Source organism: Hevea brasiliensis, chromosome 2 (assembly GCF_030052815.1).
Source record: "Hevea brasiliensis isolate MT/VB/25A 57/8 chromosome 2, ASM3005281v1, whole genome shotgun sequence".
NCBI classification, from domain to species: domain Eukaryota; kingdom Viridiplantae; phylum Streptophyta; class Magnoliopsida; order Malpighiales; family Euphorbiaceae; genus Hevea; species Hevea brasiliensis.
This window is the reverse complement of record NC_079494.1, coordinates 102,848,756-102,920,844: the sequence shown is the minus strand read 5'-3', so window position 1 is coordinate 102,920,844 and position 72,089 is coordinate 102,848,756. Positions and strand designations below refer to the sequence as shown.

General features: G+C 33.9%; 2 protein-coding genes and 1 non-coding gene across 6 annotated transcripts; 2 read left to right on the top strand and 1 right to left on the bottom strand.

Moving 5' to 3' along the window:
- Positions 1-23,630: 23,630 nt before the first annotated feature.
- On the bottom strand, positions 23,631-27,526 carry LOC110647514 (pentatricopeptide repeat-containing protein At4g20740). The gene is made up of 2 exons (XM_058136869.1): positions 25,255-27,526; positions 23,631-24,673 (listed from the first exon to the last, which is right to left on the bottom strand). Exon 1 carries the CDS (start codon positions 27,413-27,415, stop codon positions 25,259-25,261), a length of 2,157 nt encoding a protein of 718 aa, XP_057992852.1. The 5' UTR covers positions 27,416-27,526; the 3' UTR covers positions 23,631-24,673; positions 25,255-25,258.
- A 754-nt stretch (positions 27,527-28,280) lies between these two features.
- On the top strand, positions 28,281-58,406 carry LOC110647516 (transcription initiation factor TFIID subunit 2). 4 transcript variants are annotated; one of them, XM_021801400.2, is made up of 25 exons: positions 28,281-28,569; positions 28,744-29,047; positions 29,426-29,571; positions 29,676-29,742; positions 33,393-33,592; positions 33,708-33,861; positions 34,576-34,660; positions 34,761-34,852; positions 35,881-36,006; positions 36,088-36,141; positions 36,488-36,553; positions 37,781-37,878; positions 37,976-38,317; positions 38,402-38,489; positions 41,033-41,158; positions 41,245-41,301; positions 42,257-42,336; positions 42,428-42,470; positions 52,241-52,327; positions 54,220-54,309; positions 56,140-56,198; positions 56,270-56,360; positions 56,440-56,605; positions 56,710-56,893; positions 57,002-57,265. In XM_021801400.2, the coding sequence occupies exons 1-25, from the start codon at positions 28,454-28,456 to the stop codon at positions 57,120-57,122; spliced, it is 3,042 nt and encodes a 1,013-aa protein (XP_021657092.1). In that variant the 5' UTR covers positions 28,281-28,453; the 3' UTR covers positions 57,123-57,265. The 4 variants fall into 4 exon arrangements, with proteins under 4 accessions (XP_021657092.1, XP_021657089.2, XP_021657090.2 ...); XM_021801397.2 differs by having other exon boundaries at positions 28,294-28,569; positions 57,090-58,406; XM_021801398.2 differs by lacking the exon at positions 28,281-28,569 and having other exon boundaries at positions 28,910-29,047; positions 29,409-29,571; positions 57,090-58,406.
- Positions 31,000-31,072, top strand: TRNAF-GAA (transfer RNA phenylalanine (anticodon GAA)). The gene has a single exon. It is a non-coding gene; the product is annotated as a tRNA-Phe (tRNA).
- Positions 58,407-72,089: the final 13,683 nt, after the last annotated feature.

Here is a 72,089-nt window from a genome sequence, read left to right as displayed (position 1 = left end):
ACTTACAGCCAGTGGGAGTCGGAGAACTCTCTTGTTATGTCATGGCTCATCAATTCTATGCAACCTCACATAGCTCGTGGGTATTTACTGTTAGACTGTTCCGATACCATCTGGAGTGCTATTTCTCATACTTATTCTCAAGTTGGGAATGATACACAAGTTTATAAGCTTAGAAACAAGGTTCATGGAATGAAACAAGATGAGTTGACCGTTGCTCAGTATTATGCGGAACTGAGTGATCTATGACGAGTTGGATTTCTATCAGGACTTTCAGGCTTCATGTCCGGCTAATGCAGTTAAGTTCCAGAAATTGATTGAGAAGGGGTGCATATATGATTTTCTTGCTGGGCTAAATGTGGAGTATGATTATATTCGGGTCCAAGTGCTTGGTAAGGATCCATTGCCCACCTCAAGGCAGACATACTCTTATGTTCAGCAGGAGGAGAGCAGAAGAAATGTCATGATCAATTCTACAGCTGTTGATAAGACTGGGCTAGCTGCTAACTCCTTAGGAGAACAGTCATACGGTCCATCAGATAAGGATCACTTGCATTGTGACTACTATGGAAAATCTCGGCACACTAAAGAACAATGTTGAAAGCTGCATGGCCGCCCAACTAAAGGTAGTAGAGGAAAAATGATGGGCTCTGCTAGATCACAAGCAAATATATCTGAGGTGTTTCTGAAGATACTGCTATCACTAGGATATTTTCCAATGAAGGGGTACAGACTCTGAGACGATTCCTATCACAGCTTAAATCACAATCCACTACAGTTGCCTCTTCTAACTTCGTCAAGTCAGGTAATGCTTTTCTTGTCAATCATAATAATTCATTTTGGGTTATAGATTCTGGAGCAAACAAACATATGACAGGCTCTTCGAATAAATTCATATCCTATTCTCCATGTTCAGGCAAAGAAAAAGTCCGCATTGCGGATGGATCCTTATCTAATGTTTCTGAAACAAGTTCTGTTAAATGCACTCCTACTATAAGTCTTAGTTCTGTCTTACATGTGTCTAGCTTTCCTATTAACCTTTTGTCTGTTAGTTCTATCACAAAAGCTCTCAACTGTAAAATTGAATTTTTTTCCCACTCACTGTGTGTTTCAGGAGTTGATAACAGGGAAAACGATTGGCAGTGGTAGACTGCAAGATGGGCTATATCTATTGAATGATTGTGTTGATCAGACCATGTTGGGACAGTCGTTGGGACAATCGTTGGGTGCTGAGAAAGAAATTATTCAGTGGCATAGGAGACTTGGACATCCTTCATTTACTGTTTTAGAGAAACTTTATCCTCTTTCGTTTAAGCAATGCAAAACTGAATTGTTAGTATGTAACGCTTTTGAGTTTGCCAAACATACTAGACAATCTTATCCTGCAATAAATAATAAGACTTCAGTTCCTTTTATGACTATCCATTCTGATGTGTAGGGACCTACTCAAACTGTGTCTTTATCAAGTTATAGATGGTTTGTGACCTTTATTGATTGTTGCAGTAGGTTAACTTGGGTATATCTGATGAAAGGGAAACATGAAGTATTTTCATGTTTTCAGCAGTTTCACAAAATGATTAGCATCCAGTTTGATGCTCATGTTAAAATACTAAGAGCTGATAATGGCACAGAGTATATGAATGGAGTTTTTCAGGAATATTTTAAGTCACATGAAATTTTGCATCAGATTAGTTGTGTTAACACTAGTGCTCAAAATGGAGTGTCTGAGAGAAAAAATAGACATTTACTTGAGGTTGCTAGGTCTCTTATGTTTACAATGAATATTCCCAAACCTTACTGGAGAATGCAATTCTTTCTGCTGCATATTTTATTAACAGTATGCCACTCCGAACTTTGGAGTTTAAGAGTCCTTTAGAGGTTTTGCAAAGTAAAAATTTATATATTGTTCCTCCAAAGGTCTTTGGTTGTGTTTGCTTTGTTCATCAGCCTAATAGGGGGAAATTAGAACCTCGAGCCCTCAAATGTGTCTTTGTTGGTTATTCTAACACTCAGAAGGGGTATAAGTGTTACCACCCTCCTACACGGAAATATTTTGTGAGCATGGATGTTACCTTTAGGGAATCTATATCTTATTTCCATCTACCTCTTCAGAGGGAGTATAGGAAGGAAGAAGAAATGTCTTTCCCTTCTTCTTTGTGCTCTCCCAACTTTTAACTTCAAAGGAAAAATCTGGGTCTAAAGCCTATACCTAATAATGATACTCAAGGGGAGTCACCTAAATCTCGAGAGAGACTGAATGGACCAGATTTGAGAATTTATACTTGGCGGAACAAGACAGATATAGCCATCGAGCAGGAGACAGCTGATCAACCGGAATCTCTGGATTCAACTCCTGAACATCTTGAGGTATGTGATGCGTCTCCTTTAGTTCCTGAAAAGTCTAATTTTAATTCTCAGTCCACTCTTCCTTCTTCTAATAATGGTCTTGATATTCTTATTGCTCTCAGAAAATGTATTAGAACCTCTACTAAACATCTCATCTCTAACTTCATTTCCTATGATTCTTTGTCTCCATCCTATAGAGCCTTTCTATTGTCTGTTTCCTCTATTTCTATCCCACAGGATTGGAAAAAAGCATGTCTTGATCCAAAATGGAAAGTAGTCATGGTGGAGGAGATGAAAACTCTAGCAAAGAATGAGATATAGGAACTTGTTACTCTTCCAATGGGGAAAAAACCAGTTGGATGCAAGTGGGTGTTCACTGTGAAACATAGAGCAGATGATTCAATTGAAAGGTATAAAGTTAGGCTGGTAGTAAAAGGCTTCACACAGACGTATGGGGTAGATTACTAGAAAACGTTTGCTCCTGTTGCTAAAATGAATACCATCAGAATTTTACTATCATGTGCAATAAATCTTGAGTGGGATTTGCAGCAGTTTGATATAAAAAATGCATTTCTACATGGTGATTTGGAAAAAGATTTATATATGGAAATCCCTCTAGGGTTTGAGAATGGGAAGACCAAAGGAAAAGTTTGCAGATTGAAGAAAGCACTGTATGGTTTAAAACAGTCACCTAAGGCATAGTTTAACAGATTTAGTAAGGCTATGGTTTCTTTTGGATACTGCCAAAGCAATGCTTATCACACCTTATTTATAAAACACTATAGGGGTAAGATCACTCTGCTTATTGTCTATGTGAATGATATTGTGGTAACGGGTGATGATAGGGAAGAAATGATTCATCTAAAGGAACAACTAGCACAGGAGTTTGAAATCAAAGATTTGGGAAGGCTACAGTACTTTCTTGGAATAGAGGTTGCCAGATCAAATAAAGGAATATTTATTTCTCAAAGGAAGTACATACTAGATCTGTTGGAGGAAACAGAAATGCTAAATTGTAAACAGTAGAGTCTCCCATTGAGGCAAATCACAAATTGCAAGCTGGAGTTGGGGAATCCGTGAATATTGGGAGATATTAGAGGTTAGTTGGCAGACTGATTTACCTTTCGCATACTAGACCAGATATAGCATATGCAGTAGATTTAGTGAGTCAGTACATGCATGATCCTCGTGAATCTCATTTTGAGGCTATTTTCCGCATCTTGCGATACTTAAAATCTGTACCTGGGAAAGGACTTTTTTTCTCAAAGCATGGCCATCTTCAGATTAAGGCCTTTACAGATGCAGATTGGGGTAGATATCTTGATGATAGGAGATCGACATCTGATTACTATACTTTTATTGATGGTAATCTAGTCACTTCGAGAAACAAGAAGCAAATGTGACAGTTAAATCTAGTGCAAAGGCTGAGTTTAGAGCAATGGCTCAAGGTATTTGTGAACTATTGTGGTTACGAAAGTTGATGGAGGAATTAAAATTGCTGGAAACTAGTGGTTTGTCCCTGTTCTGTGATAACAAAGCTGCCATCAGTATAGTACTATAGTTCACAATCCAGTTCAGTATGATCGGACTAAGCATATAAAGATTGACAGACACTTCATAAAAGAAAAAGTTGTCAATGGTTCCTTAAGTATTTCTTACGTAGGGTCAAAAGACCAGTTAGCTGAGTTGTTCACTAAGGGATTAAGTTGTAAGGGGGTTTCATACCCTAGTTTGCAAGTTGGGCATGTGCAACATACATGAATCAACTAGAGGGGGCGTGTTAGAATCCCTTAATTAGTGTAAATCCCTTAATCAGTGTAAATTAGCTGTAAATTAGAATATAATTAATTATTATATTTATTGGCTATTATTAGTTTCCTAATTAGTCATAACCTTTGTATATAAATTAGAATGCTTATAAATCATTTTTGTATAAAGAAATATAAAAGAAAATTTTCCAAATTCTCTGTTTTCTACAGTGTGTCTACCTATCTATATGTTATGGAAAGTCAATCACTATATTATTTCTCTGTATATTCTGTATTCTGTATTCCTATTTAGGATTTCTTATTTAGGATTTCTTCCTAATTAGTAAAACACAATTATAGGAATCAATTGTACATATATACCCATGTACAGATTAATTGAAATTAATAAGAATCATCTCTTTCTATATGGTATCAGAGCAGGTCATCTATCTAGGGTGACTATTTGTTCTCACCACCCAGCTGAGGAGAGACCATGCCTGCCAACCAGCCGTCCCCTCTGATCCTTGCCGAAATCCAAGTGTGTGAGGCTCACGCACACAACTCAGGTTCTCACCGTTTCTTCACTCACCAGCGCGTGGAGGCGCGTCCGCCGGCCGTTTCGACTCCAATCAGCATCGCCGGCGTCGCCTCAACCCCCTCATTCCACCACTGTGTGCTGTTGCCTGATCCAGTACACCATTAAAGGACTTCTGAGGTTGGCTCTTAGATCCTATTTCGGTATTTGCTTGATTTGTGATTTTGGGTTCTTTTGCGACCGTAATCACTTTGGATTAGCGTTTCGGTTAATTTTCTTTGTCTCAACAAATGTCAGACAATAAGAATGTTATTTCTAATGTGATTCCAGTGATAACTAAGATCACGGAACACAAACTTAATGATTCGAATTACCTAGAGTGGAGTAAGACTGTTAGGGTCTATTTGCATAGTATTCATAAGGATGATCACCTTACTAAAGACCCACCTACTGATAATACAAGGCAAACTTGGCTAAGGGAGGATGCTCGGTTGTTTTTGCAGCTTCGGAACTCAATTCACAGTGAGGTAATTAGTTTAATTAATCACTGTAAATTTGTTAAGGAATTGATGGATTACTTAAATTTTCTGTATTCTGGTAAAAGAAATATCTCCCGTATTTATGATGTTTGTAAGGCATTATACCGTGTTGAGAAAGAGGACAAGTCTCTCACAGCTTATTTTATGAATTTTAAACGGCTATATGAGGAACTTAATGTATTGTTACTTTTTCGTTCTGATGTGAAAGTTCAGCAGGCCCAACGAGAGCAACTGGCTGTTATTAGTTTTTTTGCAAGCCTTCCTTCAGAGTATGAGACTGTTAAATCTCAGATTCTCTCCAGTTCTGAGATTTTCTCTTTGCATGAAACGTTCACACGGGTCCTTCGTACAGAAAGTACTCAATCTTCATAACCTACCAACAGTGCTCTTATTAGCCGTAATCCAAATGAACAACAGGGTAATAGAAGAGGAAGTAGAGGAGAAATTACAGGCAACAGAGGTAATCAGCGTAATGGGGAAGCTAGTTCTAATCAGTACTCAAGAGGAGTCATTTGTTATTATTGCCATGAGTCTGGCTTTACAAAATATAATTGTCCAGAACTTCAAAGGAAAAATCAGCGATCACAGATGGCAAATATGGCAGCAAAGGATTCTACAGTATCTTCCTCTGAGAAAATTGTTTTGGTATCTGCAGAGGATTTTGTACAGTTTTCCCAATATCAGGCATCTCTAAAGCCTACCAATTCCCCTGTCACTGCAATCACTAAGTCAGGTAAATCCATTACATACCTTATGTCTTCCTCATCCAAATGGGTTATTGATTCTGGTGCGACAAATCACATGACAGGTAATTCTAGTCTTCTATCTACTTTTCAGTCTAATCTCACTTCCTCTACTGTTACTTTAGCTGATGGTTCTACTTCTTGTGTTATGGGTTCTAGAACTGCAAACCCGACTTCGTCAATTTCTTTGTCATCTGTTTTGTGTCTACCAAAATTCTCTTTTAATCTACTTTCTGTTAGTAAACTTACTCGTACCTTAAATTATTCTATTTCTTTTTTTTATGACCAATGTTTGTTTCAGGATCTTACGACGAAGCAGATTATTGGTAAAGAACGTGAATCAGGTGGTCTCTACATTCTAGAAAATCATGTACCACGGTCGCTTGTTTGCTCCAGTACCTTAACACCTCTTGAAGCTCATTATAGATTGGACCATCCTTCTTTGTCTACCATGAAAAAGCTGTGTCCTCAGTTTCAATCTTTATCAGTACTAGAATGTGAGTCATATCAGTTTGCAAAACATCATCGTTTGCCTTCTGTATCTAGAGTCAATAAACGGGCTTCATCCCCTTTTGAGTTAGTTCATTCTGATGTTTGGGGTCCTTATTCTGTTACTTCTAAAACTGAATTTCGTTATTTTGTTACTTTTGTTGATGATTAATCTCGTGTTACCTGGTTATATTTAATGAAGAATCGTTCTAAGTTGTTTTCTATCTTTTGTGTCTTTTGTAATGAAATCAAAACTCAATTTAATATTTCTGTGCGCATATTAAGAAGTGACAATACCAAAAAATATTTTTCAGCATAATTTCAGTCTTATATGACACAAAATAACATTTTTCATCAGTCTTCCTGTATTGATACCCCATCCCAAAATGGCGTGGCCGAAAGAAAAGATCGGCATCTTCTTGAGGTAACTCGTGCTCTTCTTTTTTATATGAAAGTTCCTAAATATTTTTAGGCGGATGCAGTTTCTACAGCATGTTTTTTTATCAATCGTATGCCGTCTTCTATCCTTAATGGGGATATTTCTTATACTGCTTTGTTTCCTACAAAATCTTTATTCCCTGTTGAACCCCGTATTTTTTGTTGTACCTGTTTTGTGCGTGATGTTCGTCCACAAGTTACTAAATTGGATCCAAAGTCTCTCAAATGTGTCTTCCTTAGGTACTCCCTGCTAGAAATAGGGTACCGCTGTTTCTCTCCTACTCTTAATTGTTATCTTATTTCTGCAGATGTCATATTTTTTTAGTCCACTCTATTCTTTCCTTAATCATCTGTGTATGAGAGTCAGGGAGAGGAGGATGATCTCTTAATATATACTGTCCAATCAATGTTTAGTCCTTTCCCACAGCCTGTTCTTTCTGTCTTTAGACCTACTCGACCTCCCGTTGTTCATGTTTATTCCAGGAGATTGGAGATTCCTGACTCAGATCCTCCACCAGCTACTTCGTTGGGGGATCCTGTACCTCATAATGATCATGATTTTGATCTAGACTTACCCATTGCTCTTTTGCTCTTCGTAAAGGTAAGTGTTCATGCATTTACCCTATCTCTTCTTTTGTTTCTGATAATCAATTGTCTTCTTGTTCTCGGTGTTTTGTTACTTCTTTAGACTCTATTCCTATCCCTAATACTGTTGGTGAGGCACTGTCTCATACTGGCTAGTGTGCTGCTATGCAAGAGAAAATTGAGGCTTTAGATGCTAATGGTACATGGGAACTGTTGCATTTGTCCACTGGTAAGAAAATTATTGATTGCAAATGGGTATTTACAGTAAAGGTAAATCCTTATGGTTCTGTGGCTAGGTTAAAAGCACGCCTTATGGCAAAAGGATATGCTTAGATATATGGGGTTGATTACTCTCAGACACTTTTCTCCTGTAACTAAATTTATTTCTATTCGCTTGTTTATCTCTTTAGTAGCTATATATGATTGGCCCCTGCACCAATTGGATATCAAGAATGCTTTCCTTCATGGTGATCTTTAGGATGAGGTGTATATGGAGCAACCACCTGGATTTGTTGCTCAGGAGGAGTTGGGTAAAATTTGTAGGCTTCGGAAGTCTCTTTATGGCTTGAAACAAAGTCCTAGGGCCTGGTTTGGGAGATTCAGTGAAGCAGTACAGAAATTTGATATGCAAAAGAGTAAGTGTAATCACTCAGTATTTTATAAGCAATCTGAGGCTGGTCTAATTCTCCTAGTAGTCTATGTGGATGACATTGTCATCACTGGGAGTGACTCTGCAGGTATTTCATCTCTTAAAACCTTCCTCCAAACTCAGTTTCAGATCAAAGACTTAGGATTGTTAAAGTATTTCTTGGGTATTTAAGTTATGAGACATAAGAAGGGTATTTTCTTGTTTCAAAGAAAATATATCCTCGATCTATTGACAGAGATTGGAAAATTAGGTGCTAAACCTTGCAGTGCAACAATGACTCAAAATTTACAACTGTTAGCAAGGGATAGTGAATTGTTTGAAGATCCAGAGAGATACAGAAAATTGGTAGGAAAATTGAACTACCTTACAGTCACTCGTCCTGACATTGCTTATGCCGTTATTGTGGTAAATCAGTTTATGTCTTCCCCAACTGTTGCTCATTGGGAAATCTTGGGACAAATCTTGTGTTATTTGAAGGGCGCTCCAGGAAGAGATTTATTATATAGTAATCATGGGTATTTGAATATTGAATGTTTTTCAGATGCCGACTAGGCTGGATCTAAGGTTGACAGGAGGTCAACTACTGGATATTGTGTTTTTGTTAGAAGAAATTTGGTGTCTTGGAGAAGCAAGAAACAGAACGTAGTTTCTCGATCTACTGCTGAATCGGAATACAGAGTCATGGAACAATCAGTATATGAGGTAATGTGGATACTTCAATTACTAGATGAGACAGGTTTTAAGACCTCACTGCCTGCGAAATTATGGTATGATAATCAAGCTGCTCTCCATATTGCTTCTAATCGGGTGTTTCATGAGCGGACCAAACATATTGAGATTGATTGTCACTTTGTTCGTATAAAGATTCAACAACAGATCATCTCAACAGGACACATCAAAACATGAGAGCAGTTAGGATATATTTTCACAAAAGCTCTGAATAAAGCTAGGATTGACTACATTTGTAACAAGTTAGGCATGATTAACATATATGCTCCAACTTGAGGGGGAGTGTTATGGAAAGTCAATCATTATATTATTTCTCTGTATATTCTATATTCTGTATTCTTATTTAAGATTTCTTCCTAATTAGTAGAACACAATTATAGGAATCAATTGTGTATATATATCCATGTACAGATTAATTGAAATAAAGGAGAATCATCTCTTTCTACACTATACATAGATGTATATAAAAGAAGGCAGGCCTCTTATACAAGGAAAAACTATGCATTCCCATGGCATTCCTCTCTTCATTTTTTCCATCGAGATCTGACAAGATAGTGATCACAGACCAATAAAAATGATAAACCACAGAATGATTAAACCAAAGAAAAAGCCCAATGTTTTTTCTTTCTGAAAATGGTGTAGCTCAGTAAGCATTTAGATGATAGTAAAAAATAAATGGTGTTATAAAATAATTAAAAAAAAAAAAGATAAATATTTAGAATCATAAGCAGGGTTAAACGTTAAAGTATGTTCGTGCATTGAATGGTTGTTTGGTCATTCCTCTACTCAGAAATGACCAATTTAACAAGTCAAAGAGAGGATTCAATGAGCTGAAAAAGGAAAATAAAAATCTACAGCCGCATGTCAGAAGTAGGAGTTGATTCCAGAATTTCTGCGCTGACTTCTCCTTGTTCTGGCTCCATTAACTGGCAATCCCCCAAATGGACATTTTACATTAAAGACTTCTAAGCACTCTCCCACAAATGATGTGAAATAAGCACCAGTAAATTAAGTAAAACCAATAGCAACTGAAAATAAAACTAATTCATCGAATAAATAAATAAATTAATAAGTAAAACTCTGACCTCTTTCCTATGATCTCTTGTAACTAGCTTTTCTTCTTAAAAAAACCGTAGGGTTCGACGAAGTTGTTTTGAGTGCAATTTCAAATCCTTTGCCAAATCTTCTTCCCTAACCCATTGCCGTCTGCAATATAACATATCAAAATTTAAAATTACAAATCAAATAGTCAAATTTATTTATTCATTAATTGGTTTGCGCGGGGGAGGGGGGGGGGATGCACATAGAAAAATGATATTGAAGTTATCATGCATATACATGCACACAGAATCACCATGTGAATTCAAAATGAGCACATTTTTAAAAGTAACCCCCCCAAAAAAAAGGACACTATTTTTTTTTGGTAAATAAAAAAAAAGACACTCCATTGATTACAAAGAGAAGTGTGTTCTAGGCTTCTTGCCCATTACAGTAATCAGTTGAACTAGCATGCCAAACATTATAAAACAATCCTCGTTAATCTATTAAGACTCCCATTGGGGTGACCAAAAAGATGTCAAATTTAACTTCAAACCAAGTTTCTAAGGAGGTGATTTTCTCACCAGCAGCAAAACAGACCCTAAACAGTTACTTCTACTAACAAGAACAGAAAAATGATAAATCACTCTCTCTAACTTCTAAAAACAAAAAACAAATTACAAATGAAAGCGCAAGTATGCAACCCCAACCTGGTGAGAGCGTCAAGCAACACAACAGCAATCCCTCTGTTATCGCTCCTCCCCTTTTCGGGTTGATTATCCCCTTTCGTGGTTATGTCATCATAAAACGCTCGAGCGGCAAGCTTCACAAGCCTGGTTTAGTTTCCAATAGTACTTACAACAACAAAGAGCAACAAATCAGATTGAGATTTGGATGAATTAAGAGCTATAAAGAGTTTACCGATTGAAGGGTTCAACGGTCATGATGTTGGCGTGCGGATGCCAGCGTTTACCGGTTGAAAGATTAAGGTTTTGGACGGAAGTATATCACTGCTAGCACTAATCTTATGGGGTGTGCGTATGTGTGCGTGTTCGCGTGAGAGAGAGATGTCCATACGCTTTTGACGCAGTTAGATGTGCAATGAAGAAAAAGGAGACATTCTCGTCAGCGGTCCTAATTTATCATTTGCATTTCTGCACTGTAACTTCAATTTTAATAGAATTTGCAGTTTGCTCCCCACGTTCTCATTTATTTTGTACTGAGGCAATGGGAGAGTAAAAAGGTGGAGGGAGGGGGAAAAAATAATAATTCTCTTATCTTGTTGAAAGAGAAAAAATAAAAAAGAATAAGGAAAAAATAAAATATCTAACTTCCTTGTTTTGTAAAAAAGAAAAAGGAAAAGCAAGAAAGAAAAAAAAAGTATTTGCGTTTAAATTTGACTATTTTATTTTCTATCCAAAATGATAAAAAATAGTGAAATAAATATTATTTATTTTTTTAATGATTATTTTTTAATATAATTTTATTTATTTAATATAAATATAATAATAAAAATTGAAAAGTACAATGTACTTTTATGCTTTTGCAAATCAGGAAATAAAGAAAGTTTAGCCACAATTTAGGAATTCAACTATCATGCCATTAGCACTTGGGAGATTAAGTGGCTACTGATGTTTGTGTGCTGTAAGTTCTTGAATTGCAAATAAAATAAAATTCTAGCGTTGAATGGTAAAAAAATAAAAATTTTGAAAGTACTTTTAAAAAAAAGAATGAGAGGGAAAGAAATAAAAAAAAAAAGAACGAGAGAGAGAGAGTATGAGAGATATGGAGACAGAAATACACACACACAGGAAAAGATAAAAAACGACTTTCCCATGCCTTTTTCCCTATATCTTTCACTCTATGTATGTATCTCTGTCTCCATCTCTCTCTCTCTCTCCTTATTTACCTCTCTTCCCATTCCTCTATCACCTCTCATCAAGTCACTATGTCTTATTCTTTCTCTCTCTCTACGTGTCTTTGTGTCTGTCTCTCTCACTATGTTTCGATCTCTCTCTTCCATGCCACCCTCCCATTCCATTTTTTTTATTTCTCTCCTTGTCCCTTTCTCCTTATATTTCCTACTTTTTTTCAATGTACTTTTAAAAATTTTGCGCTTTTAGCATTTAATATTAGAATTTTATTTTATTTACAATTTAGAGACTTGGGTTTTCAACTTTTTACAATTCAGATACTTGTAACTTCAGCCTTTACAATTCAGGGACCTATTGATGTTAGCATGGCATTTTAGACATGGCACTAATATCCATGGCATTAATGTCAGTATGTCACATCAATGCGACTAACACTATTAGCTACTTTATCTCTAAAGTGGTAACAGTGATATAGTTGAATTCTTGAATTATAACAAAACTTTCTTTTAATCTCTAAAATGCAAAAGTGCAAAAGTATGGACACTAAATTGTATGTTTCCTTAGTAAAAATGCAAAAATTTTCTTTCATCACTTTTCTTTCCATTAAAACATAGAAAATAAATAAGCTACTTCCTTTCTTTTCCCCTATAAAAAATATTTATAAGGAAAATAATAATTTTTCTTTGCACAAGGATTTTACATTCCTTATAATTCCAATTATTTTTCCTTCTCTAACTTCCTTTCTACAAAAGAATGATAAATTACCTTTTTGTCACGACCCAACCTATGTGCCGGACCGGCATTAGGACCTAAGCCAACCTAAAGCCCCCGAGGCCCGTAGTAAGCCTAACTATTCCTTAACCCAACTCTAAGGCTCATTTGGGCCCAATTTCAAGAATTCAACCAGACAGAGTCCGGCCATACAATGGACCTTTTAACGGGGAGTTTTTGACTCACCCGACCTGTAAACACAATATATAATCAATTGGGGAGCTCGGCTCACCCTCCACATACTCATAATAATATAAAGTCCAATGGGAGCTCAGCTCCCTTATCCAGTCTAACATACATGCATATAATAAGTTTACAGGTCCAACATGGTAAATATATTACAGACCCAGATCAAATAAACATTTATAAGACATGCAAAAATTATAGGAGTTAACAGAATTATACAAATATTACAGACATTAATAGATGACCTGCGAAGAAGAAAAGCAACAATAATCCTCCTTTAGCTTGGAAAAATAATGAACAGGAGTGAGCATTCGACTCAGAGAGTAAAAAATCAATTTTAACCATAATCTCTATAGCTATCTAAAGCTAATGCACCATGTTGAGTGAAATGCAACATCATCATAAATTTCATACAAATCACATCAAAAAGGCAATTTGGTGCACTCACACACCCAACACTATCAAACAATACATATATGGGAGCTGATCCCCTATACAACCCTCTTAATCCAGCCTCTGCCAACGAAAATCTCAAGCCGGACTTTGGCTTAATAAACCAAATACGGGGTCTCAGCAAAGAACTCAAGCTGTGTCTACCCCGAAGGACCAGGTACCAGCGAAGATCTCAAGCCGTGTCTACCCGTCCTGTCCATATCCAACACTATATCACACGCATGCCAACGCACGCACACTGCTTCAAATTACCACAAATAACATCCATGGCACTTTAACAGTTGTGAATGCAACATAAAACGAGCCTAGAGTTTAATTACATAAATATATACATATAAGTGATGCATGGGCATGCTTGAACATATAATAATATTGAAATTACAATTAAAATTAATATTTTACGTATAGACTTAACCGCAGTCACTGTGGCAGCTGGGCGGAGGAGGAAGGTTGTCCCGGCTTACCTGATAATTTTTATTACAATTATTTAGTACATTTGCTCAATACAAACTAAGAAAAAGACCAAAGATGTCCTAGGTCGTGCCGAAAATCCGGCAGAGTCTCCCCTATACCTAGGGCATACCCAACCTACAAAAGGGATTAAAACGCACTTCTATATCCACAAACCATATACTCACAACTCAATCAGATCACACAACCCCTCCTGAGCCCATCCAAACAGTCATCAATCACAATATGTAAAATTACAGTTTAGTCCTTATAATTGACCCTTTTTGTAAAAACTACCGAAATAAGCTCTAAAAATTCTAAAACTTTGCCCCGTGGTCCCTAGCAATATTACTAAGCTAATGCAAAAAAAATCATAATTTTTTGAGCTACCACGAATATTTTATAGATTTTTAATTCAATTCAAGTACTAGACAATTAAGAAAAAGTAAGGTTCGGGTTTACCTATGCCGATTCCGACCCCGGCGACGAGCTCGGGACGTCCAAAAACGGTGAAGTAGCCAAAATCTCGATCAAATTCCAAGATTTTTTCTGTAGTCTGTCTGTCTGACCCGAAATTTACAAACCCGGGCAACCGTTGAATTTCCGTGAGTTGAAGGTACCCACACAAAGCCCACAATACGGGGGTTAGTATATAAATTTTACGAAATTTTCTAAGCTCATTTAGTGCTCGGAAAAATACTACAAAGTTTTGTGGAACCCACCAAAAAACAGTGTCGAAAAATTTTGAAACTTATATTGCTGCGAAGCTCTCGATGAGTGGAGCGCTTTGGTACTCTTGGTTTTCTCATGGGGTTCACGATTTGTGAGAAATCTAGCCGAAAAATTAAAATGGGCTAAAACTTCCCGGACAAAAATTGGGCAAACCGCTCGATAAATTTTGATGTTCTTCGTATCTATGGAAAACTTTTGAGGTGTAGATGAGTTTAGACACAATACCTGGCTCAAACAATGGCCGGATCGGCTGGATTTTGGCCAGGAAGCTGAAACGGCGCTGTAGGGGTGGGGGACGTGAGGCGAAATATCATCCATTGGAATTATATAAAATGCACCAGGTAATGCCCAGAAAAGATGGTGGAGTCACAATGGTCTCACTTAAGTACCACCTCCTTAGACAACATTTCCTAGCCATGCACTTCATACAATCCTAATAGAATCAAACCACTGGTAAGTACCATCTTCCCATAACACTACCACGGTACTAAGGATTTATGCCACGAAGGCATAGATAGACAGGAGTCGCCACCCGAGTAATAACCGGGACATATTCAGTATTTCTTCCGAGGGTCATGGATGGCAACTTACTCCTTGCAGAGTTTCCACAACCGTCATTACCATAGCCCAATGTCTAGGTTCGGGATAGTGGGTACGTAAGGGGAAGGTGTTAGGCACCCCCTTACGTCTGGTCTAACCTCGTTAATTCGAGTGCCAATCCTCTACTAATGTTTATAGAAGTCTTGTTTATTATTCCTCTATTAAACTTTATCCTAAAAATGCAATTCTAATCCTACACACGCAAGTAATTCACAAAAGGGTTGTTGTTTACACACAATTTTCATGCACAAGTAATTCCTATCTATGGGGTTGCTAATTATTTAAATGATATTTACCAGATGACTAAAATTAATTTATTATTGAGAATTTAATTTACAAACAAATTCAATTTCAAATAACCCTACGTTTCTATTTAACCTAATTAATTAATTTTCACCAAGTTACCCTAAGGATAATTGAACTAAGTTAATTATGTACATGTGTAATTTATTCTAATATCACATAAGGCCCAAACAATCACAACCTAATAAAGATTTCTAACATGCAAATTTATTTTACAATTACCAAGTATTAAATTAAATTTATTTACATGCCAATGTTAGTTTAATTTACAAACAAGATTAATTTTAATTTACAAAGTATTTATTTAAATTAATTACATACAAAAGTCAGTTAAATTAAAAACAAAGTTAATTTTAATTTACCAAATAAAAGTTATATTATTACTACAATTTCATGCTAATGGTTATTCGAGAAATTTAGAGCTACTTACCTGTTGGTAAATGCAGTTGCCATTGGGGCAAGCTACCCTTAAAAAAGGGTCTTCTCTTCTAGTATGGCAATGATATCCCTGGCTTACTCCCGTTTAGCTCCATATAAGCTCCACGCAAATGCCCTCTTTGGTAATTACCTTAGGGCTACTTACCAATTTTGTTTGTAATAAAAAATAAAGAAACTAAAGAAAATAAAAGAAATAAAGAAAATATTAATAACAATTTACATTGGATTCTAACTCCAGTCTCCTAAAGGGTTAAGATTCCTAATTAGTTACAACTACCTAATGGTCTAAGTCTTCTAACATGATCCAAACACTTTATAACACTTCTTGAATTAAAAAAATACAGAAAATAGATTAAATATCAATTAAAACCTAAGAAAATACAAGAACATGCATAAATATACAATTTTCAAATTCTGACAGATTAACAGTAGCAAGAAATTCGATTTTTTAAAAATAGTTAAACATGCCTAAAAATCATAAAAAAATTACAGAAGACAGCCTACATATCATACAATAACATAAAATTTATAAATCAAACAAAACCCTAGCCGAATGATCTACATAAATCGTAACTCTTCTAAGTGACAGAATCGTACTACTTTTTTGTAAAATTCATAACTCATTAACCACAAAAGATATGAATGCAAAACCAATTGGAAAAGATTCATAAGATTCTGAAGTTAATTTTAGACACTAGATTTGCACAAAAATATTAAGGAACAAGGGAGATATAGGCTCCACAAGTCGGATATCCTGCAAATCAGATTTTACAGGAACCTTAACTTCAAACAGCCATAACTTACAAAATATTAAACCTTTTTTAATGATTCTTGAGCCTAAAATTAATGGAATTTCGTGTAGAATATGAATATAATTTTTACAAATTTTTTACAGATTCAGAAAATAAAGAAAAATAATAAAAATACGAGAGACAGAAACTAAACATGTGCAGAGTTGTGTATCCCCTCAAATTAAATATGATTACATGATGTATATGAACATATAAAATAAATTAAAGACAAAGAGCATAGAATTATAATATTGTGTGGCATAGATCTTGAAAAGAAAACAATAAAAACTGACCTTCCAGAAATCTTGTATGAAAATCTTCTTGAAGAAAAGAAAAAATAAGGAAGAACTCAAAAAATCTTAAATATCTCTAAATTTCTCATAACTCTGAATTTTCTCTTCCTCTTTCCTCCCATCCTCCCTTCTTCCCTTCTCTAGTAGGGTATTTATAGGATTTTGGGAGAGAGGTGTGATAGGGTTTGGAGTCTTAGGATGATAAAGTTTAGATGACTTAAACAACTACAATTGCAGAATTCGAATAAGACTGGGATATGGGTGAGGTGTTTCAACCAATAGGAAGACAGAAAAAAATGGAAGGCACCAATAGGGAATGAGGAAGAGGTGTGGTAGGATTTGGAGTCTTAGGGTGATAAAGTTCAGATGACTTAAACAACTGCGATTGCAGAATTCGAATAAGACTCGGATATGGGTGAGGTGTTTCAACCAATAAGAAGACAGGAAAAAATGGAAGGCACCAATAGGGAGTGAGGAAGAGAGTGGGGTCAAGGAGGAGAGAGATATTTTGTTATTTTAATTTTTAGAAAATAATTAAATGAGTCCCATTTAAAATTCCTAACTAGGCTTTCTTAGGCCCATAGAGCCCAATTAAACTTAATTATATCCATTTAAGAACTACCTATATTAAATTTAAACAAAATAAAATTTTATTTAAATTTAATTAAATTAATTTCCCCAAAATTTTATTATTATTTTTATTTTTTTCAAGATCATGCCACGGAATTAATAATTCAGCTCCATGCCTCCAATTACATCTTATAGTCATATAATTTTTCATCATCGGGTTTCCCACGGCCTCAATGCACATACTCATCACAAAATAAGGGTCTGCAGGCGCGCTCACGCAGGTGGATCTTTGCGCACATTTTTCGGCCGCCTGGAGCATTGGTCGGCCCTGGGGAGGCACTAGGACGGCGCGCCGACGAGGTGGGGAGGCTGGGGTGGCGATGGCGCAGTGTGGGGAGAAGGGAAGAGAGAGAAAATGGGAGAGAGAGGAAGAGGGACGGGAATGCACGGGGAAGGAAAGAGGAAGAAAAGAAAAGGCTAGTTCGATTCGATCAGTCCGATCCGGTCCGGTTAGATTCGGTCGGTCCGATTCAAGATATAAAATTTTTGTATTTTTACTTTGCCTTATGATCGAAAATGAGGCCCAAAAATTTCGAAAAAATTCTAGAAAACTTAAAAAAATTCGTAGAGTCCAAATATATTTTTAGTTTTGCCACATGGTTTTTAAATTAATTTTTAAAAATCATCAAAGTTTTATATTTTTGAAAAATCGAACTCGATTTCTAAAATCCGAAAAATTTCAAATAATTTCCTAAAATTTAAATAAAATAAAATATTAATATTTACCCACAAAATAATAAATTTAAAAATTATGAGTGTTACATTTTTCATCTCCATATTATACCATAGTTAATACTTGAGCTCCTTTATTTTAAAAAGTAGATAAAAATGTTCCTAAATTTTGGTTCATTCATGCACGTTCATCTATCCATCCATGTTTATCAATTTAACCATTAATCAATAAACTAAAAGGTGGTCAATAAAAATATTAATAATGGTAAAAACTAAAAAATAAAAGTGTTCATATTTCAGGAATTAAATAATAATTCATCCTAACAGTACTAAGGTATTTTCACTCACTATTAACGATAAATTAAAAAAATGAATGAAAAAATAAAAGTGTACAACGAAATCAAAATTTAAAAATGTTTTCATTTATTTTTCAAAATATAAAGACTTAAATATTAATTACAACACACAAAAAAAATAATTTACCATTTATTTTATTAATTTTCATTTACAATTAAGGTATTTTTCATGTTACCTTATACAACCGCAATTAAATCCCCCCAAATGATTTGTGAATATTATTAATCTAGTTTAACTAGTTCAATTTTAACGCTCTAGTTTTATCAATACAACGTAAAATGCATGATCGGATTCAATTGGAAGTTAATAGAACCAATGCAGATATCATCATCATCGCAGTAGTAGTAGTAGTAGTAATAATAATAATAATAATAATAATAATAATAATAATAATAATAATAATAATAATAAGAAGAAGAAGAAGAAGAAGAAGAAGAAGAAGAAGAAGAAGAAGAAGAAGAAGAAGAAGAAGAAGAAGAAGAAGAAGAAAAAGAAGAAGAAGAAGGCCATGCTATAAAAATTTTAAAACTTTATGCGTTTTTATAATTATAGTCAAAATTTTGTTTTATCAATATTGACCTAATTTGAAAGTTTAGTATTCATTATGGTCCGAACAAAATTGGAGATTTGAGGGCGTTGATTTGGCCGCTGACATGGCAAAAAATATTATTTTTTAATATATTGTTGCTGACGTGACAGGTAACGTGGTAAAAAATTTTATGTTCTTACTATCATGGCGTTTGACGTGGCAAAATATTATTATTTTTTATATTACTGTTGACGTGATATAACTTTAATAATTAAAAAAAAACTAATTTTTTTTATTTTTATCAATTATGGCCAATTTTATAAGTTTGTTTCATTTATAATTAATTGACTAAAATTTATCGAATTTGGCCAAAATTAATAATTTATTACTTAATACAATTGTCAAAAATAAATATTTATATTATTTAGTATAATAAAAAAATAATATTCCCCTATCTCTCTCCCTTTTTTTTATAGTATTTATTGGACTTAATTATGAAAATAAATAAATTCTTATTTGTAACAACTTGAATTTTAAAAATATAAAGTTTTGAATTTTTCCATATTATATTAATATTATTGTAGTAATAATAATGTAATTTAAACAACTTGTGAAGCATTACTATTATTAAATGGGATTATTATTATTATTGTTGTTGTAGTATTTTACTTAAAAATCTAATTTAAACCAATTAAAGTAATATTGGATTATATTGAAAATAAGATTGGACCTAATTGAAAAACTTAAAAAACTCAAAGGATTTATTAGGTAATTAAAAATGAAAAAAAACACACACACATACACACAACAACCCAGCTGCTCTATCTCTCTCTCTCTCTCTCCCTCCCACGTTTTCTCTCCTCTCTCTCTTGTCACTCTCTTTCTCCCCTCCATTTTTGCATCTACCGGCGAACCTCTAGCCACCAACAGCGACCGGCGAAGAAGCTCCACCACCCAACAATGCTAGCAAGCTGCTAGCCGACTGAAGTAGCGATAACAGTGGCGCAGAAGTAAGGCGCTTCTCCTTCAAGGCGCTCGCAGGGGAGCATTTTTCAGGCGCAATTTTTGCTTCATCTGAAGTCTGATCAGGGCATTTTTGGTTTCGTTGGAAAGCTTATTTTATAAGCTTTTTTTTTTTCACCAATTTTGCAGAGTTTGGTCGCCAAACGAGTGAGATTAAAGGGAGAGAAGTTTCAAATTTTTATGACTTTTCGGCTAGATCCCAGTCAATTGGTGGCCAGTTTGGACAATTGGACCCGAGGATCATGTTCTACACTCCTCAAGCTTCATTTTGACACTAATTACGCCTTGATCAGAGATCGAACGGAGAAGATGCTCATCGGACGACCTAAACTAAATCGACTAATATCAGGCGATTGAAGCAGAGTTTTGATGAACCTTCAGTGGATCTGTCATCAGCAGCTCATGGGAATCCCGGATATGTACTCTGATTAATGATAGCTCACCGGCACCTAGGACTCAATTTTCGGTCTAATTCGGATGCCCAATAGCCCGTTCTAGAATATAGTCAATATTACAGTCAATCCTGGTATTTTTAGACATTTTGAACGCGTTCCAGGTAGTAGAATTTGTAAAGGTAGTCCCTAACTCAAGTTGTATAGTTTATACCTTAATTTGTTAGCTGGTTAAATTTGTAAAATATTTCTGATTTAGAAAAATTAAGTAAAATGACTTTAATTAGTACAAGGACGATGTGGAGGATCTCTATGAATATTTTTATAATTTTTAAAGTGCTAAAAATAATTATTTGAACTATACAGGAGTTAGGGACTGAAGATGAAGTTTGAAAGATCGGACCTATATTAGGTTTTTTGTAAGCCCTAAATGGGCATTATAATTGTTGTTGTGGGCCTGAGGCTCTGTATGTTATTATTGTTGCATTTTCTTGTAGGGGATTAGGTCCAGTTATAGAGAAAATTTTACTAAAATTTCGGCAAAACCTTAAGAATTATTCCTGCTTCTTTAATTAAATTCATTGATTAATTCTATCAGCAAATTGATAGAGGTAATTGTGTCTGTATAAGTGATCGGTGTCAACTAACCTTTTTTTTTTCTCTCTAGCCGGACCAATTGCAATCGGGTCGATCAGTTTGTGAGTTAGATATTGATTATTTTTGTAATTTTAATATTAATTATATATTTGACATACTCATGCATTTTATAAATATTTAATTATACACATAAATAGTTAATATATAAGGAACATTTTAGTTGCTACATATTTAATTATTATTATTTATTTGTGATTACTGCCTTGAGGATAATTTGGAGTTGGGTGTGTTATTTATATATGGCATATATAGATATGAATTGGATGGGTATTCGTGGCTTGAACTAGTCTCGCTGGAACTCGGTCTTTATGAATATGGAAGGTCGGAGTGAGGCATGGCTTTGAGTTGATCTCATTGACCCCGTACTTAAATTTAAGCGAAAGTCTGGCTTAAGTTGATCTCATTGGCAGGATTTGGATTGAGAGAGCTGTATAGGGGAATCAACTCTCATATTTATGCATTGATGTCACACACTGGGTGCGTGAGTAGCTCCAAGATTATCTTCTCGTGTAAATATTAAATGAATTATTTATTATATGTGGTAGTTGTGCATTTCATGGTTGGATTGAACTAGTTTTATAAAGTTATAGAAATTGTATCTATAATTATTATCTAAACTCTTTGAGTAGAATGCTCATTTCTATTCAAATATTTTCCCTAGGTTGCAGGAGGATTGAGTTTATTTTCGAGTCTAACCTGCATTTTCCTCTGCAAGTTATAGTGTTTCTTAGTTTAATAATTTTTATTGTGTCTATTTATTTGTTTATTTATTTATCTATTTGTTTAATTACGAGAACTCCACTGTGACATTAGTTTATGATTATATTATATTAATTAATGAAAAAAATTAATGATATTAAATAATTTATGCATGCTGTGTTTCAGGGTTGAGCTAGACTCTCCTAATAGATCCCTGATAACTATCGGGTTAGATTGACCTAAATAAATTTATAATATTTTATTTTATCTTGTTTGCATGTTGAGTCTTGATTTTGGTTCTAATTATGAGTTTAGACTGACTCAAGTCCTAGTGGTGGGCTGGTCTATGGAATCGAATCGTCATATTATTTATCTAAAATTAAAAATATCCCTCCACCCATCTTTCCCTCCTTCTACCCATTGTCATCAAATAACACACACAAACACACACACACACACACACACACATAGATATATATATACACCCTCCATCAAACTTTCTCCCTCTAAATAATATCCCCCCCTTCTCTCTCTCTCTCTCTCCCCTCCCACCCACTATCATCCAATAATATATAGGCATTCAACCATATATTTTTTATTATTATTAAAGGAGAGAGAGGGGGAAATCATTTTTTTATTATACTAAGTGACATAAATATTCATTTTTATAAATTTATTAGGTAATAAAATATTAATTTTTGAGAAAATTAGATCAAAATTAGTAAATTGGCTATATATGAAACAAATTTATAGAATTGACTATAATTGACAAAAATTAAAAAGTTTTTAATTTTTTTTAATTATTAAAATAATGCCACATTAGCAACAATATATAAAATAATAATAGTTTTATCACATCAGCAATAACATAAAAATTTATGTAATATCACCTGTCATGTCAACAATAATAAATCTTTAATTTTGACCTGACCATAATAAATACTAATTTTTTAAATTATGCCAAAATTAAAAAAAAATTAGCTATAATTGTAAAAACGCTTAAAGTTTTAAATTTTCTAAATATTAGGCCTAATAATAATAATAATAATAATAATAATAATAATAATAATTTAATGGTTTTGCGAAATATGCGAGACTTTGATTTGATTACTTATTTTTAATTTTTAATTTAAAATATATTATTTAATTTATAAGTCAAACTAAAAATAAATAATTAATTATTTAATAAAATTACACAAAAAAATTAACTTTCAAGTAATTTTTCTATTTGATTAAAAAGGTATTTAAAAATAATTTATTTTATTAAAATTATAAAAGAATGTATAATTAACTATTATAATTGTTAAAATAAAAATAATATTGATATTTTTAAAAATTATTAAAATACTATAACATTTTATTTGATTGTATAGTAATTTTACAATAAATAGATAAGTTATAAGTAAATAAATAGATAAGTCATAAGTAAGCATAACTTACTTATGACTTTTGATAGATTTTGAATAAAATTTTCATATTTATAACTTATTTTAAATAGATTTTTTAATTTATAAACCAAATTAATAATTTATTTACGACTTTCCACTTACAAGTAGATTTGACCAACTTATAAGCCAAACAAACACCAAAAGTAAATTAACCAATAAGAATTACTTCAAATATAATCATTAATAAATATAATTTCAATTGTAATTGATTTTAAATTATAAATAATAAAAAAAAACAAAAAGATTGCTTTATACATTTTTGTTAGTTTGGAGAAACAGATGATTTCCAATTCCTTTTACTAATGTGACCTGCGAGTGTGTGCAGTAGGTATACGATAGTCTTATTTATTGAGTTGAACTGCAATTTCTAGTAATTGTGATGTCTTCGTAACGGAAAAATGAAACCAAGAAACAGTGGAGATTTAGAAGGAGAGGGAAAAATTGGAAGGATGAAAAATCAGCAGCGTTTTCTGTTGCTTCTTTTATGTACCCCAAATGGAAATGAATGAAACATTTTTTTCTTCTCTCTCTCCTATGCAGTACTGCAAAGTTACAACACAACTTCAAGGAATAAACATTCTTAAGAGAATGGAGACTCACCAGACCTGCAAACTATCATATTTAGCTCTAATTAATCAGAGTTTTCTGATCTCTGAGGCTCCTTCCTTATTGGATTCCATGCATGGGCAAAAATTAATAGTAAACTTGACAAGCTACAGAAATGACAACCAGCAAGTAGACCTCAACCAGGGTTCTCTGTTCTTTTATTTCCGTAGCTACTCACCCTGTCTGCAACAACACGCTTAAAAGCATGCAAAACTTCAGTTATTTGAACTTCTCCCTTTCGGCCACAGTGCATTCTATTCCTAACTGAACAAAGTAATAGTGTAAATCCTCAACAAAGCAGAAAATTTGGAATGAGCAGTTCCATGGGTGAAATTAGTCTAAAGTAATCGTGTTCTGGAGTTCAAATCACAACAGCTAATCTTAATTGGTCTGCTAAGTAAAAGAAATGACAGATCCTTGAAGTGGCTTCATCACATGCAGATGTAAAATTCACCCCGCAAGACCACTTTAAGCTGTTCTATGCCAACCACAAGTTCCATACAGTAATATATCTTCAGAATGGCTAAGAATATGAAAACGGTCGTCCAGATTGCCGCTAACGAGAGGATGAAGCCTAATTGCTGCTAATTACTACCACTGGCACATAGTTCACCAATGTGCTCAGTCGCCAGAGAAATCAATTGCCCAACAGACCCAAGAGAGAGACACCTGAAATTCAAGATTCCTCTCTGCCATGTCCAAACCTTGCACTAGAAAACTCCTCAAACGAAACCTTTTTAATTTATGATAGTCAGAGAACCAACCTTGTGCATTGGTCAACAATTCATCAACATACTCCTGATAGAAACATATGCAACTACAATAATGAAAATCTCGGCGCCCCATTTTCCATGAGCTTTAATTAAGAGACCAAAGCTTGCTTTTGAGCATTAGATCACCATCTTCCATAATGCTGAATCATTCACAATATTACTGAAAAGAATATGGATGCAAGTGTCAGCTTATAAAAGATTCTAAAATTCAATCAATTGGATCCATACCAATCACTGGCCATTCACTTACTTGCATAACGCCACATATTCCCCAATATGATAATGAATACATTTAAGAGGAAAAATAGAAGAAATAAGGAAAAATATGGCAAGTGCACAGCCATAAGAAGATAAATGAGTTTGCGGCTTCAAGCACTTAAGGCCTGACTGCCTGGATCCGCACACAGGGGCACACTCAAGGGAACCCTACTATCCTATTTGAATAGGTGTTATGAGAAGCATGAAGATATGAGCAAGAGCACTACTCGAGTTCCACCCTGATGAGTCATATTGACCGTGTTGTCTACATACATGGGACATTGGATCACCGTCTAGCAACACAGAATCTGCATTCCCCTCCCACAAGTGCAGCTCCAGATTTATGTATGTTGGATATAAATAATATACACAAGTTTCAGGGTGAACAGCAAATCAAATAACAGGTAGCTCTCTCAAATGGCTGTCACTACTAGATGTTATATTCAGCATAGAGCAAATAAAATAGATAATGCAAGCAAGTACCCTTTCAACTTGACAGAAGTGTACATCCCTTTGCTTTCAATTTTGATTCCAGACCAAAAAATTTCAATCCTGACACCACCAAGTCTGCTGTCTTCCTCTTCATATGTTCAATTAATATTTCATCATAAACAATTGTCTTGGCTTCTGTCAGAAGTTTGCGCTCTCTCAAATTTGTAAACACTTTCCGTGCCTCTTCCAATGTCCCATGCCTGCACATGCCAGAGATAATAGCAGAATATATGACCTCATTGGGAGGACAACCCTCCTGCATCATCTCATTCAGCACTTCGATCACTTTTTCAGCCTCACCTAATTTACATACATGAAGAATTGTAAGAGTGTACTTGAACTCCATGGGCCCACTTGTAACATTGCCTAAGCAGTCACGAACCAGTATCATGGCTTCATCAATCTCTCCAATGTTACAAAGCCCTTTAGCAAGAGAACAATAGGCAGCAACAGATGGGACACCAGACATCTCAATTATTTTATTATGACACATACAAGCCTCTTTCATATTTCCATCTTCAACAAAACATATAATTGCAATGCTGTAAGTAGTTGAGTCAGGTTCAAAATTGAAATTCTTCATTTCATTGAAAAGTGATAATGCCTTTTTCACCTCACCAATCTTGAGGAGTCCCTCCATAAGAATATTGTAGATTGGAACGCTGCTATAACCTTTCACTTTTAAGTCCTCAAACACATCCGAGGCCAACATAGTCCTTTCCTTCTTCCCAACCACAAATGAGAAGAATTTGGAAATATCATCAATAACAGAAAATCCCAACTTATCCATCTCCTCAAGCAGCTTGCAAAAATCATCCATCCTTTTCATCTCCGCATAAGACACCAACATGTGATTCACTGTCTTAAAGTCTGGCTCAAGACCCTCTTGATCCAAAACTTGAAAAAGATTATGAGCCTTATCTACCCGCTTCACATTACAGAGACCTTCAATAAGTGAATTATAAATTCTCAAATCAGCCCTATAGCCAGAATCAACCAAATCCTTGAACAAATCACAAGCTGATCCAACCTTTCCATTCTCCACGAATGCCTCAATCAGTATTCCATAAATCGCTCTATCAATCAAAATTCCCTTCTCCTTCATCTCCTTAAACAACTCATACCCCTTCACTACCCTCCCTCCTTTACACAACCCGGTAACTAAAGTCACATAAGCCATCACATCTGGATTCACCCCATCTTTCTTCATCTCCTCCCAAACCTGCAAACTTCCATCTAAATTACCTTCTCCAACCAACACCTTGACCATAGCTGTGTATGCAAAAACATCCGGTTTACACACATTCATCCTCATTCTTTCTAAAAGTTCCATCGCTTCCTCTATCCTGTTGACCTTACACAATCCCTTGATCAGCGTCATATATGTAACACTGTCTTCCACCAACCCGTTACTCTTAAAATCCTCATACACTGATAATGCTAAATCTAAATGACCCGTTTTAATTAAAGCATCAATAACTCTATTATACAAGAAAGTACGGGGTTTGACTCCGAATTTCTTCATCTTTTGATATACATAATAAACTCTAAGTCCCCTATTCGCATCAGAATGCATTCTAATTAAAATCTCAAATTGTTTCTCAGTAGGTGGCTTCCCTTGTGAATCCATTAACTCAGGTAACTGATCAGCAGCACGAAATAAGCTGCTTCTATTCAAACAATAAGCAAAAGCATTATAAGAAGCGAAATTGTGGTTGTACCCTTTCTGCTTACCTGCCCAGTGAAAGAATTTGGACGCCAGGTGAGGGTTAGTTTCGACTTTCAGCACTTCGGCAACCAGGTCCGGCGTCACTCGGCGAAGCTTGCGTAATTCAGTTACCACTGGTGGGCCCCAATGGTTGCCGTTCTTCCGAAAGGCGTCGAGGATGAAGCGAGAGATTGGAGAGAGGCGTTGGGAAACTCTGGTAAGGGAATGGTTGGGGGCTAAAGGGGGGGACTTGGAGGGTGGTGGAGGTGATGGATTTTGGGGGTCCCATTTTTGGAGGTCAAATGGTGCAAAATGAGAAGTGGGTTTTGGTGGTTTTATTGTCTGGCGGTTGGAGAAGAGGCCTCCGCGGACGACAGGACGGTTTTGGGAAGGCTTACGATGGCCGTAGAAGAAGTATGGTTTAACAGGTTTTGATGGTGGCATTTCGTCGTTTATTTGATCCCTTCCATTTCTCAAATCTCCGAGGGTTTCAGTTTAAGCAGAGGGATACTAATTATGAGCCCCTTCGGATGGTTGTGATGGTTAGGGTGAATTTTCGATACAAAATAAATTTATTTTAGAATATTTAATAAACTTTATATCTGTCACTACGTTTTTTTTAATTAAATTTACCACATAAAATTTGTCTATTAAATTTTTAAAAATTATTTTTTTATATAAAAAAGCTTACTTTTTCATTTAAATTATATAAAATTTTCATTATAATCACAGTAATATATTTTTAATTTATTTTTTAAAAAATAAATAAATTTAAGTTAAATCAAAATAATTCACTAAATCAAATTGATTAAAAATTTCATTAAATTTATAGAACAATTTGATTGAATTTAGTTTTAAATTTTAAAAAATCAATTTAATTGACCCGAGTCAATATTTAAAAAATTTTTTTATGGTAATTGAATTCAATCAATATTATGCACCCATAATTTATTAATTAAAAAAATATATTTTTGTTATTGGAATTGTTAAATATTTGTTAAATTTATTGATTTTGATTTTAATTTTAGGGTGAGAATTAGAATGACGAAAATAAATTGATATTATTTTCTATTTTAATATTTAATTAAAATTTATTTTTGTTAATATCGTGGTTTTTTGAGAGGGAAAATACAGATAGAGGATGTATGAGAGAGAGTGGGAGGCGAGAAATACAGATTTTTATCCTCCTAATAATTTGATGAATTTAGGTATTAATTAATTAAAAAAAAATAAGTTAAATCTGGAAAAAAAAAAAAAAGGAAAGCTCAGTGAAGGAGGATAAAAATCGACCGTCAAAAACCTCTAGTCCACAATATGTACGCTCCAGATTAAGAAATGAGAGTTAGGGCACAATCGTCTTCGAGAGCGGCCCAAAAAGCAAAGAACTCTCGATGACTTCTATAAATGAAAGCACCCCATCCTAATCCCAACTAAGCGCGCTAAGACACAAGCACTGGCAACACTGATAGATTTAGATTAGCCATGGCGAAGCCGCGTAAGCCGAAGATCGACGACTCCAAGCCCGATAATTCCGGAGCTGTAGTCCGTCACCAGAAGCTCTGCCTCTCCATCAAAATGGATAAGCGCCAAATCTACGGGTCTGTTTCTCTTTCTTATTCTGTGCTTACATGCATTTCTTCTAGTTCTTCGTGTGATTTGTACTGATATGTATCTGGGAGCTGTGATTTCTTGATTTCTTTCTTTTTAAGAATTGAATTTGTGGGATATTTTTTGGTTTTGTCTCAATTGACTTGTGCTTTTGGGTTCTTCAGCTACACAGAGTTGGAAATCGCTGTCCCTGACATTGGAATTGTGGGGTTACATGCGGAGAATTTAGGTATAGAGAGTGTGTTTGTGGATGGGGAGCCTACGGAGTTTGAATACTACCCACGTCAGCAAAATGTGGTGGAAAGTGAGAAAAAATGGAGCAGGGTCTCCACTCCTAGCTTAGCTGCTGATACTGCTGCCTCTGCCTATACTTCAGCACTCGAGAAAGAACTGGTTCCGAATCTTCTCATCAGGGCTCCAAATGAACAACAGGATCAAGTGAATTTAGATAATGGTGAAGCCAAGCAGGTTAATGTGGCTAGTCTAAAGTCTTAATATTTATATTTTTGGCTTTTCATACTTCAGTCATTGCAGAATTATATTTATGGATTTGGGTTTGTTGAGAAATTTCATCAAACGCCTATACATGTCTAGCACAATAATTTTGAGCCGCGTGATTAATTTGTTGGGAGTAAATGTGATTTTTGTGGTATATCACGGGTCTATAGAGCATGAATGTTAGTCGAGTCCTATTTACTGTTAGAAAGCCTTCATTTCATCAGTTGTAGATATGGAACTTTTATTTACCTATATTGAATGTTGATGTGCTTTTATAGTTTAAGCAAGAGTTGTCATGGTGAGGTTTACACCTTTGTGGTTTCTCATGTAGGTTGATGTTGGATGCAGAATGTGAAATTGGTTCGCATCAATTATTGGGTAGAGAAAGCAGAGACAGGGATTCACTTCAATGATAATGTGCTACATACTGATAACCAGATAAGGCGAGCAAGGTGCTGGTTCCCATGTATGGATGAAGCTTCTCAGCGTTGCTGGTATGAACTGCTTGGTTCTGTTATTCGTAGTTTAGAGTTTTGTAAGTTTGCAATTTACAGTCTATATCAAATTTATTTGTCTACTCGTGATGTTGGCATTCTAGTTATGATCTGGAGTTCACCGTTGCCCACAATCTTGTTGCTGTCAGTACTGGAAGCTTACTATACCAGGTGAGATAAATGAGAAGACTATATTCCTTGGTTTCTGGACTATCTTCTTGTGATGCTTCAATCATATCTCCTGGTATTAGAAACAAGATTATGGTTCACAGTATTATGGTATTAGAAACAGAATTATCCTGCGATATGGTTCACAGAATTAGGCTATTAAATGATGTTCTTTTCGTATGCTCAACTTGATATCTAGACTGAGAACATGTTGATTTAGTTAGAAGATGTATTGACATTCTCCAATATGGTATTTTTGTCCATCTTATTGAAGATAACTCAAAATTTATTTTTTTTAGGGGATATTAGAAGAGTTGATATAATTGATTGGCTGGATGATGCTAAAAATTTTAGTCTTCTTTTTTATCATTGTTTTTGTTGATCATTATTCGATGTCAAAAGATTCATAGATTTTGAACATCGTGTGCTAAAAGTGTCGCTCTTTAATGAATAGAGAGAGCACAAAATGGTTCTGTAAATTAACAGGTCTGAATCAATCTCAGGGAAGGGGATTGAAACAGAATTCTCAGAGAACTTAAGGGAAACAGTGAGATTAGGTGAGAAAAGAATAGAACAAGATGAGAAGAGAAAAGAGTTAGAGATGAGGAAAAGTATTATTGAATATCATTCTTTGAATGAGTTGATACAGATATGACTTCTTCCATTTATACACAGCAGTAACTGCTTCCTAACAACCATTCTTTGAATGAGTTCATACAGGTATGACTTCTTCCATTTATATACAGCAGTAACTGCTTCCTAACAACTCCTTAACAATCTCTAGGCAACCAAAACTACCTCTTAACTACTTGAGGCCTTTCCCTCCAAAAGTTGTTACAGGAGTTTCCCTCCAATTCTAACCACCCAACCTCTGCCACTATCTATTCTTTTTCCTTCTTCTATAATATGTAACGGGTTCATAGAGCTTGGGTTCATAGAGCTTATTATATGATGATAAAGGGTGATTTATTCCAGATAAGTGTGTTGTTGAATAATTTGTGTGTAAGATTCTTGAGTGCATAAGGTTATACAGTTCCTTTTTCCTTCAAGGTTGACCTCTAAGTGACATTTATATCACTTACGTAGAAGATTGAACCATAGAAATAAGCACTAAGATACTAGTAGAGTAAATGCTTGAAGGATAGAGATTTAGGTTGCTTAGTTACGTTGCCACAGTGGACTTAGGAACCATACTTCCACTCATTAGATAATCTGATAATGTCCTCTACAATGGTCTTATTCTTGTTTGGTGCATGATTTGCGGGGATAGCTCAATTGGGAGAGCGTCAGACTGAAAATCTGAAGGTCGCATGTTCAATTCACGCTCACCGCAAGCATCTACCAGATTGAGGCTTTGTTGAGTTACATACATAGGATATGGAAATAAATTCTTGCGTTTGAGAGGATAAAGAATTATGACAACTATTGAATAAGCAGGTGCTTGAAAATTGAGATTGAAATCTTGGTTATTGCTTTTATTATTTGAAAATTTTGTATTTAAGTTAAGCTTGTGAATGGATACGTGGAGTAATGAACTAATAAGTAAGAGCATTAGGAATAATAGTCTTAGATGCTATCTTTGCAAGATGAGAGGAATCAACCAATTGTTGATTGTGGTTGGATTATTACCTATAGGAGTTCAGTGTATTCAGCACTTGGAATTAATAGGCTGTTTCAGCAAAATGCTGTTCCTTTGGCTATTTTGTGAAATTTGTCGAAACCCCATTGGACATATATGCAAGCTCATTTGTGTGGTAGGAAAACTTTCCTGCAGAATAGTTCGCTTGTGTAAATTGTATTTGTGGTCTTTATAGATAGTCTCTTAAATTGTCTACTAACCCTCTCCCTTGTCATCACTAATATAGGTTCACTTAGATCTAGTTCTGGGTAGACTGCATGAGATGCAAGGTGAGAAATACATGAGCTTTAACGGTGATGTAATGAGGTCAATAGTTGAATATTAAATCATATTGGATAAGAAATAGGAAAGGTTGGAAGTTCAATTAGTTAAGTATCTATAGTATGATATTGGGGATCAGGGAAGGCCCAGGTTGTTTTTAGCTTGAATTATCTGAGGAGGTTCTTCAATTCTCTGCCAAAAATTAAGTATTGGACTATAGAAATTTGCAGTTGTTTCATATTTGAGGAAGCAATGGCATAATCTTGAAAAGAAATCATAATTGGATAAAGGGAAACATGCAATTGATATCTTATGTCTCATAATTTCAACCCTTCTTGGCCGTGAATCTGGCAAGCAATTGTGGCATCCCTCTATTAACAATGTGATTTTGAATATATCTACTTGTAGAAATGATCGAGATTGTACTTTGGAAACTTTTTATTTTCTTTTAGAAAAATAACTTTTTTTTTTCCCACTTGTTGAATGATATAGTATGGTCTTGTGGATTTGTATAGGATACTTTCTACTAGGTAGAGGATTATCAGAAGAAGCCGTGCTGATAAGCCTGATATGAAATCTTATGCTTGTACTCCTGTTAAGAGGTGGAAGTCTAGATGGAAGGAATGACATACATTTCCTAGGACAGTAATTTGGAAGCTTATACTCATATAAAGGTCACATTTTCTGCTTGGGAAGCAACATGGGAGAGATCTTGACTATTGACAATATTCAGGAGCTGAAATATAATGGTCAGAGCAGATCTTACTTGTGTATAATGCAGATGAATTGGTGCAATACATTCTTCAGTGATTTTTCTCGAGTTAAAACATTCATGGATATTAGTTTACTATATAATTGGAGTCTCTTAGGCTGCAGCTGAATCTGTTCAAGATGAATTTGTAGACTTGTGAGGGTCTATTTGATTGTACAGATAATGGGGAGCAACAGTCTTAAGTGTTTCTCTCTTTTAACTTTTTTTTTTAAAGGGGATTCAATGCAGTTATAGCAATAATAGATTGCTTGAGGAGGAATTACGTCTCACAAGTTCAAAGATAAATGGCTTAATTAATTGAGTGTTTTGGTTTAGTGGATTGCGTTTTGTTGTGCATATGCAAATTATTCTAGATTTTATTACCTTTTTTTTATTTAATTGTGATTATCTTTTTCTATTTGATTTGGCACCACATCATCAAGTTCTTTTTAAATATATTTTGATCTCCCCCTCTCACCCAAATAATTTGAAAAAAAAAAAGGGAAAGGGAGATATTAGAATCTAAAAGCAAACCTGGTTTGCATGCCCATGAAAACATATGGAAAGTTTTCATTTGTCTAATTGATGCAAATTTGGAAATGGACAGCATAGGATGAGGGATCTTCACCTGTATGAGAAAGCATTGAACTTTCCTGCAAATCTTCTAATGTCTATTTGGTAAAAATATTGCTTTCCAATTTTGATAAAAATACTAGAGTGAGGTTTTGCTATCTTTGTGGTGCCTTTTAAAGTTTTTGGTTTGGATCCTCATGAGGTTACAGCTATGATGCTCATCCTCGATACATGGATTGTCATGTATCTAGATAAATAAAGAGTAGCATTTTTTATATGAAGTTGCAGTGTTTGGATAATTTCTTCAATCATGAACATTTTTTAGCAATTATAAGTTTGTGGTTGTCTATTTTTTATTTTTTGCTTTATTTTAGTCTTTTAGTTTTCATTGATTTTAACTGTTTGTATCATTATTTTTAACATTTCCAGGTTTTGAGCAAGGATGATCATTCTCATAAAACATATGTCTACAGATTAGATGTTCCAGTAACTGCTCAATGGATATCTTTAGTGGTTGCACCATTTGAAATCCTTCCAGATCACCATCTTGGTTTCATATCACACATGTGTTTGCCAGCTAATCTGTCAAAGCTTCGGAATACTGTGGAGTTTTTTCATAATGCATTCAAGTTTGTTATCTTAGTCATTTGACTTCTTTTTTATCTTTTATTTTTGGCTACCAATGCGATATAATATAAACATGAACTTATGCTGTTTCATGATTTTGCAATGTACTTTCAACAGCCATTATGAAGAATACCTTGATGCGAAATTTCCATTTGGGTCATACACGCAAGTGTTCTTAGCTCCTGAGATGGCTGTATCCTCATCAAGTTTGGGAGCCTCCATTAGCATCTTTAGTTCTCAAGTTTTATATGATGAGAGGGTTATTGATCAGGTTTGCTTGCTTATTACATATTTTTTATGTTTATTACTCTTAGCAGGTAATCTATATATGTGTGTGTGTGAGTGTATTTCTTTTATAACATAACTAGTTTAAAACATAAAACATGCTATATTGTGATAACAATACTTAGGCTGGAAGTTGGTGGTCACCACTATGAGTGATTGTGCTTATGTAGCTGTGAATAATTCACATGAAGGATAAATGATGTTCAATCTTCTATCCAAAGTTGGACTATATATAGGATGGAATTATATATAGGTGTTATGTTATATTAAGTTAGACAATTTTAGTTGATTTACATCAAATAAGCAGGCTATCTAGTATGAAGAAAGCCAACTTATCCATATCATCTGCCTTACGACATCTTCTTTTGCATGTAAATGGAACGAATTTAAGATTACAAATTCTGGAACATGAAATATAACTCCATTTCTTTTTCCTTTTTATGGAATCTCTTCTGCCATTTACTTTGAGTGAAAGCTAATTGTTAAGAAGCATAGTTTTGTTTCAAAGTTAATGCATGAAGTGCAATATGCTAATAGTATATATGTATTTGTCTATTTATTTAACTATTTATTTGCTATAGTCTTGTGAACAGCTGCCTTACATCTGGTTTACTTAAACTATTTAATCACTTCTGCTGTTTTTCAATCTTTGCTTGCTGTTGCTGCACTTATGCTGATTGATTAATAATTATTTCAACAGACCATAGACACAAGCATTAAACTAGCTTTTGCACTTGCAAAGCAGTGGTTTGGAGTTTATGTAGTCCCTGAGGAACCCAGTGATGGTAAGCTGGCAGATCTTGGTACTTTGTGCTGCTTTACTATTTTTTTTTTTTTAAACAAAAAGTCAAGATGCTCAGCCAGTATCTTAATGCTTATTGTCAGAATGGCTTCTGGATGGGCTTGCCGGTTTCTTGACGGATTTGTTCATCAAGAAATTTTTAGGAAATAATGAGGCACGCTATAGGAGATACAAGGTTAGAACATATCAACTGCTCAGTATATTTACTAAATGTGTGTAAAAAAGGTCTCCACATATGAGATCATTTTTATTCGTGTGATTTTACTATCATTTCTGCACCTCCCCTTCCCAAGTGCTTTGAGATGTCCCTTTGCTGCCTCTTTATATGGGTCTTTGCTATTGGCATCTCCCTTTAATTGGGGGAGCATCATTGGTTGGCGGGTGATAGATGTCTTCTTGCAGCTTTAATAGAACTGTATTTTATGTGCGAGTTCTGGTTCTATGGGTTAGAGTTAGAATGGTCTAATGGTACTGCATGCTTCCAGTTTTTTAATTTTCTTAATTGTGAAGTTGATTGAATGAGGATGCATTTGTTCTTGTCTGCTGGAGATTAAGATAGGATAGGATGAATGGCTACAATGGCTCGGTACAGAAACTCTTGCAGGCAGAAGTGCATCAAACTTATTCTCTCTGCCATTGAAAGTATTTTCATTAATAATGCTATGGTAGTGCAGAGTTTTTAGAAGTGCTATTCCTGCTTAGATGGAAGTGTAGAGTTTTTAGAAGTGCTTTTCATGCTTGGATCTTTTGAATTCAAAGTTTTGTTTTTTTCCCTTCTCTTTTGGTTGCTGTCTTGTATAACTTGAACAATTGCACTTGGGATTTTGCTTCATTTTTCTTTTCTTTTCTTTTCATTATTATTTATTTTTAATGTATTTTTTTTAATGAACTAAACGCTCTCCTAATTTGCATATTATATATCCTGTATAAAATGTTGAAGTGACCAGCTTAACTATTGCATTGGTTGACCTAGAATGAGAGTATTAATGGATGACCTTTTATTTTCCCATACCATTGCCTTGATACTTCGTACTTGCTTTATTTAATTGCCTTGTATATTTTCTTACTCTTCAGCTTATTTGAGTTTCAAAATTGGTTACAACTCTGGTAGTCTCTTAAATGATAACAACTGCAAGGATTAGTTTTGCATGCATACTTTCAACATTTTGAGGTGCAAATAAATGTTATTTTGTGGAAGTTCAGGCAAATTGCGCTGTTTGCAAAGCAGATGATAGTGGTGCAACAGCTTTAACCTCCTCTGCTTCTTGCAAGGATTTATATGGAACCCATTGCATTGGTATATATGGGAAAATACGATCTTGGAAGTCTGTGAGTTCATTTCCAAATTCTGGTTTAAAATATAATTTTCTTTTGCCTTTGACTTTGGTCTGATACATCATTTTTCGAAAGGTGGCAATCCTGCAAATGTTGGAAAAGCAAATGGGGCCAGAATCCTTCCGCAAAGTAAGGGCCTAGTGGTTTGAATTTTCACTTTTGCACTCTGAACCTTGATGGATGAAAAATTTGTTATATTTTATGTGGTTTTAGCTGGTTTTTAAAATTTTGACGGATGGCTTGAACTGGAAGTCATAGTTTGTAAATTTGCCAGTTGTTGGGGAGATTACTGCCCTACTTCTTTAACTTCAATTTTTTTTAAACATTATGGAGATGCATAATTTTGGTGATTTATGGACTGTTGGAATTTTTGGGATAAAGGCTTAGTTGAGTTGAGTTGAGTTGAGTTGTATGGACTGTTGGAACTAAGATGGCTTTCTTTTTTTAATGTCTTTTGTTTCTTTTTAATTCACAGATTTTGCAGAAAGTTGTCTTTCGGGCACGGGATACAAACCCTGTGAGATCTCTTAGTACAAAGGAGGTGATTACATTCTGCCCTATAGTGCTCAAATAATCTATTAAGATGGCAATGGCATTATCTTCCATGGAGCCTGGCTTTTTATCTGATTCCAAATTTTCGTGTATTTATTTTCTTAGTAAGCAACATAATTATAATGCATGATGGCATATATATATATATTTGGGTTGGAAGATATGAATTTCATTGAAGAGTCAAATAGGCATTTGTCCCAAGTACAAAATCTGTTTGCATAGTTGGATTACAAAAGAAAGAATAGTCATGTAATGTCTTTGTGGCTAAAACTATGAGCAGCACTATTACATGCTATCTTAACAAAATTAACAAAATTGAAACTGATCTCCTGGAAATCCATATCTAGAGATTGAATATCTGCAATGATGCACTGAATCTCTAGGGGGGCTGGATTCCCTTTGACTGATTGAATGATTACAAGAGCATCTCCCTTGATAGCAACTTTGCTGAAACCCTTGTCCTTAGCCATGAGAAGGGCCTTCCTGCAAGCTAAGCATTCAATAACTAAATGATTTGTCATGGCTTAAAGTTGTTGTAATCGCCAGCCACAAGGATCTCCAAATTGATTTCTAGCAACTACCGCAACAGCTCCCATACGCTGACTGACGGAAATTGCATCCTCAAAATTCACCTTAAACACATCTCTTGGATGAGGAACCCAATTCAGCTGCGGGACTACGGAGGGAGAGGCTTCAGGCTCTATCCTAGCCTGTCTGAAAGAAAATTATCAAAGTTGTTTAAAGCAGCACCAAATGATATCTTGGAAGTTTTGAGGCTTGATGGTTGAAAATAAAGGAATTCCGGCTTTTCCAAATTTGTCAAAGCAAGAAAACCAATAGATGAATGAAGTCATTATCTTTGGATTTGTTTCATAAATATAGAATAATGTTGGAGTTGTTCTTGTGTTCATTGATCCTGCAATTTTTAGCATCTCGGAATTAAAACAATTTGATCGAAAGTTTTGCACATGGTTATGAAGAAAAAATAATTCTAAATGACCTCTCTCTCTCTCCCTCTCTCTCTCTCTCTATATATATATATATATATATATATATATATGTCACATGTTTCTCTTACCTCCTTTGCCATCTCAAAAATAATTGTATATGTTACAGCCATTTTGCATCTTTCTGTTCACTCATAGTCATCTTTGATGTCTGAAGGTTACTTTAGTTACTTACCTATTTATTTTATTTCATAATTTGCGAGATTTAGTTTCGACATTTTGCTACTAAGGTTGGAAATCTGGAGCGCCCATTTGTGAAAGAGTTTTTCCCTAGGTGGGTTGGCTCATGTGGGTGTCCAATGTTGAGGTAATTGTTCTTTGAGTTACTTATTAATTGTTACTGCATATCTCATATCTTTGCTGATTCTAGTTGCTTATGTGCCTTTCTATGTTTGAAATTTAAGGATGGGGTTCTCATACAATAAAAGGAAAAATATGGTTGAATTGGCGGTGCTAAGAGAGTGCACAGCGACCCCTGATGCAAGTGCATCAGTTCTGAACTCTGATTCTGATAATCGAGAAGGAGATATTGGATGGCCTGGGATGATGAGTATCAGGGTTTATGAGCTTGATGGAATGTATGACCACCCTATTCTTCCTTTGGCTGGAGAAATGTGGCAGCTTCTGGAAATACAGTGCCATTCCAAGCTTGCTGCTAGACGCTTCCAGAAGCCTAAAAAAGGTTCAAAACCTGATGGATCTGATGAAAATGGTGATGCTGTACCTGCAACAGATATCCGCTCCAGGTACATTGCTATCTCAATGGGTTGTATGTCGTTCTTTTTAAGTTGGTTCATATTTTCCATGGTGTGAACTTGTTCCTTCTGCAGTTTGGAATCCCCCTTATTATGGATTAGGGCAGATCCGGAAATGGAATATCTTGCTGAAATTCAGTTTAATCAACCTGTTCAGATGTGGGTAAGACATTGTGGCCTTTTTAGTAGAAATGGCTCCCCATTTTTAACGTGGTACTCTAATTTATTATTGTTCTTATTTATTATTGTTCTTTTTTACTGGAAAGTTTTAAGCATATGTTATGTTAAAATTCCTATGTGGTGATTGATCGTGATGTTATATTAGCAATTAGGATTTGCTTCAGTCTTCATACAGTGTTTCCATGTTTATTTTTTTTCATTTGGTCCTTTCTGAGTCTAGGGGGGGTTTTAAAATGGTTAACTTGGTCAGTTTCTATGTTTAGTCATTGCTTTTTGAAAAAATTCATGGGCTGGTGGTTGCACCAATCTTTGAACATTGTGTTGCCTGTAATTTGGTGTAAATTTCATAGTATTAATATCCGAAAAGGAGTGGGTATGTAATTATTTTCATAATTTCAATGAATTATGGTTCCTCAACTCCTCTTCAAACAAATTTCGTAAATTTCATATGGAGCTTTACAGTTGGATTTTTCTCGGCGGTAATTGGTAAAGTTTGACTAATGCTTGTGCGGCTTTGCCTGCACTTGACTTGTTCAGAGGAATTCAGGCCTTTGAGCTACATTGTCTAAATTTTTTTGTTCCCTTTATTTTTATTTTATGCACTTGTTGGCTATCATTTATGGGATGCCTGTTAAAAGTTGCATGTTACACACTTGAAGAATGGCCTTATTTCTCTGATATTATTTTCGTAGCGGATGTTCTATTGTATAGAGAGGTGGGGAGAGTGGGGAGGATTTCACTTTAGGTTTAAGTTAGTATATTTGAAAAGGATCAACTGTGATGGATGTCGTGTTATTTTGTAAGATATGAGAAAAGCCGAATCCCTTGAGAGCCCATGGCTCCATTTTTCCAACCTGTTGCCTCGTTGCTTGGCCCTTATTCTAAGGAGTTGTTGCCTAACAAGTGCATAATGTCCATGTATATTATCAGTAATTAAATTATTTTTATGTTGCAAGAATTTGCTATACAAACAAAATTTTGATATGGAATTATTAATTATTTAAATATTATTAATTTAAATTTTTAGTATTATTACTAAAATTCAGCTCAACTCAACTAAGCTATAGTTGCAAACTAGTTGGGCTCAACCCTATGGATCATTTTTCTCCATTCCCCAAACTAGTCAAGCATTACTATAATTGAAATGCCTACTGAGTTGAAGGAGAAGTTCTAAACAATTGAGACTTGACCAACTATGATTCTTGGTAGTGAATTTAGAAGAAACATGCCCCAAGATTAGTATGGTAGGGGTGAGGATGCTAAGCTAGATGTGTGGAAATGTGTAATAATATTGTGTGAGGAATAGGTGCATTTAGGATGGTGGAAGTGGCTATAAGTCAGGGAAGGATGGTTCAGATGGTTTGCCATGGCCAGTATAGATGTGTAGGTATTTTTCCTACCTGTTTTCCCCTTTGCTTGGCCCCTATTCTAAGTAGTTGTAGCATAACGAGTGCATAATGTCCATGTATATTGTCAATAACATGAATTAAATTTATTTTGTAAGGATTTGCTTTGTAAAATGAATGATAAATCCAAAATTTTAATTTTGAATTATTAAATATTTAAATATTAGTAATTTAATTTTTTAAATAAGTATTATTGCTGAAATTCAACTCAAATCAACTAATATGTTAACTTCAAACTAGTTGAGCTTAGCTATATGGATTAGTTATCTCCATTTCCCCAAATCCAGCATATGATTCAAAGGCCTACTGAGTTGAAGGAGAGTTCTAAACAATTGAGACTTGACCAACTATTAATCTTGGCAGTGAATTTGGAAGAAACATGCCCACAAGATGAGTGTGGTGGAGGTGAGTAGCTAATCTAGATGTGTGGAAATAAATTTGTAATAATATTGTGTGAGGGATATGTGAATATAGGACGGTGAAAGGTGCATAGTTGAGATGGTTTGCCTCGTCCAATACAGATATGTAGGTGCACCAGTATGGAAGAATGAAAATGGCAAGAAGTAGACCAAGAATGACATGGGCAAAAGTTCCGTTACCATATGAAACATGGCCCCTGAGCTGAACAGGATCGAGGAAAAAGGCCTGTGCAGGCTTGAGGCTTTTTTGAATTCAGTTGTGTTGAACATGTGAAGTGAAAGTCCTCAATGTATTGAAACTTGGATCTCTTTGTGGTTGAATAGTGCATATGGAGTAGAAGTCTTGAATCATGATACTTATTAATGCATGGGTATGTGAGTACTTATGACCAAGCCATGGATGATAGATATATTTATGATTGCTTGTATTGAAAACTTAATTTTCTGAGATAGGAGATGTTATTGCCTTGTGTGAATTCATTTTTTTTTTTCCATATTGCACCAAAAAATATTTATTAGGGCTTTTTTTTTTTTTTTTTTGAATAGGCAAGTTTGGATATTAAAGTATTTGTTTACTTGTTTTTATTGTTCAACTTTTTTGCAATTGTTGATGCGCTACATATTATTCATTGCATCAGTTGCTTTAATTTGTCAGTGACTCAGTGGTGAACAACTTTGTCTATTGTGGTAATGTTCATCAGATTAATCAGTTAGAGAAGGATGAGGATGTTGTTGCTCAAGCACAAGCAATTGCAGCATTAGAAGCTTTACCGCAGCTATCATTTTCTGTTGTAAATGCCCTGAATAATTTCCTCAGGGACCCCAAGGTTTTTTCTTGTTTTCAATGGATTGGCTAGTTGCAATTCTTATATTGATTGGAATGTGATAATATAATTCATTGTGTGTTGGCCAGGCTTTCTGGAGAGTTCGAATTGAGGCAGCATTTGCATTGGCTAATACAGCATCTGAGGTATTATAATCATAGAATCATGAGCAGCACTCTTCATTTCTTTCCCCGATTTGGGATATTAGTTGCAATTTTGTCCACTTGGTCAAATTGATGTAAAAATGCTATTGTGTTTTTGATTATAATAATAATAATAATAATAAAAATCTGACTTCCTTTCCTTTCTGAATCTCCCTCCTTTCCTTTCTCTCTCCTTGCTTGCCCCTTCTCTCTCTTGATGAGAAACCACAAAAAGAACATTTAGTAGAAACATCTTGTTTTCGGCTTCCAGCTTTAGTTGAATCAAAACTACATGTTCTTTCTTTTTTGTTTGTGGGTTTGGTTTTGCTTTAAATGTTAACTGTAGATCATAAGTGGGCTTTGTTTAATCTTTCATAAAACTTGCCTCACTTGTGTTGGCTTAATTGGAATAGAGCTCTCTAGTTTGCAATTACTACATGGGAGTTGCTTGTAGTGAAGATGGGTTCAATTTAATGGTTGTTTGATTGCCGGATGTTGGATTTTTCATGACCTTATTCATCCAAATTCTCTTGGTGTTGTTGATTTTGAGCCTTAGATCCAAACTTACTATTGAGCATTTTCCTTATTTCTCTAATATTATAATATTATTTTCCTTATCTTTAATACAATAACCCACTTGGCTCGCAGCCTATTCATTCTTCTATTTGGAATCATTTGGATATTGTTAATTTTTCCAACGATGTATTTAATGGGAGTGTCCTTGTTTCCTTTTGAATTTGACTCATCTCTCTACTTTGAATCTCAAGATATAGAGAGAAAGGGGGAGGGTGCGAAAAGGGAAAAGAATGAAAAGTTCTAACTTTTATTGTTTTATTATCATTTACTTCAATTTTGACCAGTTGTGCAAAGTTGTGACTAATTTTAGAAATCAATCTAAAATTGATGAAATCAAAAGAGGATTGAACAATATTGTAAATTGGTACAATTTTTTGGACAGGAAACTGATTGGTCTGGTTTACTTCATTTGGTGAAATTTTACAAAAGTCAAAGATTTGATGCAACAATTGGACTACCCAAGTGAGATTCTTTGCTCCTTTAGCTTGGCTTTGGGCAGGTTTAGGTTACTCATATAACACTGAAAAAATTTGATTTATCTTGATCTTCTCAGGCCAAATGACTTTCATGATTTTCCAGAATACTTTGTTCTTGAGGTAATGCAATGAGGTAGGGTATGTAATTAGTCTATATGCAACGCAATATATTTGGTTAATATACTTGTGCTTTTATGTGGTGTTGATGCAGTATTGGAAGTTCAGGAATTATAAGCATTATAGAATTAGGAAGTTTTAGAGTTTATTATTTAGGAATTCTATTATTATTAGGTTTATTATTCTAATAGTTTATTATTATTTTTCTAGTTTGTTTTTCTTAGGATTCATAATTTGAATTTTTTTAGGATTTCTTAATCATAATAATAGTAGGATTGTTAGTCTATAAATACTTGTTTAATTTGGGTTTTTTCCTTAGATTTTATTATTATGATTATTATTGAGAATTAATATGTTTCTTTTGATCCTTTGTTCTTTTTGTTTTACACAATTTCGTATTTGAGCACTTTGATATGCTTGTGAGCGATAAAGCCCATCTCCTACCTATCAAAAAAACTTCCTTCTACCCTAGTGTTCCTAATCTTTGGGGGGGAAAAAAAGAAAACAACAAGAAACACGAGAAACAACATTGTCACTGATACACGCTGCAAGTGCATGGGTCATACTGATATCGAAATAGATATTTTTTTGTCGAAGAGTTGAGTTTTCAATTGAACTTTGAATACTTGGGTGGATTTCTTTCAATTTGAATAACAATGATTGGCATATATATATTTATATATACATATATATACACACACTTAACACTTTTACATGGTGATAAGTATTTCTTCTTTTTTTTTTAATATATATATTTTTTTTTAAATTAAAGTGTACCAATTACTATGAATTATTATTCTCATGAAATGGTAGGTAGTGTTTGTGCTATTAGCTAGGTAATAATGAGGATTCCAAGAAAAATTAAGATTTTAATATAGGCTCAAAGGGGTTGCAAGAGCAAATTCTAGTGAAGAAAAAGGCCAAAGGTTTAAAATAACAAGTTTTAACCTAATAATCTCTTTTTTCAAGTACAAACTAGTATTTTGCCTTAAAATGTCTAGAAAGCTTGTTCTAAGACTGGTGAGACATCAATTAACTGCTCTTGTCTTATAGTTTTCCAATCATTCCAATTTCTAAATAATTAATTGGGTGACCCTTGACTAAGAAGATATAATCAAAAGATAAGCATTCCAAAACCTTTCACGTGTTTGGAACTTTCAATCCTCAAACCCATCTAGAGATAAGTTTAATCACTCTTCTAGGCAACTCCTATTACTCTTCAAGGATTTGGTTAAAAAAAATATTTTATGAATGCATGATTCATAAAATGTGAAATGCATTAATTAAATGCAATGTTATCTCCAGGCGCCTAGGCACTCACCTTGGTGCCCGAGCGAGGTGAAATCCAGGCACCTCGCATGTGAAGCCTCCAGACAGGGCAACTTCAATTAGGAGCTGCCTAGGTGCCCAGGCGAGGCCCAAGTGAGGCGAGGAAAGGCGAGAAAAAGGTGACATATTAGAAAAAAAAAAAAAGTTGAGAGAGAAGTTGATCGTGCCACCACCTCCTTTTTGTTTCATTTTTTTTTTTTGGTTGGTTAAACATGTCCATTATTTTTCTTCATTCTTCTCTTCTATCCCTCCTCAAATTCTGAAATTCTTTTTTTGTTGTCATTTTTTTTAAACCAGTATATTATTTGAAATTTTGTATGTATTCTATTTTTTTTTCTCTAAAATCCTGTCACATTTTTGTTATTCCAGCTGAATATGTTTACCCTACCTTAGTCTTGGAGTTTATCTCCTCATTCAATGCTGACCTAAAACTACATGCCCATACTCACAAGCCAGCACTAAAATTTCGATGTTTAGGTGTGGATAGGGAACTATCACTTTAAGGTTTGTTTAGGATTCCTTACAAAGGAAGAGCAGTCTAGGGGACTGAGGTGTTTGATGAAAAGAAATTTTAGAAAGCAATATCCAATAATACCAACTATTTCTTGGCTGGCAGGTCCGAGGCTACCCAAATATGGGACCCAACTTTTAATTTCATGTTGAGACTCATTTCTAGTACTATCTTGGTAAGAGGGTCTAGCACAGGGACAATATGGATTGTTGAGATATTTTTGCTTTGGTGTGCTCAAAACAAGTTTAAAGTAGCTCCTGTCCATCTGATTGAGGGTGATAAGTTTAATTCATAACCAATTTGATTCTCAAACACTTGAATAATTCTTGTCAAAATAGACTAGGGAAGACTTTATCTCAGTCAGAAGTGATAATTTGAGGCAATCCATGAAGCTTAAAGACAACATCAATAAAAATATGGCCTACTGATCAATGACAAATGTTCAGAAAAATTAGGTAAAGCTGAGACTGGAGCTGTAGACATTAGTTCCTTGAGCTTCTCGAAAGGCCTTTGAACATTATCACTCCACTGAAATGAATACTTCTTTAATAAATTAGTTGAGGGCTTACAAATAACCCCATAATTCTTGATAAATTTTTTGTAATAGCCTGTGTCCCAGAAAACTCTTGAGATCCTTAACTAAAGTAGGAACAAGCCATTTTATCGTAGCGGCAACCTTCTTGGGATCAGTTGCAACCCAGTTCTGATATGATATGCCCAAGATATTCAATTTTAGTTTGCCCAAAGAAATGCTTAGATTGTTTAGCAAAAAGATTTTGGTCTTGTAGCACTTTAAACACTCGGTCCAAATGTTGCAAATTACTCTCCATATCCTTGCTATAAACCAATTTATCATTGAAAACACCGGTACAAATTTCCTTAAGAAATGTTGGAAAATGTGATTCATTGGGGCTAGAAAAGTAGCAGGGCATTAGTGAGCTCAAAAGGCATCACTTTAAATTCAAAATGCCCACGATGTGTTCTAAATGCAATGATATCCTCGTCCTTCATCTTTATTTGATGGTAACCAGCTCTTAAATTGATTTTAGAAAAGATGACAACCCTGTTTAATTCGTGTAACAAGTCATCAATATTGGAAACTTATCTTTAACTATCAAGTCATTAAGTTTCCTATAGTCAATACAAAACCTCCTTTTTCTATCCTTCTTCATGACCAATAAAACAGAAGAAGAATATGGGCTGTTACTAGGTTGGATTATGGTGGCAGAAAGCATATCTACTAATGACTTTTCAATCTCTGCATTTTGGTGATGTGGTTATTTTAGGGCCTAATATTAACAGGCTGAGCATTATGCTGCAAGGGAATAGCATGATTGTGATTCCTAAAAGGAGGTAGTTTTTGAGGCTCTATAAAAATCCCTTTATACTTTTGGAGTAACTGTTGCATTCTCTCATCCATCACAGAAGTGTAAGTAGCATATGATAAAGAGTGTTTAGAATCCATAATACAAAATAAAGGAGTTTGAAAATCCTCACCACCTTTATCAAATATGTTCGCAGAATGCCACAAGCCAGATTGCAACATACCTTCCCAAATTCTATGTAAAACCCATGATTTCCCTTCCATGGTAAGAGTAATTGCACATACCTCAAAATCAGATAGTACTAGATTATGCTTTTTTAGCCAATCAACTCCTAATATCATGTCAAATCCACCCAAATCTAAAATCTTCAAGTCAAAATTAAACTCACAATTCTCCATTTTCCACTTGCTAACATTTTAAATCACACCCTAAATTCCTCCCATTAGCTATGTAATAGCAATATATGGTGTATTCACCTATTCAAATTTCAACTTTCAAGCAATTCTTTTATCAAGGAAACTAGTGGTACTGCCACTATCAATTAATATCACCAGTTGCCTATTCTTATGTATCCCTAACATCCTTATGGTATCAATTCCATGATTACTGTCTAATGCATGCACTGACAAAGTATCATCTCCCAAATCCCCTCCCTCCTTTAGCTTCATTCCTGCTTCAAACCACTTCTCTTCACACCCATCATCTTCCTTCCCTTCAGCATATATTGCGTTTAATGATTTTTGCTTGCATTGATGCCCTAGAAAATACTTTTCCCCACATCTATAACAAGGCTTATATTGATTCTTGATAGGTTTTAAAGAAGAATTTGTTGGTTTAGATGCTGTAGATAAACTAGTGATAAGTGGTGGATTGGAAGAGTTGCTGATAACTTGGGTTTTAGCAGTTGCACGATTTGTTTTGTAAGAATTGGGTGGTCTCAAAGGGTATTGATAGGACTGATCAGGTTTGGCATATTGATTTGATTAATTGGAAACAGATGGAGTTGAAGAAATAGTAGATTGGCTTCTAAAAGGTTTGGAAGAATTACTGGTATTCTTAGGCTTTTTACTGACTTCTAATACTTACTCTTGAAGCCTAGCTACCTCAATAGCCTGTGATAAGGAAACTGGCTTCATCATCCCAACAATCAACCTAATTTCATCCTTTAAACCTCCCATGATAGCAAACATAAAATAATATTCACATAATTGAGGCATCAATCTTTCCATTCTTATTGTTGCAATCCCTGATTTGTTGTAGTAGCAGATTATTAGGATCTTATTTGATTGTTCTTTTCTATTTCTTTTTGTACTATTATTTTCTATTTATCTTATTTTTTTGTGAGGATAAACCACTTGTATGTAAATAGGAGCATGTACTAAAAATTTTATATATGAAAACCACAGAAATTTCTCTCAAATACATTAGTTTTTGCATGGTATCAAAGCTTTCGATTCATTAGGGTGGGTTTTATTACTGTTTATGCGCGCTATTCACGTGTACGATCTATGGGCACTATTCGCATTACTTTTCACAGCACTTGAACCTTTATTCCAGCTTTTTTCAACTGTTTCTTGTGTGTTGCGCTTCTATCCAGCCCTTGTCCTTGACCTGATCACAAGCGAATATGTTTGAAACAGTGGATTACCTGAAATAACAAATGATATTGGAATTTTTTTCAGTAAAGAAATTCAATTTCTAAGGCATTTGTTGTCTCGGCTTGAATTTCAATCTTTCACAGTTGGCTCTTTAAATTTTGTCAAATTTGGTAATGTTTTCCTTGCCAATCTTGACAAATCTTGTTGAGTTATAAATTTTGGAGCTAACCAACATATGAAAGACTTTTCAAATAAATTCTCTACCTATTCTCCATGCTCAGGAAAAAAAAAAAAAAAAGTCCGTATAGTGGATAGTTCCTTAACCACAATTTTTGGTACAGGTTCTATCACATGCACTCCTAATATAAATCTCACTGGAGTTCTTCATATTCTCTGCTTTTCTATTAATCTTTTATTTGTTAGTTCCATTATCCAGGCCCTTAATTGCAAAATTAAATTTTTTCCTACTCATTGCATATTTCAAGATTTGAAAACAGGGAAAGTAATTGGCAGTGATAGATTGCAAGATGGTCTATAATTTTGTAGATGACGGTTGTAGTTCCTCAAAGCCCGAAGCAAACCAGGCTTTGTTAGGACTGTCTATGAGTGCTAATGAGGAGATTATCTAATGGCATAAGAGATTAGAACATTCATCTTTTCCTGTTTTAATAAGGTTATACCTTAATTTGATTAAAAGTTACAACTTAGATTTATTAGTTTGTGATGCTTGTGAATTTGCTAAACATACAAGACGGTCTTATCCTTCAACAAATAATAAAAGATTGGTCCGTTTTAAGAATTATTTATTTTAATCAATGAGGACCTACCTAAACTACTTTTTTGTCTGGGTATAGATGGTTTGTCTCTTATATTGACTGTTGTACTAGGTTGACATAGGTTTATTTGATGAGAGCACAAAGTGAAGTGTTTTCTTGCTTTCAGGAGTTTCACAAAATGATTTGCATACAGTTTGATGCTAAGGTTAAAATCTTAAGAACTGATAATGGCACAAAATGTATTAATGGTGTTGTTTGAGCTTATTTGGATTCAAATGGTATAGTGCATAAAAATAGTTGTCAATACTTGTGAACAAAAATGGGGTGTCTGAAAGAAAAAATTGACATTTATTAGAGGTGGCTTGATCTCTTATGTTTATTATGAATCTTCCTACACCTTATTGGGGGATGCAATTCTTGTTGCAACATATCTTATCAATAAAATACCTCTGAAAACTCTGAATTTTAAAAACCCTTTAGAGGTTTTACAAGGCCATAATTCTTATACTCTCTAAAAATTTTTGGACGTGTTTGTTTTGTCCACAAAACAAATGTTGGGAAGTTAGAATCTAGAGTTCTTAAATGTGTATTTATAGGTCATTCGGGTACTCAAAAGGGCTATCAATATTATCATTCTTTTACCAGAAAATATTTTTTTAGTATGAATGTTACCTTTAGAGAATCTGAGCCTTATTTTCTGGTCAAGTCACCTCTTCGGGGGAGCATAAGGAGGAAAGAGAAGAAGTGTTTTTTCCCAACCACCTTTGGGGGAGACTATTAGGCTTGGGTCGCACCTTAGTGTGAGCCATCTAATCAGACCAACTACCTCCTTAAACCCTAGGGAAATTGAATAGATTGGATTTGAGAACCTACATGTGTCGGAATAAGACAGATATAGCTATGGAGCTTGATACACCCAATCAACCAGTATCTTGGAATCAATTCCTGAAGAATGTGGTGTCTCCTTTACTTCCTGATGATCCTAATTCTATTTTTGAGTTGAATGCTATTATTATGATCTTGATGTTCCTATTGCTTTTAGAAAAGGAGTCAGGGTTTGACTAAGCATCATATTTCTAATTTTATTTCCTATGACTCGTCTCCTTCTTATAGAGCCTTTGTCTTGTCTATTTCTTCTGTTTTTATACCATAGGGTTGGAAGGAGGCATGTCTTTATCCAAAATGAAAGGCAGCTATGGTAGAAGAGATGAGAGGTTTAGCAAAAAATGAGACGTGATATTGTTTCTCTTCCATCGGGGGGGGTAACTAGTGGGATGCAAGTGGATATTCACAGTTAAACATAATGCAGATGGTTCTATTGAAAGGTATAAGATGAGGTTAGCGGCTTCACTCAAAGGTTAGCGGCTAAAGGCTTCACTCAGACATATGAAGTGGATTATCAGGAGACTTTTGCCCTTGTTATAAAATGAATACCATTAGAATCTTATTATCATGTGCTGCAAATCTTGAGTGAGACCTACAACAATTTGATGTAAAGAATGCTTTTTTACAGGGAGACTTAGAGGAGGAAGTGGATATTGAGATTCTTCCAGAATTCGATAATGATAAAATCAAAGGGAGTTTGCAAGTTGAAAAAGGCATTGTATGGTCTGAAGCAATCACCTAGAGCATGGTTTGATAGATTTAGCAAGGCCATGATATCTTTTGGATACTATCAAAGCAGTGTAGATCATACTCTATTAATGAAACACTGTAAAGGTAAGATCGCATTGCTTTTTATTTATATTGATGATATAGTTGTAATAGGAGATGATGAGAAAATTACTCATCTGAAGAAACTCTTGGCTTATAAGTTTGAGTTTAAAGATTTGGATAAATTAAGATACTTCCTTGGATAAAGGTTGCTAGAGCAGACAAAGGAATCTTTATTTCTCAAAGGAAGTATATTTTAGACCTCTTAGAAGAAATGGGAACGTTGGGCTATAAATCTATAAAATACCTATTTTAACTAATAATAGATTACAAGCATGAGTTGGGGAATCAATTGACTTAGGAAGATATTAGAGGTTGGTTGGGAGATTGATTTATCTCTCATATACTAGACCTGGCATAGCTTATGCGGTGAGTCGAGTAAGTCAGTATATGTATGATCCTAGCTAACCTCACTTAGAAGCTGTTTTCTGTATTTTGAGATATCTGACATTTGCACCCGGAAAATGACCTTTTTTCAAGGCGTGGCCATCTCCAGATAAAAGCCTTTACGAATGCAGATTGGGCTAGATCTTTTGATGATAGGAGGTCTATGACTGGTTATTGTACTTTTGTTGGTGGTAATCTAGTCACTTGGAGAAGTAAAAAGCAAAATGTGACAGCTAGATCCAATGTAGAAGTAGAATATAGGGCCATGGCACTGGGTATTTGTAAGCTATTATGTTTATAGAAATTGATGAAAGAAATGATGCTATCAAAAATCGACAGTTTATCCTTATTGTGTGATAACAAAACTACCATCAACATAGTACACAATCCTGTCCAACATGATCAGACTAAGCATATAGAGATCGATCGACACTTTATAAAGGAGAAAATAATGGATGGAATTTTGAGCGTCTCTCGTGTGTCTTCAAAAAAACAGTTGACCGACGTGTTTACTAAGGACTTAAGCAGTAATTTATTTCATACTCTAGTTTGCAAGTTGGGCATATGTGAAATACATGAACCAACTTAAGGAGGAGTGTTGGAATCCCTGATTTGTTGTAGTAATGCATTATTTGGATCTTATTTGATTATTCTTTTCTATTTCCTATTGTATTATTATTTCCTATTTTTCTTAATTTCCTTGTTAGGATAAATCACTTGTATATAAATAGGAGCATATACAAAGAATTTTATATATGAAAAACACAAAGATTTCTCTTAAATACATTAGTTTCAACACTTATTCTCAATTCCTGAAATTCATCTTGATATTCTTCTAAAGATCCCTCTTGCCTAAGCTTCATGAATCCCTCTATTAAATCTTCTAACCCTTCATCCCCAAACCTACTACAAATTCCCTTCTCAAATACCTCTCAAGAATGTACTCCACCCTGTTCCAATTATGGAACCATGCATTTGCCCTATCCACCGAAAACAGGCTTGCTATTGGTACCTTTTGGTCAATTGGAACCCTATAAAATCTCAAAATATTTCACACACTTCCTCAGCCAAACTCTAGGTTCTTTCCCATCAAAAGTAACCAATTCTATCTCAGGCAAAATCTGTAGTATTCCCTCTGTAAAAGAAAAATTTCCAGAGTTATTAGAATTGCCTACATTCTGCAGATTCTGGATCCCTGTAGGATTAGGTAGTAAACCCTTGCCATTTCCCAATATTGGCTGAGATCCAACATTTTTAGATCTACTTCCACCTTCACCAGAACTACTAGCTCCCTTACTCTTTCCTGCACTCATATAGGCTTGCAATTCTTCCATGATAACATTTTGACCTTCAGTTTTCTTCACCATGTTTTCCTTAAATTCCTTCAGATCTTTAGCAGTTCTCGAAGCCATCTCTTGCAGATTTCGAGAAACATCTTGTAAGTTTCTCACTTGTTCTTCCAACTCAGCACTCTTTACCATCTCTGGACTCACTACAGCTGATCTAGTGATAGTTCCGACCCCCAAGGACCAATTACCCACTGATTCTTGGATTCGATAGCTCTGATACCAAATGTTAGGGTTATGGAACCCTAACAGAGATATATAGAAGAAATAGAGAAAGAATTATGGGGAGAGAGAGAGAGAGAGAGAGGGAACAAAAGAACAGTTGAGAGAGAAGTTGAGAAGCATTATTTCTTTGATAATTCTTGGAATGAATTACAAGATCAGCTGGTTGAGAATTTATATCTCTAACTCGGCAACTACTTCTCTGCAGCTCATACAACGAACTAACTCAATCTGTTGTAACTTCCTTACAGAGTCAGTTGTACACTACTAACTCCCTTTCCCGCCATTATTCCCCTTCCTATTAGTATGTAAAAAATGACTGCTTTAAACTTGTTCCAAATCTAATGATGTTAAAACAGATCAAGGCAGAATTAAAATTTTGTCTACATCTCCCATAATCACTTCAATTTATTTATTTTAGTTTAAGATTTTTAAATGTTTGTTGGCATGCAGTAGAGGTGTTATTGTCTTGCTAGATGTTGAGCTAAGACCTTATTATTGTTTTTAAATTTTTTCAGATAGATAATAGATTTATAAATTCCTTTGCATTTTCTTGATTAATTTAGGCAATTCCTCAAGCTGTAGCAACAGTTAGAGCTGCAGACAAGAAAAGCCCGAGGGAAGCTATTGAATTTGTTTTGCAACTTCTCAAGGTTGGTTTTTTTTCATTTTCTCAAATTCATTTTATGATCTTTCATCAATTATGTACTGACCTTTGATTTTTTTTTTTTGTAATCTATGTTGCATTTTAGTAATATATGGTTTTCTCAACTCAACTTCATTAACTTTTAATCCCATACTAGTTGGGGTCAACTATATGGATTATTATTAATCTATTTCATCTGGTCTAGGGTTACATTTTTAAAAAGATCTAGGCTCCTCTTTTTTTCTTCACTTAAAATGTTCAATCTTCCTTACCAGTGCTTCTGTTGGTCTTTAATGCACATCTTTAAGCCATTTCATTCTCGCATCTCTTGAATTTTTCTCGTTAGGTGCCATTTTTCTTTCTGGCTGTGAGCAGGAATTGCTAGGTTTTAGGCCATTGAACTTCTAAGTCTTTGGGAAAACCTAGGGGACTTCTTCCTAAAGAAATTCTCTCGAAAGGGAAATGTTTACTCACTGCTTTTAGATTTAGATTTACACTATATGAAACAAAAATTCTTTGCATTCTTTCTTTATTCAGCTATTGTATTTTTGTACATCCATCTTATCATTCTCATTTTCCATGATAACCTTGTGCATATGCTTTGTTTTTACTGCTCTATGCGTGATGCTATTTATCATAGCTTGTGGAATTATGATCTATAAAAATTTCCTTTGAATGTAAACAGACTTGGCATTTTGTGATTTTAAAGTACTCTTGTTACACTTTTTCACTTTGTTCATCTTCAATCATATGTTTGACATTTCTCTCACTTTCATCATTCCTTTCTATATAGCCTAGGTTTTTGAAATGCTTGCTTTGTGGGACCTCTGCACTTAAGTAGATTAGCTGCTGTATGCAGTCACTGCCCCTAAGAATAAACTATTAATCATGGTTTCATAATTCTTGGATGTGGCCTTGCCTAATCCTTCATGAGTATTTTTCAGAAGATGAGTGTTGCAGCTTCAATTCAAATCTATAGAGAGCACTGTTTATGAAGCTTACTGTTAGTCCTGTAAATTTATATTAGCCAATGAAAGGGTAGTGGTGGCAGATTGCAATTCAAATTTAAAATGGATTGTTGAAAAAGTAATAATAATAAAAACAAATGGAACAGCTGGATGGTTTTTTTTATATGATTGATGGTGGATGGAAACTGAATTGCCACTGATGCAGTTATTTAAGGGATGCAATTGCAATCCCAACAAATATAGTAGCTATTTGAAGGAAGCCTCTACTGACTAATATTACTAGATTAATTGCATTATGCAGGCACGGCCCTAAGAATAAGTTATTAATAATGGTTTCATGAGTCTTGATTATGGCCTTTCCTCAGCCTTCATGAGTAATCGTCAGAAGGTGACTTGCAGCTACAATTCAAATCTGCAGGAGTACTTTTTATGGAGGATACTGTCAATCCTGTAAATTTATATTTGCTGATTAAAGGGTATCGTTTGTGGCCAGATTGCAATTCATTGTGAAACAGAATTGTTGATTGAATTAATAATAATAATAAAAAAAGAATAGGGGACAAGTAGGGAAGTGGTTTATACCTATGTAGTTTATCTCATCTAAAACCAGGATCATGGAGGTGTAGTGGAACAGTGAGGCTTGCCAATTTAGGACAATCTGCAGTATATAGAGAAGCTCCTGAGCTTGGAATCTAATATATCCTGTGTCACTATGTGAGGTTCAAGCAGTAATTCCCTTATCATCATCCTATTGTTCGTTTCAAGTTTCAGCGTGGTGAATATGTTTGTGGATGCTGCATTTTCTGTATTGATTGTGTTGTATATGCTACAAAGTCTGCATTGAATCCCTTATGAAATAGTTATTTAAGAAAATGGTGTGTTCAATACACTTAGTTCACACAATTTTTGTTTTCTTTCTGGTGTTTGGCAGTATAATGATAACACTGGAAATCCTTATTCTGATGTGTTCTGGCTTGCTGCATTAGTCCAGTCAGTGGGTCAACTTGAATTTGGGCAACAGGTTTGTGAATAACGTTTCACATATCATTTAATTTGTTGATGATTGATCATGCAACGTTTCAACTGCTGCTGCTTGGTTTAATCTGATTTTAAACTACAAAACTCTATGATCTGCGACATTAGTATATTAGGATTTAGGAATTAGTAAATGCTGAGCTAATTATGGATTTCATCTTAAATTTGTTAGGTAGGTTTCATATTTGTATGTGTGCATTTACTCTCTCTCTCTCTCTCTCTCACACACACACACACACATGCTCAAAGTTGCATGCACAAATCCTTTTGCATGGCAACTCTGAAAGCAAAAAGTTTGAAGTTCATTAAGTTGGATTTACCAATGAATGTAGTATGCCCTTCTAAATGCATGGCCTTTTTTCATATATTCACATTTTTCTCGAATTTCATCTATTTAAAAATAGATAAGGTTGACAATCGCTTGTTATTTCACTTGATTGTTTTTGGTTTAAATGCTGGTTCTTGGTCTTTGATGGAATTTAGCATTTTGGCAAACTCATAAAGTTGTCAGCTTGAAAAGATTTGCTGAAACATAATATTTTATCTCTACCGAAAAGATCCAAATTTAAACTCATGTAAAAGGATTGTAATATGAATTTTATGGAGTAATATAGTGAAGTTCATTTCTTTCACATTTCATTGGAAAGAGTTCAGCTAACAACATGGTGCTGGGTCAGCAAAAACAACGTGTCACATGCCCATCCATTTCATAAGAACAGCAGTCTTTGGTTAGTGACAGTCTCCCAGAGTTAATTGGCAGGGGAATCCTTCCTCTCCTTTGCACCTTTTGTCTCCTGCTTTTTTTGTTCTTTTGGCAATTCTGTTCTCTATTTTGGAATGAGTACATAAAGGATGCATTTGGTTGCCAGAATTGTCCAAGAGGGTGAGTTACTTTCCTGTGTTTAGTTTGCATGGGAATGTTGTATTTATGAGAAAGTTACTTTCCTAAACTAATGAATCCTACCATAACTTTTTACGTGTACATGGGAAGTACTTCATCATTTTAAAGGGTGAAAGTTGCATTCCCATTTTGTGTGTGTATGTGATATTGCATTTAATTATAACTCTATTTGTAATAAAATAAAGCATTATAAATATTATTATTTATTTTTTAAGTACTGATTCTTTTTGATATTCTGCAGAAAAAAGTTATCTACCTTTATTTTTCTAATAATATTAAAATTGTGTTTTGAATTGAATTTAAGTAAAAATTTCATATATTCTATATTTTATAAAGAAAATAATTAAATTAATTTACAAATAAACAATTAAATATAATGTATTTATTTTTGGGGGTGCCATACCATAGTAATTCATTATATGTATTTACATTTTTATATATTGACCAAACATAATACTTGCAAATTCCAAGCAAACTTTTATTTCTAATCAAACATCATGATGTTATATTCCTGGCATTACTTTCTTGGGAGTCTACTTTCTCAGGAAGTGGTTCCAAGTGGGAATGTTGAGTTACGGCGACCAAATGCCTCCAAAAAGAGAAGTGTGGAAGTTTGGGATTTCAGTTCTTGGTTGTGGGGATTCTCTGCAGACAAGTCGGTCTTAGTTGTTTCTGTTTCTATCGTCCATTGTGTTGGATGACAAAGCAATTTGGTTTCCCTGTTTCTGGTATTTGTGCATGGGCCATTTTCATGTCTTATTGAACTTCCTAGCAGTGTACGAAGTTTAAATATGACTAAATTAATCTCCTAGGGATGATGTTTTGACATACTTTTATGGTATTTTGAAGTCTTTTCAATGTATATATGTATGATTCTGAAGGTGTACTCTCTGTTGCTTCCTATCCTCTTGACAGAGTGTTGTCTTTTTATCATCTCTTCTCAAGCGCATTGATCGGCTTCTGCAATTTGACAGGTGCAAGGACTTCTTATTGTTTTTGATAAAATGGGTTTTATAATAAGGTTACTAACTTTGGCATTTACTAGGCTGATGCCCAGCTACAATGGTATATTGACAATCAGCTGCATCCGTACATTGGTACAAATTGCCTTAAAGCTGTCTGGATCTGTTCATCTTGTAAGTGCCTATATCTATAGGCTGCTTTCCAACATCTTAGCCATTCTTGGGATTTAGATAGGTTCATTACTTGCTGCAGGATCATGTTTTTGAACTCATTAAACCTTTTCAAGATTTTAAGACATTATGGCAAATTCGAATTGAAGCTAGCAGAGCACTCCTGGATCTGGAATTCCACTACAGAGGCATTGATGCAGCATTGTCATTGTTTATCAGATATTTGAAGGAAGAACAAACCTTAAGAGGTTCTGCACTGTGTGTGTGTGTGGCAAAGATTTTAGATTTTTAATATTTCCTTGTGAATGTGTTATAAGAGTGTGTGCATCACTTTTACTTTTCTTGGTTGCAGGGCAAGCAAAACTTGCTGCACATGCTATGCGGTTATGTCAGATTCGAGACAGATCTGATTCCAAGGATGATATCAAGAGTACAACACTTGTGGCTTTGCTTAGTGTGCTAGAAGGACATTTAGCATTCAACAATATATATCTTCGGCATAACTTGTTCTGCATCTTACATATCCTTGCAGGAAGGTAGATGCCTCTTCTTCCTTGCCTTTGTCAGTAATTTTCTTGGTAGAGTGATTTTGGGTCTGTCTGTCTTGGCTGGACTGACCCAACCAAATCCTTGGTGTCTGCCAGGACTGATGAAGGATTTGGGTGGGTAGAAGCTGGCATGCATTTACTTTGCAGATTTAATGTTGAGTTTGAATTCCAACCTTGTTTTCAGAGCGCCGACACTATATGGGGTTCCCAGAGATAAAACATTATGTCTTGGTGATGCTGAAACATGTGAGCCAAAGAACGTTTTTGCGGCACTCGTCCCAGAAACAAAGCCTCTGGAGCCTCCTGCTGACATTCCAAAACTTGATCAGGATGATTTTGCTAGTCAAGAGGCTCCCAAGGAAGCAGATACAGTTTCCAGCAATCTTCTGCGTGAGATGGATTTGGTCATCATAGAAGATACAAAGGAACCAGATACGATCTCCAACAATCATGAGCAGAAGATGGATTCAGCAATTCCAGAATCTTTGAAGGAAGCAGATACAGTCTCTAACAATCCTGAACGTAAGATGCCAGTTGTTAAGATTAGGGTAAAAAAATCTGCTGCTTCCAGTAGAGCAGAGGAGGCTGATAATCAAACTGTTGAGAGATCTCAAGGCAGGCATCATGAAACTGATCGTGGGGCCACCAGCTCCGTTTCTGTGGATGCACCCCAAAGGATTTCAACTGAGGCTGTGAGTGCAAGCAATCAAAATATTGAGGAAGTCAACTCATGTCTTGACCATGGGTCGCGGATGACTGCTAGCATCGGCAGTGCAAAACTCACAAGTGATGGTGACAATTTTGGGAAGGAACTCCAGTGCACTGCTGATTCAAGCAAAGTTTTTGTGCATCCTCAGCCTGAGGATCCATCATCTCCTAGTGTCATGCAAGATAACAATGTCGACAGTGGTGCACAAAAGTATGCTAGTCTGCAAACCCTCTCAGTTGGAAGATTTGATCATGATGGCGGTTCATCAGTTGCCGTGGTATCTCCTTTTCGTGGGAAAGAAAAGGAGAAGAAAAAAGATAAGGAAAAGAAACGGAAACGGGAAGATCATAAAGGGCACAGGGATGATCCAGAGTACCTGGAACGGAAGAGGTTGAAGAAAGAGAAAAAACAGAAGGAGAAGGAAATGGCAAAGCTGCTCAGTGATGATGCAAAGGCATCTTCGGTAGACTCGCGCATTAAGAAACAGGAACCCAGCAGCATTAAGTTGGCAACTGTGCAGTTGAAACCAAGGGAATCCAGTGGTTCCAAAATGGCCAACACCTATGTGGACACTAAGCCTGAGCCATCGGAAGGTAACTCTGCACCAAGATTTCGAATTAAAATTAAGAACAGGACGCTGAATAAATCATAGAAGCATGTAGTTATCCTCCTTTCATTATAGAAATTCCCTTGGAATTTTTGGCTTGTATATCCCCAGAATGTGTAAGAAAGAGAACGTGTAATGTGGGGAACTTCCTTGAGAATTCAAAAAATTTGTTGAATGATTGTGCATGCTCTTGTTGAATAATGGGAAATGCATGTGCGAGATATGGGGGCTGGTCTGATGGCTTTATATTAATCCCTCTGACCCAGTACTCATCCAATGGGGTAGGGGGAGGGGGGATTTGAGCAAATTCTGAATTGGAAGATATTTGGCTATATGATTCAAAGAAAAGAGAGAAGAAAAAGCCTAATCGAGTGTATTTAATCAACCCAATCGTGGCCTTATTTTGATTGGTGAGTCGCAGGATGATGAAGGGGAAGAAGTTACATGGATAAAGAAAGGTGAATTGGTCCTGGATTATTGTTAAGAGGATTCTAAAAATAAATGATACTTTTGAAGGGTTAAATTAATGTTAGAAAGTTAGCGTATGTAAATGTTAATTCTTTTATTTTGCTTTATATTTTGATTTAAAACAATCACAACTAAAACATCACCTTTTGTTATGCCTTTCAACATATTTTGATTCCTTTGTCCAAACATTAAGATTCGTGCTTTACAGTGCCTTCAAAATCATAATAATCTTGTTAATAGAGGCTCAAAGCATGGTTATGCAATTGTATACTGCTTTGCTCTTTTTCTTTTTCAATAAAAGTAAAAGAAATTCCTTGCCAAACCTTCATATTGTGAAAAGTTTTACAATAGTTTCCCATTTGTTGAAGGGTGAAAAATCTAAATCCAAGTTCAAAAAAGAAAAACAAGGCATAAAATAGTAGCAGTAGTCAACTGGTGATGAACAGATCAATTTAGGCAATAAGAAAGTAGGGTTTCAATAGGACTTCATCAGCACTCCAAGAAATGGATTTGGGGGATCTTTCTCTTCTAGTTGCTTTTCTTTTTTCTTTTATATGGTACCTTATCAAAGAAATGACCGTCAAAAAGTGACCTGCAGCTACTTCTGATTCTACCGATCCCTACCCACCACCACCGTTTCACTTCAACTGCTACCATCTGAATCAATCTTAGGTTGCTTTCACAAGATCTCTCAAAAAGACACTTCACAGACTCATATGTACCTTAGCTAGGTCCGTAATCTATAGTTTGTGGCATTTCCATCTCCTTCAGCTCTATGCAGCTCTTTCAAGTTCATATTTGTTTACGCATTTGTGTTAGGTTCATAGGTTGGAAGGATTCTCTCTTATAGTAGGAAACTTTTCATTCCATTTTCTGCGTAAGAACATGGGCAGCAGTTTTGGTTGTACTGTGAATCAAATTGAGTCAAACTTAAGATGGACCGCATACATGGTTTAATGGACTAGTCGGCCTGTTACTGTCTCCAACCTAAACCTAAACTGGAATCGACAGTTCAGTTTGGCAGTTTTGATCCGGTTCAGATTGGTTTGTAAAAAGTGGTTGAACCAGAAGGCGCCACTCGATATAGTACCTTTTGGTTTAGCTATTGGCCTCTCTTTGGAAGACTTTTGCCTTTGGACTGTTGGCCTATCATTTTTTTTTTTTAAATTTCTCTATCTCTTTTTAATTTTTTTATGGTGTAAAAAGACAAAATTCAAATTTTCTATAAATACCACCCATCTTCCTTATCAAAATTCACTTTCCTCTTTCTTTGCTATTCAATTTCCACTTTTTAGTTCTTTAACTCTTCAATTGGCCATTATGTCATTTTACTCTTATTCTTTTTTCATCGTCTCAATTCATTTCTTTTTAATTCTTTCAAATTCCTGTTGGTGGTTGATCAAGGTAAGTAAGAACCAACAGGGTAAAGAAAAGATTGGTGAATCTCAATTTCAATATAAAGTTCTCATTCTAATTTTATGCCACTCGGTATATATTCACCGTCGATTTCACTAAACTTCAATAAATTAAAGAAATTAAAGTGAAATATAAGTTCTGCGATCACTTCTTCAAATTTTAAGTAGGAATTGGATGACATATTTAGAATAGAATTGGGAAAAAAAAAACATGTGATTTTGCGCTTTGACATATGAGATACTGTGATTTAATTTTTATCAATTTGATACTTTTGTTTTATAACAACCCAATTTTTCTAATAAATATATTTTCATTTTTCTTTTATTGAGCTGATAATTTATTGATATTTTATTCATGGATTTAAATTAATATTTTTACAATGGTAATTTTTGTTAAATGGGTATTATTATTATTATTATTATTGTTGTTGTTGTTGTTGTTGTTGTTGTTATTTTAATTGAAAACTAAAATTTCAAAGAATTAAAAATTTGGACTTAAGTGAATAACTTATGAAACTTTAGAAACTAGCTATGTAATTAAAAGATATAAAAAAAAATCCAAATATCAAAATGCAGCAGCCCCCCCTTCCTCTCTTCTACCACATCACTTCCTCCCCCTCACTTTCTCCCTCTCGTTTTCCGGCTAACCGGCGAGGCACCAGTGGGACTCCCCACCTCAGAACGACGTCAGGCAGCGGCAGCCCATAGCAGTAGGCGGCAGGGAGGAAGAGAGAGAGAAAGAAGAGAGAGAGAGAGAGAGAGGGAGAGAGAGAGATTCAGGCCGTTTTCTAGCCAATTCCGGCCACCAACGTCGTCTATCCAAGCTACCCTCAACTTCACACGAACCCAGCTCCATTTTTCATCCAGCCATGCCCGGAATGATGAAGTTTCCAGCGAGAAATGAAGAGAGAGAAAGAGGAGAGAGAAAGTGATGGTAGTGGCTTTCTAGCCATTTTCCTAGCGATCCGATCGTCGAATCAAAAATTTGAGACCACCGATGGACTCAGGACGGTGAAATCTTCAAGATAGGACTTGTTCGGCTCTGATCAGACACCGTTTTAAAAAGGCGATCATCGGACGATCCAGATCGCTTAGTGAGAATTTTGAGCTTTTTTAACTCTAAAAAATTTAGAAATAATTTTATGATAATTATTGAAAATTTTTGGGCATCATGTAAGTGCGATCGGATAGATAATAGCTCACCGGTGCACAGGAGTCAGTTTTCGGACAAACCCGGCTGCTTGATGGTCCATACCAGAACCTAGTTAATATTACAGTCGATTCTTGCATTTTCAGACATTCTGGATGCATTCCAGGTGTCAGATTTAGCATAGGTAAACCCAAATTTTAAATTGCTCAATTTTTACTTTATACTGGGTTTAGAATAAAATTCATAAAATATTCATGGAGGATCAAAAAATTATGATTCTTTTTGCAATAGTCTTATAATATTATTAAGGACTGCGAGACAAGTTTATAAAATTTTAGTTTGGATAGTTTTTTAAAAATATTAGTTTTGTAGCCTTATAATTGAGTTGTTTAATGTTGTGATTATTGCTTGGTTTGGAGGGCTTAGGATGGGTCAAATGATGATGATGAGATATGGGTTAAGTTTAGAAGTATTATTTGAATCATTTTATAGGTTAGGCAGGTCCTAGGTATAGGAAAAATTCTATCGAATTTTCGATATGAATTAGGCTGTCTGTTGTTTCTTTAGAGTTTTATTTTAAATTAGTACTAATAAATTTATAATATAACTATTTAGGTGATCGAGGTTAGTTATTTTCCTCCACTCAACAACCACAATAGTCCTCGGTGTATAGTGAGTAGATATTTATTTTATTTACAATTTCAATATTATTATATTTTTGGCATGCTCATGCATCACTTATACTTATATTTATGTAGTTAAATATTAGGCAAACCATGTTTTGCATTTAATCATGATGATATTACTTTGGTTGCTGTGTTTTAATAATCTGGAGCTGTGTGTGTTAGTTGGTGTATATGTGGAGTATATAGATATGGGTAGGACGGGTAGACGCGGCTGGAGCTTGACTCGCTGGGACCCGATTCTTATTATGGATAAGTCAAGATAAGCACAGCTCGAGTTGATCTTACTAGCCCCCACATATGGATTACTAAGCGAAAGTCCGGCTCGATTTGATCTCGCTGGTAGGTCTTGGATTAAGAGAGCTGGGTAGGGGAATCAGCTCCCCATATATGTATGCATGAGTATGGACTTGACACGGGTGCGTGAATGCTTCAGATTATCCTTGATGTGACTTAATATGATTTATTTAACTTGTATGAAAATGATAGCATTTCATTTATAAGGATGCATTAGAATTAGATAGTTATAAAAATTATATGTAAAATAAATATCTTACTCTATGAATCGAATGCTCACTCATATTCACCCTATTTTTCAGGCTATAGGAGGTGTAACATCAATTATTTAATTGTTTTATTATTAAATAATCTTTTTCAGAGTAACCTGCTTTTTTCGTCGCAGGTGTAACATCAATTATTTAATTGTTTTATTATTTTCTAAATTTAAAATCTAGAACTCCGCATGTATTACCAATAGTGTGAACCCTATTAGGAATTGTGTTAATTTAAAATTCTTGAGGTAAATAAATGAATATTTGTATGATATTTAAATAATTTGTAAATGATGGTTGAGTGGGGCTCCCCTGACTTCAGTTTTTGATTATCATCGAGTTGAATTGACCCGAATAAAAAAATATTTTATTTTATTTTATTTTATTTTTATTTTATTTTTATGTTGGGCCTCAGTTTTTAGGCCTTGGTTATAGATTTGGAGAACAATAAGACATACTACGAGGCTCGAAGGCTTTATGCCGGCTCAGGTCTTGGTGCTGGTCTAGCCCATGGGATCGGGTCGTGACAATTTTCCTCCATTAGTAAATATGCTCCAAACCATTAGTTACTATTAAATGATATTGATGTGGCAAATACGTGGTTACACATAGTAGACATAGTGCTTATGTGACACCTATGCAGTGAACACGTAGCACTAATCAGCGTCACGTGTTTGCCACATCAATATTATTTAATGGTAATTAATAGTTTGAATCAATAGAGGAAAACATAGGGTATCAAATTGATAATAATTAAATCACAGTCTCTCATATGTTAAAGCGTGAAACCAAATAGTACTTTTTTACTTTTTTTCTTTAAAATTTACAAAACAGACATCATTTTGAATGGGTGAAAACACGAGACACGCAAATATCTCAATTTAGAAGCAATCAACCACCAACAGTCTTCAAATATTTGACATGAAAAATGTCACGACCCAACCTATGAGCCGGATCGGCACTAGGACCTGGGCGAGCCTAAAGCCTTCGAGGCCCGTAGTAAGCCTAATTATTCTTTAACCCAATCCTAAGGTCCATTTTAAGCCCAATTTCAAGAATTCAATCGGACAGAGTCTGACCATAATATGGACCATACAACGAGGAGTTTTTGACTCACCCGACTTGTAAATACAATATATGACAATTTGGGGAGCTCAGCTCACCCTCCACATACTCATCATGTCATAAATCAAATGGGAGCTCAACACAATCATCCAATCCAATCACGCTCACACATACATGCATTTAATGTTCTTACAAATTCAATATAATATTATATTACAGTTTTAAATTGATTAAAATACTCCTAACACATGTAAAGTCTAAAATTTTGGCTAAATTGTATAAAATACATTAGATATTACTAATTGACCTGCGAAGAAGAGGAGCAGGTTAGTCACAACAAGTAATCCTCCTGTAGTCTGAAAAAATAAGGTGAACAGAAGTGAGCATTTGACTCAGAGAGTAAAATACCAATTTTAACTACAAGTTCTATAGCTACCTAGAGCTAATGCATCCTAAGGAGTGGAATGCAACACCATCGAAATTTTTTATACACATCACATCATAACAGCGAAAAGGTAATTTAGAGTACTCACACACCCAATAATGTTCAAACATTACATATATGGGAGCTGATCCCCTATACAACTCTCTTAATCCAACCTTTGTTAGCGAGTGTCTCTCAAGCCGGGCTTTCGGTTGATAAACCAAATGCGGGGGCTTGCGAGATAATCTCGAGCAATGCCTACCCTGACTTATCCATAAAGGACCGGGTCCTAGCTAGTGTCTCTCAAGCCGTGTCTACCCGTCCTATCCATATCCAATACCACACACCACACGCATGCCAACGCACGCACACTGCTCCAAATTGCCATAAACAATATCCATGGCACTTCATCAATTAAGAATGCAATATAAAATGTGCCTAATGTTTAACTATATAGATACATATTTATAAGTGATGTATGGGCATGCCTGAACATATAATAATATTAAAATTATAATTAAAATTAATATTTTACTCACAGTACATCAGAGACTACTGTAGAGGTTGAGTGAAAGAAGATGGTTGACCTTGATCACCTACATAATTTTATTATGAATTTATTAGTGCTAATTTAAATAAAAATAAATTTAAAGAGGCAAACACATCCTAATTTATGCCGAAAATTCGGTAGAGTTTCTCTTATACCGAAGACCTACCCAACCTACAAAAATATTCAAATAACACTTCTAAATCTCAATTTCCACAATCATGTCTCATCAACGTCATATGGCTCCTCCTGGGCCCTCCAAATCAGACAATAATCATAAACTTGAAAAATTACGTTTTAATTCATATAATTGACATTTTATAAAAATCCACTCAAACAAGCTCTAAAAATTGTAAAATATTTCCTCACGGTCCTTAATAAGATTATAAAGTTATCGCAAAAGAAATTGTAATTTTCTAATCACCCATGAATATTTTATGAATTTCTATTCAAGAATATTACTCAATTCTATACGTTCTTAACAGCTAATATGTTTCTAATTCAACCCAAATCAACATTCACATATTTAACTCTCCATCCTCAAGCTTCAACCAATCATATAAAATTTAAATACCATAAATCCAGATGATCTTATATGCTCAGATGCTAAAAATCTAACTAAAACTCACATATATTTTTCAAAAATATTCCACAATCACTTAAAAATTCAACAAATACCATAAAATATTTCCAAATAATTTTACTTTCATCATATATTTTTCTTAGGATTTTTCTTCAAATTTTCTTGTTTAAGAAACACTGCATTTAAGCACCGCAGACTGAGAAATAATAAAAATAATCTTGCCCAAAGCTTATCTGTGTCTCAAAAATTCCAAAAATTTATGAGGAAGCCTTTGGAAGTTGAATCATCCCCAAAGCTCGCCAGAGCCACCGTCGGAACCGTCGCGCACGGTGGTTGGCGGCCGATCGCCGGAGACATCTGCAGGAACTGGTCACACCAAAATATTCCTCTCCTCCTCCTGAGTCTATAAGTGGTCTTGGATCGTCGATCCAACGGTCGGATTGTCGAAAATCTCGTTAAAAAGTAAAAAAAACAGTCGATTTTCTCTCTCCTCGCTGGCGTCGAAAACGGCTACCAAATCCTCCAAGGCTGGTTTCATCTGAAAGAGCTCTCTATTAGGAGTCCATAGCCACTGGAATCACTGTAATCGGACATCGAAATCGTCAGATACGAGCGTTCAAAATTTGAGACCCATATTTCTCTCTCATGCCTAGCAGCCACTGCCGCCGCCGCTGGAGGCTCGCTGGACGTCGGCTAGAGGTCACCGGCGGTTGCTGGTCCCGCCAGCCAGTTTGGGGGGGGGGGGGTCGCTAGAGCAGGAAAAGGGAGAGAGGGAGAGTGGTTGTGGTGGTGGTGGTGGTGGTGGGGGGGGGGGAGGGGGAGAAAGAGAGTGAGAGAGAGAAAAATTAAAATTTTTTTTTTAAATTGCTGCTGCAGTAGCAGTTGACAGTTGATGTAGCCCACTGCTACATGCCACTATCACTTCCCAATTCTTTTTTTTTATAATTATTATTATTATTATCAAATTAAACTTTCAAAATATTTAAAATAAACTCTTAATAAATTAATTAAACATAATAATATTATTAACCATAATATTAGTAATTATACTAAATTTAAAAAAAAAAATTTAAACATAAAACTAGAATCTAAATTCAATAATCCAAAAGATTAAATCTAAAACTTTATAATAATTTTATAAAATATATTAAAATCACATAATAATATTAAAATAATATTTAAATGCTATATAAAAAAATATAAAATCTATATTTTAAATTTTCAGGTTATTACAAGGAAAAAACTTATAGCATTAGTGAGTGTTGAACACTTATTTTTTTGTTTTCATAAAAATTAAAAGTTGAACAATTTCTCTAAAATTCTCATAATCCTCAATTTAAGAGGATTTCAAGAAATACTAGATAATGGTTAACTTCTATGCCACACTGAGTTCACATTTTCAACTTAGTTAAAAAGTAAGTTAATCACATTAAAATTACAAAAATCATAAAAAAAAAATCTCATTAATAATATGACAAGAGCATGCCTTAATCAATAAAATGATAAATTGTCTCATGGTAAATTATATTGATACGAAGGGGTTCGCCCTTAAAATCATTTGGAGAAAATGCTTAACATCGGTTTGTGTGTGTGTATATATATATATATATATATATATATATATATATATATATATATATAATTTTGATCACAAAAATTAGTTGAGGATATTTAATGAATAAAATGTTGCACAAATGTGTTAACAAATTGTAAGCAAAGCCAGGCAAACATGAAATATTGTAGAGAAGGGAAATCTTAAATATTATAACTGGGTAATAGTATTATATTGAGTGATTTTATAATGCTATCCTCAACTATTTAGACTTATAATGTATTTTTTAATAGAAAAAATAAAAAAGATGTAAAAGTGATAAATGGGTTGGATTTGAATTCATGATTAAATATAAGGGGAAGAGAAAAAAAATTTATATAGGGAAGCCAAGATTAATAGAATAACAAAGCATTAGAATTTATGATTAAATATAGGGGGAGAGTCAAAAAAATTTATATAGGGAGACCAAATTAATAGAATAACAAAGCTTTATTTCAAAATAACTAATAGTATGTTAAGATTCCATTTGTTTTCTAGAAAATAATTGGTATACATATGGAAAATATTTTTAAAAAACATTTTTCATTTCATGTATATATAAGCGTTTTCGCATTTTAATGAGATTATCAAAGTCTAATGAATCAAAAATAATTTTATCTTCCTTAAAAATGATTTAGTTTTTCCTTTAGCCAGAAAAATATTTTTTGTGAAACAAACGAAGTCTAAGTATGTAGTAAAACTTTGTAATTCTAACATAATTCATTTTTTTTTTAAATAACTTCAAATTTCTTTACTTTTTAAAATGTGCTTTGTTGCTCTTTCATCATATAGAAATAATCTATTATCTTGTCGATTGGAAATTGTGCTCTACCCTCTTTTCATCTATTAACATAAGGAATTGATAGTCTACTACTATTATTATATAATCAAGCAAAGCAAAATTAAAAGGGAAAAAAAAATAAAAAGCAAATAAAAATCACCTTGAATAGTGAAAATTAGTTTGCTTCCTTTTCACTTTTTTTTCTTTCTCCCATAGAACGAAAGTCTATATTTTGTTGAGAAAGAAAGAAAGAAAGAGAAGAGACATTTGTGTTTTTAGGGTTTGTACATTATCCCCTAGAAAGAGGGAAGAGGAAGAGACAAATCCTTTTTTAGTAGAATTAAAGATTCTTTTAGCATTCTTTATTGTCATTTTTTGAACAATAACTTACAATCATGTTTTTCTTCACAAAAATAAACTTTAATTAACTAAATTTTCATTGATTTTTCAAACTTTCTTTGATAACAACCCACTAATGCTAATTATGAAGTAACTTTATTAGTCTTTCTACACCTTAAATAGTGTAAGGAGTAGTGTAAGGAGAGGAGAGATATCAAGTTTGAGTCTTTTCATCCATCTATCATTTTTATTATTATTTATCATTACAATGAGAAAGTGAAAGAATTACCTCCCCTTATATAATCTATCAATTGCAGTCTGGCCAAATTAAACCTCTATTAAATTCAAAAATAACCACCAAGTAGTATTAATATTTTAAAGAATTCAAATAAAAAATCATAAATTAATTTTTTGGGTCAATCTGAGAAGAATTGTTACAATATCTATACAAAAATTTATGCAAAAATATCTTAAAGGAGTTTGAGGGGATCAGGACTCCCCCAGCACCCCTATCTCTGCCCTTGTAAATATATATCATTAAAAATAATCAAAAATCTTTAACAATTTATCTTAATCAATCAAATTTTAATTACAATTTGAATTCGTAACTTTATATTCTTATCATTAAATAAAAATATATAAGTCACGATTCTCTACTATTATTAGGACCAATTATTAAGAAAGATTTTGATAAATTGTATTCACATGATAATCATACAATATAAATTGATTGACATTTTTTATGAGTGACCTGTGTGAAGTGAGAAGTCGGAGTTTACTAAAGTCCTTGTAGCCCCATAAGAGTATTCTAAGGCATGGATTATACTACACGGAGCAAACCTTATAGATTAGAGAGTCACTAAATAGTATAGTTGTTGTCTATTGTTGGAAGCAGTCGTCGGAAGACTCCTCTTGAGTGGTTGTCTCGTATAAAGGCGTAAGCGAGATTTCTCAAGGAACCAACTCATTTAATGCAATAGAAGCATCTTGTTTATTTAATAAGTATTCCATATATTTATTTAAGACGATAAGATGTTGGCCAGCTAAATTAATACAAACTGACTACTAACCATTAAAGTATCGTAGGCCTATGACCTGATAGTTGTGAGTGACCTACATGCGTTAGATTTTTAGTAATCGCCATTCCAGAAGAATTAGAACAATGATAACAACCTATAGGAAACATTTCATGATTTTTCAAAAACCCATTCTAAATATTACAAGACCATTTATATAAATCACTGTGCATGGCGCTATCCTATTGGGCAAAAATGTATAGATAACCATTAACTAAATATAAAATTTCTTTGAATACTTATTTCCCACATTTATTCTCTCCGATTTTCTTGCATTAATTCTTTTCATTTCATTTATTATAATTCAAACATCAAAGTGCTTAATGGGATAACCTCTGGTCCTCTAACTTGTATTGTCTTGTAGATAAGCAGTCGGATATAACCCCAACAGTTGTATGAGTAGTAAGAGAAATCGTATTCGTAAAGGAAGTAGACGTATCACCCTCAGCTAAACTTCAGAGGCTATTTGTACCCTATCCATGTGTGGCTCATTCAAGACATCAGCCGTATCAAAAGCTATCAATAAAAGAGACTGTGATATGTTATGGGTATATATATATATATATATATATATATAGTAAACAGTGATGAAGTCAGAGTTTAATTTAGGGTCTAATTAAAATATGTTATTTATTAAATAAATTAAAATCGATAAGAAAATTTTTCACAAAAGTTAATCTATAATGACCAAATTAAACACTTTAATTTTTTTAACAAAATTGACTTGCTAAAAATTAAATAGAACTATTGTTAATTCAAAAATATAATAAATGTTTTATATTATGAATTACTATGATAATTTAAAATTGAAAAGTTTATTTAATTTATCTCAAATTTATTTTTTTCAAAATAATAATGAAAAATAAATTTAATTAAAAAAATATAAAAAGTTATTTTATCCATCCTAATTTTACATGTGTTTTATCACAGTCACATATGTCTAATGGATATATATATATATATATATATATATATATATATATATATATATATATATATATATATGATTTTAAAAATACAATGGTTAAGTTGTCAATTTCATCAAAATGACAGAAATTTAATTATTTCAATGAAAAAAGGGTGGAATTAGAAATTTATTATTTAAGGGGAAGAAATAAATATTAATAAGAAATAAATAAAATTTTTATAAAAATATAGGGACTATAATAAAAATATAAAATATTAAGATATCAAAATTAAACTATGAATGAAATTTACAAAAGGGTAAAAATATTGGGAGGACAAAAAATAATTTTGTAAAAAAAACTAAAATCTTAATTTTAAAAGTTGTAGAGGGTAAATAGTTAAAAAAATACATCAAATTTGTGAGTAATTTTTTTATTTTAGAAACTTGAGGGCGACGTAGCTCTTTATCTCCAAGTAATTTTACCCTTAAATTAAAATTCATTTTACCGATATAGTATAAACTATTTTGTTGATGGATTATAAAGTGAGAAATTAATTTATTTAATTTTGATAATATATGAATTAAATTACATACTTTATACAATATTAAGTACTAAAGTATGAATTATTTTATAAAATATTTATTTTAAAAAAATTATCACTACATCTCTAAAACATTTTTAAAATTTTAGGGCGAATACCATAGTAAAAGCAAAGAAACCATCTCATCTCTTTACAATTAATGGGAAATGATAATCACATTCTGAAAAACATGATATGACGTCGTTCGACTTTGTGTCTGTGCATGCGTAATTCTTTCTTTTCACGCCTTGGAATTCAAGCACTCCACCAATAATGAATTTCTGGCATTTGGGCTTTTGCTTCCCCAGTTTACAATTAGGGTAGCTATTCATCCTGAAAATCATTATATTCAAATTTATTAATATTTATATTATTTAAATTTATTTTAAATTTAATTAAAATTTATTTTAAATTTAATTAAAATTTATTTTTAATAATTTTAATTTATTCTAAATTTTATTATTATTATTCAAATAATATTTAAATTCATTTAATTTATATATTTTAATTAATATTTTATATGAAAAATTTTTTACTTAATAATTTATATTTTAAAATTTTAATAATTTTATAAAATATTTAAATTCTATTTATTTAAAATATAATATATATAAAAAATATAAATATTATTATATAAAATATATATTTTATATTTAATTAATTATTTATTCAATATAAAAAATCAAAATCCAATTTGAACCTTTTACGAGTATTATTTTTTAAATTTAAATAAATTTTAAATTCGATTATATATATTATTTAAATTTATCCTATTAAAATTATTCGGTACCTACAAATACCCTTCCCATTATCCCTATTTACAATCTCTAGTCTCAATATCCAATTCAATAAATATACATAGCATGGTTTATGAAAAGTTCATTATTTGTGATATTATATATCATATATAGTAAAACAATCACATATTATCATATGAGAATTAATTACAATAATTTGCATTTTATGTGATAAATAAAAATGACTATATATTTGATCAGCAACTCCAAATTGAATTCTACACTGATTAATGCCTGTAATAACTTTTTTTCAATTAAAAAAAACTCCATTCTTTTATTTTTATTTATTATTTTTGAAAATTATTTCATCTAAAATTATTTATCACATTAAAAAAATTTAAAAATATTAATTTTTTTCTAATTTTACCTTTGTATGTACTAAATAAAAATTAGTTTATTTTTTTTATAAATAGAAAAATACAATTTAATATCATATTTAATGATAAATGAGTGCTTTATAGTATATGTTTGTCAGCAAATGCAGGAAAAATGTCACTTTTGACTGATTTTTTTTTTATTATTTTTAAAAGTATTACTTTGTTATCCAATGGGTTTCAGTTAAATTTTAAAAAAAAAATTCCTTTTTTTAGGATTAATATATAAGCAAATTATATGATATATACAGTGTAATAAAAAATAGTATATTTAATACTCATATAAACGTAATTAAATCTTAAATTTACAAAAAAATAAGATCTATATTAAACACTACAAGTTGCTCAATCAATTGATTTCTTATTAGTAAAAACATATTCTCCATTCAAAAAAGAAGATTTAATATTTAAATTTATAAAAAGTCAATTTAAATAGATGTATAAATATACAATGGTAATTTAAGAAAAAAGAAGAGTTAATTGACCCTCTTTTATCCAAGTGGATCGCCTCTGAAAGTCACCCATCGTTTCAATTG

What these genes read in the sequence shown, in the direction of transcription:
- LOC110647516 (XM_021801397.2), top strand. Translation starts at nt 28,454, where the DNA reads ATGGCGAAGCCGCGTAAGCCGAAGATCGACGACTCCAAGCCCGATAAT. An exon ending in CTGGAAGCTTACTATACCAG is followed by an intron (nt 29,743 to 33,392) that starts GTGAGATAAATG and finishes TAACATTTCCAG; the next exon opens with GTTTTGAGCAAGGATGATCA. An exon ending in CACGCTATAGGAGATACAAG is followed by an intron (nt 34,853 to 35,880) that starts GTTAGAACATAT and finishes GTGGAAGTTCAG; the next exon opens with GCAAATTGCGCTGTTTGCAA.
- LOC110647514 (XM_058136869.1), bottom strand. Translation starts at nt 27,415, where the DNA reads ATGCCACCATCAAAACCTGTTAAACCATACTTCTTCTACGGCCATCGT.